The sequence below is a fragment of the Pinus tabuliformis genome, chromosome J, assembly GCF_031772625.1.
Source record: "Pinus tabuliformis cultivar Carrire ecotype Pingquan chromosome J, CPIR1, whole genome shotgun sequence".
NCBI lineage: Eukaryota > Viridiplantae > Streptophyta > Pinopsida > Pinales > Pinaceae > Pinus > Pinus tabuliformis.
Genome location: NC_142295.1, coordinates 1,286,870,232 through 1,286,942,320, shown reverse-complemented (window position 1 = coordinate 1,286,942,320; position 72,089 = coordinate 1,286,870,232). Strand labels below are relative to the sequence as shown.

General features: G+C 38.7%; 1 protein-coding gene and 2 pseudogenes across 1 annotated transcript; all 3 read right to left on the bottom strand.

Annotated features, from left to right (window-relative positions):
• Positions 1-34,433: 34,433 nt before the first annotated feature.
• LOC149231968 (endoglucanase 23-like) lies at positions 34,434-36,924 on the bottom strand. Its single transcript, XM_089376400.1, has 6 exons — positions 36,849-36,924; positions 36,642-36,734; positions 35,832-35,993; positions 35,532-35,643; positions 35,286-35,449; positions 34,434-34,962 (listed from the first exon to the last, which is right to left on the bottom strand). Exons 1-6 carry the CDS (start codon positions 36,885-36,887, stop codon positions 34,636-34,638), a joined length of 897 nt encoding a protein of 298 aa, XP_089232526.1. The 5' UTR covers positions 36,888-36,924; the 3' UTR covers positions 34,434-34,635.
• A 6,437-nt stretch (positions 36,925-43,361) lies between these two features.
• Positions 43,362-45,881, bottom strand: LOC149231967 (serine hydroxymethyltransferase, mitochondrial pseudogene; annotated as a pseudogene).
• A 748-nt stretch (positions 45,882-46,629) lies between these two features.
• LOC149231966 (serine hydroxymethyltransferase, mitochondrial pseudogene) lies at positions 46,630-51,169 on the bottom strand (annotated as a pseudogene).
• Positions 51,170-72,089: the final 20,920 nt, after the last annotated feature.

Sequence of the window (72,089 nt, the reverse complement as noted above, 5' to 3'; positions counted from 1 at the left end):
GACTCTGTGTAGATCTTGTTTGCCGCACCGGCCTCCCAAAGACTTGTTTTCAGTCCCACGCCTTCTTTCAACTACTTGGAGCACTGAGACCATGCTTTCTACAGCTAGTCAGATGGTCGCACCCCTGGTGCGATTTCTCAATCTTCCTACTAGCCCAGGCTACGAGCACCTTTCGAGTGCCTTTGTAGCCGTTATCCCTTTGTGCACCATTGTGTGGGGCGTATGCTTTCGTAGGTGCGAGCGCAACCACAATAGCAGGGTACATCTCGTTCTCGTTCTACGGATACCCCACCGGGTCTGATTCCTTTATGTGCAACCTCGCGGAACCTCCGTGGGTGTCACTACTTGTCATCTTGCTGATTCCCTCCCCGAATGGCGCACTTGCCTTTCTTAGTCGTGCCCATAGTTCCTTGATTTCATGAGGCCTACTACTATCCTGCTTATTCTGGGCTCCCTCCTATCTAACTATTGACAGTCTCATCTGCACCTCCCTTTTATTATAGGCCCATAAAACCTGTGGTATCTGCAACTTCCTAATGGGTCATTTTCCTTAGCAGATGTTGAGCGTGCTTCCCCCTATTCCCCTCCTAACTTTATCGCAGGATACTGGCGAACTTGTGATTCTGATCTAGTTGGGTGCCTACACCACATGCACTTGCAGCCGATGCTAGCAATGTATGCTTACGCACACACGCCACTTTCACCGCATTTTTGGGCGTGTACCCCCTCCTGAAGCAATTGTTGCATGCAGTGCCTCCACGGATACCTCCTGCGGATTTTGTCTTAGCTTCATCGTTTCGCATTGGTCAACTAGTTCCTTCACTTTCATGGCATCCTCATCAGTGAGCTACTCCCTTGCCTCTATCGTTACGTGGCGTAGTGATCTAACCATCCTATTACAATTTAGTGTCGTTACCTCATGTAATCGGTTCTGCCATTGCTCAATCTCTTCATCTGAGTCCGACATGCAAGAACTATCACGATCCCATGAGATTCTTCCATCCACTATCGGATTCACCTGGTTCTGATCTTGCACTGTGATTTGGTAGATACAGTCCAATTCATCATCACTATCCTCATCACGCATTGGCTCAGTATAGCGCGCCCCTTCGACTGGGTCCAGCGGAACCACTATGCAAAGAGATTTCTTTCCGAAGATCATTTTTTGTTTCTTTAGGTTTATGACTCCATTCATATCCGTTGCCCAGTCTATCCCTAACAATGCAGAATATGGGTTATTGTCATCCACAATTTCTATGACCTCAAAATCAGTTTGTGTGCTTACACCATTGATGTCTATGGTAACTCCTTGCAGTCTTCCCTTAGGTAAGATCTTTTGTTGGTTCACCATCCGCAATTGGATAGGAGACCATTATAGTGTTGGCCTACCCATGCGCTCCTAGGTCTGTCTAGGTAGGACATTCGCGTCTAACCCTAACTCCATAACAACCTGATCCATCTCATAGTCCTTGATCCATCGCAATGCATTCTTTCCCAACTTCTAGACCATTTGAGGTTCATCCGATCCTGCACACCTAGTTATCAACTCTTGCAATCCCTTCACCGCTTTAGCATCCCTTAGTAACTCCATGCATGTCTCTAAGAAGGTAGTTAGCATAGAAGTATCCCTCTACGGTTCCATTTGATCCTTGCTACCTAAATTAGAAGCTTCTGCGAAGCTCTTCTTAGCTTCCATAAATGTTTCCTTTGTAGGCTCCAAATTGAATTCTAGTTGTTTTGTGGGGGCCTTATGAACCCATGCATCCTCCTCTGCCTGCTTCCCCTTGTCTTCTCCTATAGTTACGCCACTTCTGAGCATCATATTTATGTTGGGGTCTTCCTCGCGCGGTTTTTCCTTCATCATTTGGACATTCTGAGTGGGGTTAGCTAAAATCCCCCCTTTTTCCCACATCCGGGCAATTAGTGTGGGGCAATCAACTGCTTCGTGGTCAAATTGGCAACAGTAAGAGCAACAGGATCTGGTTAGGTTCATGCAATCACGCGCGTAGTGCCCCGGTCCTCCACAGTTATAGCATATTAATTGTCCTTGTCCACGTTTGGGTCCCATTCCCCCTCTCCCCTGTCCGCGTTTGTGGAATCCACTTCGCGCTATTGCTATGGCGGGGTCCTGCCCGTTTGCCTCTATCTGCATCCTCTAAGCAGGTGTTTGATCCATCAACATCTTGTAACTTCAATAATTTCTTTCAACGCGACCCATCATCATACAGAAGTTACAAAATAATTATTGGGGGGGGTTTGTCTCAGGTTCTGTAGTAGATGACAATTGTCCATGGCATGCTTCCCTCCCACCTAACAGATCGCACACCAAAGTGCAAGCACCGCGATTGTCCTTGCTTGTACCTCTAGTCGCAATGGTATTGGTCCCCCCGCCACCACATAGTTCGTAAAGACCAGACAATGATCCTTATCGTGGCCCTGGCCCTTACATTTGATACACCATACCTCTTCACATACTTTAGACTGCTGCGCATGTCCTTGTTTCAAACTTCGCATCTCTAAGCATAGGTTTTGTATTTGCACATGGATTTGTTGAACTCACAACCCTGGATCCTATATTGGGGTTTTTTGCAACCCCATTGCATTCTCTAATGCTTTGGCTTGGGTTGAGATCTTTTGTTGTGATAGCATCGTCCTTAGATGTGGTGTCAAAGATGCCACAAACCATGCACAGTGTTGCACATCCATCAATGTCATGTTAGCCTTGCAAATTGTGCTTTTCAATCTCTGATCTAGATCCCATGGGGTTTCACCAAGTAACATTGTGATCTCCTTGAACCCAATGACCGAATGCGTCTCTGATTTTGGCCGACCAAATTCTCTGTTCAATGCATCCTGGATTGCCACTATTCCTGCATTCGGATGATCGCTTGAGTACTTTATATACCACGTCAATGTGCGGTCCTACAACGCACTAATCAGAGTAGCCTTTTTGATGTTATCATCTGTTATGCCTTCAGCTTCCCATACAACCTTAACCACAAACCAGAACTGACCTAGCTCCTCATTTCCTACGCCCCTAAATATTGGCAACTTGACTGCCCTCGGTGGTGGCGGAGGTGGGGTTAGTGAAGATGGATTTGATGTAGGTGAAGTAGGTGATGGCATGGGTGGAGGTGGTATCAATGGAAAGCACCCATTAATCAACCAGACTAAAATTCTTGGAGAGAACCCCGTGAGATCTTCCTCGCTTTCTCGAGGAATAGAAATCAAAGGACTGTTCTCTAATCCCTTAGTTCCTTGGTAGTCTCTTCCACTCCGTGTTACGCCAAACATTAATAAGTGTGCATAAGCTGTTTTTCACATAACAACATTTTAATCCAAGTATTTAATGATTTGATATACTTACCCCACGGCCCTCGAAGAAAGCACCTTTCTGCTTCACTATAACTCATAGTTCTGTCTATCACGAACTCAGTGATAAACCTTCCTATTACCCAATCGAACCAGTGATCTACTGCATGTGCGATTTTATCTTCAGATGCTTCTAGCCTACGCACCAATTCTGGAGTCCACATGATGGGTTGATCTAGTCTGCACCTTCCCACAGTGTCAACTAGCCTCGCGATCCATTCGTACAACTCTATCAGGAATGACATGAAGAAGATCTAGTGGTTGTCTGTGTATATGTAATGATCCAACCACTATTATTTGGATACCCATGGCTTTCTATTTTCTTGAACCACGAACTCATGAAGTTTATGATCCAACCAATCTTCAAGTTCTTTCTTCATAGGCTTCCAACATCCCAATATCATACATCCCTTAGGCAGATCCCGGTCCTAGCAATGGAACCATTTTTTGGCTTATTGGGCCCTGACCCAGGTTCGGAAAAGTTATTTAACCAAACAAATCCCGCAGCTACCGGACCTTACGGCAACAACCCATGGAGCGCAGACTGAGGTCTCACCTGAGGTAGCAGGGGAGGGTGCTAGAACCAGGTTTCCACACCCTTGGGATGTCTTGATGTGGTCTGGAGGGTTCGCGCACCATTCTGTGGCCTCGTGCTACTCTGCTTCCGCATAGATCCAGAACAAGGCAATTCCTTAATACTTATTATTAATGAGTTGTTATAGATCAGATCTACTTTTTACAGTCTTTAAGCAAACATTTAATAGAGATAACCAGTGCACGCACCCAGAAAAGTTATAGATTTGCATAAACTCATAACATAAGCATAAGCGCATAGATCAAATAGATATATCAACCATAAATTAACCAGATCCAGAATAGTTCAGAATCAACACCATATTTCATAACCAACTTATATTTATTCAACTCTTTTCCCAATACATCAAAATCTGCCCTGTGCACTCAACTGCAGGGGTCTGCACACTCAGCTGCGGACTCTACCAAGCCTCTGCGCACAAAGTTGTAGAGCCTCTATCTACCCACCAACACCCTTGACTTGAACTTACAGACGCTCCAAAACTTCTTGCCTCATAAACCCATTACATTTCAGATTAATAATGCATATCAAAAAAACTAACTGACTTCTAACCATAGAGCCTTGCTCTATTTATACATTTCCATGGTTTCCGGAACATGGGCAGGCCAACTCATTTTACATTATTTTTGGGCAGACAAACCTTTGACTTGACTCATTACACTTCATGCTCCACGCATCCCATGGAGTCTTTACCATATCTTTACCCAAAATTGCAGCCTTTGAGCCCCAAAAACCGTTACGCGGTGCCTCAGCTACCCAACACTAGAATATTCCATTGTGAATATTCCTTGCATGCAAAAGGAATTCTTTCCTTGAGGATTGCACAATTACTTCTTCAAGTTTTGTGAGTGTGATGAGGCCAATTCACACATGTGGTTTCACTGGACCCCAAGAAAAACTGCGCAAGGAAATAGGAGGCTTGGAGGGCTTGAGTAGGACATATACTATGTCTATTCAGTCTGTGAGTTGTATTGTTTGATTGCAAAGAGAGTAGGATAGTTTGAGGGCTGATTCTTTTTGTAACCTGAACAAGATTTCCACTTTTGTTATGTGTGGTTGATTTCTCATTCTCAATTATATGTGTTCTCTTGATCTTTCTCAATTCATTTAAGCTTCTGCAAAGTGTTGTAGAAGTAGATCTTGTGTTGTGTTTTAGTATATTGCATAATCTGATGATCTATAGTGGGAATTTCTACATGGTATCAGGGAAAAGGTGATCAAGGTGAAGAACAGTATACTATAAGGATAATTTCGAAGTTTGTGGTTCCTGAATATAGAAATTGAGTTCTTATCGCATCTCAATTTCACCAATGGCATTCAATAATTTAAGACTCGAGTATTCCCTTGATGGTAGCTTGAATTATATAACCTAGAAGGATCACATGGAGGTAGCACTAGAGGATAACAGTCTAAAGAATTCATCTATTAAGAAGTCCCCAAGCAGACTAATGCTACTCAACTGGCGGAATGGAAGAAATTTGTGGCTAGAGCAAGGAGAATCCTCCTGGAGGGATTTCGAGACCACATTGTCTTGAGCCTCCATGGGAAGGAGACACCATTTTCGATGTGGAAAACATTGAAATATTTATATCAAAACAGCAGTGATCAGAGGAAGCTGGCGCTGAAAGACAAGCTTCATAAGATCAAGTGTGAAGAGGGCGACGTAATCTCTACATATTTGAACAAGCTCACCACCTGCAAGGATGAGCTTGGAAGTGTAGGGATCATGACTGCTGATGATGACATGGTGAGTCTTGCACTCCTCGGTCTTCCTAAGAGCTAGCATAGCTACCAAGACTCGGTTAATGGAAGAGAAAAACTGTTGGATTGGGAATGACTTTGGTTAGATTTGATGTAGGAGGAAATAAGAAGAAGCACCAGAGATGGATCCTCATCGAAGCAAAATTATGAGGAAAATATAGCCTTAGAGAGTAAGGCAAGGAAGGGGAAAGGGAAGGCATCCTAATCCAAATCCGGCTCTTCCCATGATGGGAAGAAGATTGACAAATCGAAAGTGCGATGCTTTCATTGTCATGAAGTGGGCCATTATATTACGAATTTTCCACGGAAGAAATCCAAGAAGGGTTCCTCGAAGGGATCTGATGGTGAGGCACTGGCCTCATAGTTTGAGCTAGATTTCTCACTTATCGCATGCATGGTTTCATCCATGGTGGGATGTGTGTGGTACCTAGATAGTGGAGCTTCATTCCACATGTCAGGTGACAAGAATCTTTTCAGTACCTTGGAGGAGAAGGATCTCCAGAGTGTTGAGTGTGGAGCATGATTGTTCAGAGGTCTTTGTTTTAGCTGGATGTATACGCTAGGAAGTTTGTACACCCATCCACACGAGGGGGTGCGGGGGGGACTTGTCCCCCCCACAGGGGTTTGGGGGGCCTGATCCCCCCCAGCTGGGGGGTCAACGGTTCCCCGGCAAGGGTTTAGGGGCAGCACCCCCAAAGCTAAAAACAGATGTAAAATTGCCTTGTAAAAGTATAGTAATTTCTAGTCAATCTAGGCCGTTCATTAGGCGAATGATCTGACGGTAGAACTTATGTTTAGTTTAGGGTTTTTTTTCCCTAAAAGGCAACCCTTCTCTTTGTATGAGGGCATTGTATTTGAGGCTGAGTAGTAGATGTGTATTCTCTGAGCAAGAAACAGAGAGGTGAGACTGTGAGAGAAAACAGAGGATATTACAGCGGATCTGCTGTAGGTTATGTCTCTTCATTTTGCTGGATAATAGAAAGGAAGGACCGGTTGTTCAGGGTGGACGTAGCCCAAATTGGGTGAACCACGTATATCTACGTCTCTCTTGTTTTATGTGTTTTCTGTGTTTATATTTTTGCAATATTTTATCTGTTCCAAAGCTCCGTAATATATAATTTTCTAACAACTGGTATCAGAGCCGAAGGTCTATTTGGTTGATAAACTCGCAGGAAAGAGGGGTTCCTCCTTCGAGTGGGAGCAATGGCGGAAGATGGTAAGTTTAGGGTCGAGAAATTTAACGGCCAAAACTTCTCGCTGTGGAAGATGCAAATGGAAGATTATCTGTATCAGAAAGATCTATACCTACCATTTGGTGAGAAAACAAAGATGCCGATGGGTATGATAGATGAAGAATGGAACCTTCTCGATAGAAAGGCAGCACTTAGAACAGTATGGTTATGCCTCGTAGCGTTGGTCACCTTCAACATTTCGAAGGAAACAACAACAGAGGGTTTGATTAAGGCGTTGGAGAAACTATATGAAAAACCCTTGGCCTCAAACAAGGTATTTCTTATGAAACGATTATTTAATATGAAGATGTCGGAAGGTGGATCTGTTGTAGACCATTTAAATGATTTTAATACTATTACAAGTCAGTTATGTTCTGTAGGGGTAAACTTTGATGATGAAGTTAGAGCTCTGTTATTCTTGTGCTCATTACCGGAAAGTTGGAATGGTTTAGTAATGGCCATTAGTAACTCTGCTTCGGGATCTAGTACTTTAAAGTTTTATGATGTTGTCGGTGCTATCCTTAGTGAGGAAATGTGACGGAAAAGATCTGGTGATACATCAAGTAATGCTTTGAGTGCAGAGTCTAGGGGAAGAAAAATGGAAAGAGGAAAGAGCTCAGGGTATCACAGTAAATCAAGGAAAGGAAGATCCAAGTCCAGATTGGGGATAGTGTGCTGGAAATGTGGAAAGAAAGGACACCTAAAGAAAGACTGTAGATCTCGGAAGCGAAAAGAAGGAGATGCACAACAAGAAAACAATCATGAAGCAAATGTGATAGGTGAGGTGTTACAAGATGCTTTGATTCTTTCTTTCGAAAATATTATTGATTCCTAGGTGGTAGATTCAGGGGCCTCATTTCATGCCACACCTGATAAGAAATACTTTCATGACTATGTTAAAGGAGATTTTGGACAAGTTTGTTTGGGTGATGATAAACCCTGTAAAATTGTTGGAATGGATAAGGTTCTTGTAAAACAACGAAATGGAAACCAATGGCTACTAAAGGAGGGAAGGCACGTCCCAGATCTGAAGAAAATTTTGATTTCAACAGGGCAGTTAAGCGATGAAGGTTGTGTGACAACTTTCACATATAAAGCTTGGAAGGTCACCAAAGGAGCCCTACTAATAGCAAAAGGCGAAAAGATTGGTACATTGTATTTATGCAATGGTATTTCTAACTCTTTTAGTGCTTTAACTTCCAAAGGAGTAGATGCAGCATCATGGCATCATAGGCTTGGACACATGAGTGACAAGGGGATGAAGATTCTTCACTCAAGGAATTTGTTGCTGGGTTTGAAGAATGTTGATTTGGACTTCTGTGAGAATTGTATTTATGGAAAACAGAAGAGAGTCATATTTCTCAGAGTTGGGAAATAATAATAATCAACAACCACCACAACAGCAACAGGCACCCCAAACACCTGAAAGTGGTGTTAGAAGATCTACTAGGATAAGTAGACCCCCTAAGCGATACTCTCCTTCATTATATTATTTATTGTTGACTAATTCTAGTGAACCCGAATGTTATGAAGAAGCAATGCAAGTTGAAAGTAGGAAGAAGTGGGAGGTAGCCATGGAAGAAGAGATGGACTCCTTAATGCATAACCTGACTTGGGACTTAGTCAGGTTGCTTGCAGGAAAAACTACATTGAAGAATAAATGGGTTTACAGGTTGAAGGAAGAATATGGAGGAAAACAAAGGTACAAAGGTAGATTTGTGGTGAAAGGGTTTTCACAGAAGAAAGGTATTGATTTTGATGAAATATTTTCTCCTGTTGTTAAAATGACTTCAATCAGAACTATTTTAAGTCTAATAGTAGCTGAAGATTTGCATCTTGAGTAGTTAGATGTAAAGACAACCTTTCTCCATGGGGATTTGGAAGAAGAGATATATATGTAGCAGCCACAAGGATATGAGGTGAAAGGGAAGGAGAAACTAGTGTGCAGGTTGAAGAAGAGCTTGTATGGCTTAAAACAGGCTCCAAGGTAGTGGTATCTAAAATTTGACAAGTTTATATTTAAACAAGGTTATACTAGATGTCACTCTAATCATTGTGTTTATCTAAAAAAACAAAATGATGGCAGCTATATTATATTGTTATTGTATGTAGATGACATGCTTGTTGCAGGGTCTAACATGTAGGAAATAAATGTGCTCAAAAGAAAATTGGCAAATTCATTTGCAATGAAGGATTTGGGAGCTGCAAAACAAATCCTTGGTATGAGAATCACTAGAGACAGGAAAACTCGCAAATTAACATTGTCTCAGAATGAGTACATACAAAAGGTGTTGAAAAGATTTAATATGCATAATGCAAAACTAGTTAGTACACCTTTTGCTAGCCATTTCAAACTTAGTAAGGAAATGTGCCCAAAGACCCAAGAAGACATGGATTATATGTCTAAAGTTCCATATGCATCAGCAGTTGGAAGCTTAATGTATGCAATGGTCTGCACAAGGCCTGATATTGCACATGCAGTGGGAGTTGTAAGAAGGTACATGAAAAATCTAGGAAAGGAACATTGGATGGCAGTGAAATGGATTCTCAGATATTTGAAAGGTACCACAAATCAAGCATTATGCTTTGGTGGTTCAAACATTCTCTACAGGGATATGTCGATGCAGATATGGTAGCTAACAGAAATAACAGGAGGAGCACTATAGGATATGTATTTACTGTTGGTGGAACAACTATCAATTGGGTTTCAAAAATCCAAAGTGTTGTTGCACTTTCAACAACAGAAGTAGAGTATGTTGCTGCTACAGAGGCTAGTAAGGAAATGATTTGGTTACAAAGGTTTATGGGTGAATTGGACAAGGAGAATGATATGGGCACGTTATACAGTGATAGCCAAAGTGCCATTCATTTTGCAAAGAACTCAGCATTTCATTCCAGGACTAAACACATATAGCTCAAGTACCATTTTCATACGATCAGTGTTGGAAGATAGAGAGTTGAAGCTAGAAAAGATACACACTAGCCAGAATCCTATAGATATGCTAACAAAAGTTGTAACTAGGGAGAAACTAAGAACATGCTCAATTTCAATTGGTCTTCAAGGATGACGATGAAGATTTGAAACACCTAGGTCCAAAGAGGAGTCATTGTCCAGTAAATGAAGCAGCACTGGAGTTGCTACAATCATTCTCCAAGTGGGAGATTTTTGAGTGTGGAGCATAATTGTTCAGAGGTCTTTTTTTTCAACCGGATGTATACCCCAGGAAGTTTGTACATCCCTCCACGCGGGGGGGTGTGGGGGGGACTTGTCCCCCCCGCAGGGGTCTGGGGGGGCCGATCCCCCCCAGCTGGGGGGCTCAGGATCCAGTGGTCCCCTGACGGGGCTTGGTGGCAGCGCCCCCGAAGCTAAAAACAGATGTAAAATTGCCTTGTAAAAGTATAGTAATTTCTAGTCAATCTGGGCCGTTCATTAGTCGGATGATTTGACGGTAGAACTTATGTTTAGTTTAGGGTTTTTTTCCCTAGAAGGCAACCCATCTCTTTGTATGAGAGCATTGTATTTGAGGCTGAGTAGTAGATGTGTATTCTCTGAGCGAGAAACAGAGAGGTGAGACTGTGAGAGAAAACAAAGGATATTACAATGGATCTGTTGTAGGTTGTCTCTCTTCATTTTGCTGGATAATAGAAAGGAAGGACTGGCTGTTTGGGGTGGAAATAACCCAAACTGGGTGAACCACGTATATCTGTGTCTCTCTTGTTTTATGCATTTTCTGTGTTTATATTTTTGCAATATTTTATGTGTTCCAAAGATCCGTAATATATAATTTTCTAACATAGAGGTGGATCGAGATGGACGATGATGGAAATTACCGTGCTTCAGGTGAAGGTACGGTTGTGTTTTAGAGGGAGCATGGAGCACCCCTAACCCTGATTGATGTAAAGTATGTACCAGGTCTGAAGAAGAATCTTGTGTCTGTTGCTATGCTAGAAGATAAAGGCTATGATGTAGTCTTTAGTAAAGGAAAGGTATTCCTGAGGCATATCGTTACTCGATAGACAATGTGAATAGGGATTCTAGTTAAGAATCTCTACCGGCTGGAGGTAGACAATTATGCTTCTTTGAGTTCCAAAGCTGAGATGGTGCAGAGCCAAGATGTTGGCGAGCTATGGCATAGAAGACTGGGCCACTTGCACCATGGAGACCTAAAGATCATGCAATAGAATTCTACCAGATTACCCAAGGGAAAACTTGAGCAGGCGACTACATGCAAAGGTTGTACCTTGGGTAAGTATGTGAAATCTTCATTTTCAGATCAAGACAGCAGAGTTGGAGCAATCCCGGAACGAGTCCATTCAGATGTTTTTGGACCTTTCTCTACAGCCTTCACTGCTAAAAAAAATGTACTATGTTATTTTTATTGATGATTTTTCTCATAGATTTTGGATCTACTTTATGCAAAAGAAGGATTAGACCTTCTTGAGGTATTGTGAGTTTAAAGCCTTGGTAGAGAAAGAATCTGGAAAGGAAATAAAAGGCTTGCATAATGACAATGGTGGAGAGTATGTCTCCCAACAGTTTAAAGACTTCTGCACTGCAGAAGGTATTAAACGGGAATTGACGACACCCCATAACCCATAGCAGAATGGGTGACTGAAAGGAAGAACAGATCGATTGTGGGAGCAGCTCGAGCGATGTTGCATGACCAAAGCCTACCACTGCATTTGTGGGTTGAGGCATGAAATATAGCAATATACTTGGAGAACAGAAGCTCGCACTGTATACTAGGAATGAAGACACCTATGGAGGCCTATTTTTAGAAGCGACCTAATGTAAGTCACTTCTAAATATTTGGATCAAGAAGAAGCTAGACCCAACAATTGAGTTGGGAATACTTTTGGGGTACACAGATACACCCCACAACTATCGGGTGTACCTTCCTTCCACTCAGAGGACTGTGGTACACAGGGATCTGAAGTTCGACGAGAAGAAAGCCATTGCAAGTGCCACTTGAGAGGGATCTCAAGTTGCATGCAGAGGAGGAACTTTTAGTTCCTAAGGAGGAGTAGTCTCAGGTTGATGCGGAGCAACCGCATGTAGAGGATCTGGGAGTGGAGACATCCACTCATGCTAATACTTCCAAAGATGGGTGGAAACAATCAAGGGAAACTAATAGGTTGATGCTGTATGGGTGGGAGAATGTGGGACAACCATCTTCTCAGCATAGACAGAGGAGGTTGCCCGAGTGGTACACTGGGTACATGGCCCTGGTTGGGGAGTGTGTAGATACTGAACCTTCTTCATTCGAGGAGGCAGTGCAATAACTAGTCTGGGTTGATGCAATGGTAGAGGAGTACAACTCTATCATTCAGAATAGTGTGTGGGATGTTGTCCCAAGGCCTTAGGGCAAGTCAGTGGTGAGTTCTAGATGGCTTTACAAGGTAAAGCAGGCAGCTAATGGAAGTGTTGAGAAACATAAGGCAAGGCTTGTTGCCCGGGATTTCTCATGGATCGAGGGGATCGACTACGATGAGACTTTTGCTCCCGTAGAAAGCTACTCATCGATTAGACTGATATTGGAACTATCAGCTCAGATAGGGTGGAAGATCCACCAGATGCATGTGAAGACAACATTTCTCAATGGGAAGATTGACGAGGAGGTGTACATTGAGTAACCAAAGGGTTTCGAGACCTTCGATCGTGAGTCGCATGTGTGCCAACTCAAGAGGGATTTGTATGGGCTGTAGCAAGCACCCCGTGCTTGGTACACCAGGATTGACAACTATTTCACTGATTTGGGCTTCACCAAGAGTGAGGCAGATGCGAACCTTTACCACATCATGGTAGAAGGTAAACCATTGATCATTGTTCTTTATGTCGATGATCTGATTTTGACAAGTGATGATCAGTTGATATAGTCTTGCAAGGAGGACCTTGCAAGAGAGTTCCAGATGAAGGATATGGGCCTTATGCACTACTTTCTAGGCATGGAGTTGTGGCAGAAAGATGGTGAAGTATTTGTGTCTCAAGGCAAGTATGCCAATGCGATGCTTAGGTGCTTTCACATGGAGAAGTGCAGGCCCATGTGGACTCCTCTAGCTAGGAACTGGAGGAAGGAGGATGCTACCTCAGGTGAGGTAGTAGCTGCTACAGTTTATCGGTAGCTGGTGGGTTCACTTATGTATCTAGTGAACACACAACTTGACTTATGCTTTGCAGTGAACCAACTGAGTCAAGCTATGGTTCAGCCTACCAAGCTGTTTTGGAAGGCAGATAAGCATGTGTTGAGATACCTCAGAGGCACATCTCAATTCGGATTGTGGTATACATGGATAGAGGGAGTGAAGCTTTAGGGCTTCACAGATGCGTATTGGGCAGGGAGTCCATCAGGCAGGGAGAGCACTTCTATAGGAATCTTCAACCTTGGTTCAGCTGTAGTTTCCTGGTACAACAGGAAACAGAAACCAGTTGAAATTAACTCAGCAAAGGCTGAATACATGGCTGCTAGTCAGGTTGCATGTGAGGCCATTTAAAGGCGGAAGATACTAGTGGGATTGTTTCGTCAGAAGATGGATCCTACAGTGATCTACTGTGATAACTAGAGTTGTATCAAACTCTCTTAGAATCTAGTTTTTCATGAAAGGACCAAGCACATTGATAACCGGTATCACCATCTTCGATGCTGTGTGGTCAAGAGGATCATGTTGTTGTTGTATCTTTTGACCGAGAAACAAGATGTAGATATTTTGACGAAGGCATTGTCAAAATGCAAGTTCGAGTTCCACAGAAACAGGATTGGGGTTATTAATAATCCCTTTCTTGTTGAGAGGGAGTGTTCAAAATAGCAACAAGAAATGTTAAAAATAGAAATGCTAGAAATAGCACTGCTATAAATAGAAGTTCAGCCAGTGTTGAACATAGCAAGAAGGAATGAAAAATGGCAGTGATAAAAATAGCACTCTATAAATAGCATTTCGGGATACCTTCCTATTTTAGTCAGTCCCTAAACTAAAATAGAGAAGTAAAATTTGAATTTAATCTTAGCAATTGTTTGTAAAATAATTAATTAATTCATCTTGAGTTAATTAGTTTTGGAAAATCAAACATGAAGTCTATGTGGGGACATGCAACAATTTCTCCATTAATTGAGGAATTTATCTATTAGTTAAAGAGATAAGGATGAGTTGTAATATTGATTTGTAATTAGTTGGCTCAATTAACTGAGTCAAGTCTAGTTAGATTAATTCAAACAGTTTGTTGAATTAATTGTGAGTTCAGCTAGTTAATGCTTGCGTGCATGTAACTGTTGCACTTCAGATAACTGAATATTATCTCATAAATAACTCATGCATGTCAGTTCAGATAGTGACCCAGTTGAGATCAAATGGAGGGGCAGTGTACTATTAGTTGCTTGAATATTCCATTGTGACTATTCCTTGCATGTAGAAGGAATTATTTCCTTGAGGATTGCGCAGTTACTTCTTCAGGTTTTGTGAGTGTGATGAGGCCAATTAACACATGTGGCTTCACTGGATCCCAAGAAGAATTGCGCAAGGAAATATGAGGCTTGGAGGGCTTGAAGAGGACATATACTATGTCAATTCAGTCTATGAGTTGTATTGTTTGATTGTAGAGAGAGCAGGATAGCTTGAGAGCTGATTCTTTTTGTAACTTGACCAAGATTTCCACTTGTATGATAATACAAAGATTGGGGTTTTAGGTTGAGGCTTTCCCTGGCTTATTTCTTCTGTGTTATGTGTGATTGATTTCTCATTCTCAGTTATATGTGTTCTCTTGATCTTGCTCAATTCGATTAAGCTCCCGCAAAGTGTTGTAGAAGTAGATCTTGTATTGTGTTTTAGTGTATTGCATAATCTGTTGATCTACAGTGGGAATTTGTACAGATAGTTAATTCATGTTGAGTTATATGGTCATAATTAAGGGGGAGTGTTAGAAATAGTAAATTACTCTTGCATGTGGATTTGGCTGAACCTAGAGAGTCAGTTAACTGAGTGATTGAGTGGTTGAGTGTTGAGTCAAGTCGAGTTAAGTGGTAGATGACTTTGAGTGTGTGGTTGCGTGTGGTTGCTTATTAAGATGTTTTAGGCAAGTCACTAGTTGGAAAAGGATAAATACCCTTCACCAATTTCATTGTAATCATCATTTTTTGTGTGATCAATAGAGGAGCAACATCTCGTATTTAATGTGTAGATTTGTTTTTTGTCTCCTCTGCCTTTCCAACAAGTTTTTGGACATTCAGAAATCTATCTTTGCAGAAATTGTTGGTAAATTGAAACCCTCAACTTTAAATTTTACAGATTGTGCTAGGGCAGAGCCAGTGATTTATAAAGCACTGGAGAAATCTGAGAAAATTGTAGTTCTCCTTAGGGTCTTTGCTGGGAACAGGCCTACATGGCGAAATGCTACTCACCCATGGAGGGTGGCTGAACACTTTCGATTGAAAGGGTTGCCTACCCTTATCTGTTGGAAAGACGTACCCTTATCTGTTGGAAAGATAGAGCCATTGCAAGGCACCTGGAGGACAACGAGGCACATATTGAATCTCGTGTTAGTAAGCTCCTTGAGCAAGGTTTGTGGGTCGTAGAATATTAAAGAATTTTACACTGTTAAATTTGTGGCCAATAATGCGATAAGAAACTGGCATATGTAAATACATATTTGTGTGAAATCCAATAATTTATTGTGTATTGTGAGAATTTGTGTTTATTTCTTCCACAATAAGTTTTTGTCTTATGGTAATACGTTGTAGGTAAACTCAACAAAGATCAAAAGAGGCTTTTGAAAGATAAAAAGATACTTCTCAATCATCATCGACACCCACACATGAAGTGCATATTTAGCACAAGTTCTCAGACTTATTTTATTTAGTGCTTAGTAACATATAAACCACCGTTTATCTGAAGAATTGAATCTTATTACAGTTTTCTGGTTCTTTTATCTGCATTGTTTTTCTTAAGAAACTAGCTATGCTTAGTAACAAATAAACCACCGTTTATCTCAAGAATTGAATCTTATTACAGTTTTCTGGTTCTTTTATCTGCATTGTTTATCTTAAGAAACTAGCCATGGATTCTACTCTTTTTTTGGGTGGGCACCTTGTCTTCAAGAAAGGGAGTATTGTTTTATAAGAAAACCTCATTATATGAAGGGTAAAAGCTCGAGTTGCAGGTCACATCCAAGCAAGTAGTCCTTTCTTAGTGGCCAACTCATCATAGTAGTGTACATCTTCGTGGCTACTTCCAGAAAGACCTGTAAAAATATAATAAGATACTTATATAAAACTTGAGACACTAAGGATGCTAGCATAGATAAATTAATGTAAGTTCCCTTAAGAAGAATAAGGAATTCATATATGGGCAAGAAAGTTGTTCCTAGAAGGATATGCTTTGACCGCCACGTCGTGTTAGTTCGTGAACCATTCCAATTCAAAAACTTATTGTTCCATCATCCAAGCGAGATCGAAAGCACGTTTCATAGCCAATTCCAGTAGGTCCCACAAAAGAAAAGGCAAAGGTGGAAGAAGCACCAATTTCAATAGCATCACCAGCAAAAGGTGATTTAGGTGAGTAAGTGGATGGGAGAAAAAATGGGGGTAACCCATTATCAGAGTTCGTTGCCCAGTATACAGTATACATGCAAAATTGGAGGCAGCATTGGAAGACTTACCTGCTATAGGGGTTTCTTCTCCAAATTACCATATAATCGTAGTATGCTCATGGACTGACTGCTTGCTTAGATCTCTGTTTTTCACCAAGAGGTTGGAGCAGATAAAGCACGAATTGGAGTGCGTTCCTATTAAATGTGTAAACCAATTAGAGGTATGTAAAGCCCCCCTACTGCTACCTCTTCACCATTTGGGCTCCCTACTTCCTACCTACTCTTTGGGCCCAGCACCTAAAATATTCTCAAGTAAATAAGTCAAAGGTATAAGGTAAGAATAAAGATCAAATCTATAAGTGTTGATGTAAAGACTAATGGATACTTTTATTAATTGTATTTGTGTTGATGGTTGATATCACAAGATTTCAAAAATAGCAAGAAGTGATCAAGCGTCTATTTCCCATTAAATTATCTCCAACACGAACCTGAATGGCTTGCCAATAGTCAATTGCCTGAAGGTTAGATGTTGTCTGGTGGTGATTCAATTGCCTGAAGGTTCAATGCTGCCTAGGGATGATTCCTATAGAAAAGCACGATTCCTGTAGAAAAGCACAGAACGAGAATATTAGAAATTGCTTGAGGGTTCGATGTTGCTTGGGGATTCTTCCTGTAGAAAAGCACACAGCCAGAAAAACAACACCATACATCAGTAGGGTAAGGGCCAGAAAAGCAACACCATACATCAGTAAGGCAAGAGCAGTAGGACGGGGCAAGTTGGACAATGCGAAGGAGAGTGAGACATTGGTATGCTATACACATAGGTAAGATTTCTTTATCCAGTTGCTGCACCATCTGCATGGTTTGCTACATTATTTGTGTGGTTTTCTACAACATTTACCTAGTTCTTCCCTTACGCTACTCCAATAAATTTTCTTTCTATTCTAGACATCTAAAATAAATCTAGTCCATGCAATTGTTCTTTTTTTTTGGATGTTTTCTTATTTTCTTACAACACGGGACAGTGGAAAAACAATGACAGTGCAGGAAGTGTATGACACCTGTTACATTTAGACACAATCTATGGCATGTGTTAGGTTTAGACAAAATCCCTCGAAGGCATACATGTAGTCGTATTAGTATAATTGTGCTAAAAAACACTTTGAAAACTTTGTGAGAAATAATATATAGTCAAAATGCAAAGTAAAACATTTAATATTTTTGAATAATACTAATATTAATTAGGGATTTCAAAATGTGAAATATATATATATATATAAAAGAAATAAAATGGTGAAAAAATTTACAATTTCGAAAATACACTTGATCTTTAAAACCATTGGTTATGTGTCGCATTAAATCATTGAAACTAATGTTATTCCCTTCGATTTCGATTAGTATATTCCCTGCCTTGCCTGCGGAAGGGACTAAAAATAGAGGGATAATAAATCATATGAATGAGATGGATTGATTTCAATTCAATATTTATATTTATATTTTAAATGGATTTATCTTGTATTCTAAATTACGTTTCTATTTTTCCGAATTGCATTTTACATTTAATGGGAGGACTGGTATTATTATTTATTTTCAAATATTTATCTATCTTGAAGTTATTTACTATTTTTATAGATTTTTTTTTAGTATTAAAGAAGGGGCATATTTGTACATAAAACATTTTATCAAGATTATTCAACATAGTAGTTTCTGAAATTGGAACCTAGATAAGAAAGTTATGGTTAAACCCTACCACTAAGGCTATACATCATTGACTGCCATTTTGATAGATATCTTAAAGTGTCCATCAAATTTTTGTAAATTTCTTATAGGCATAGATATGAGATACTAAACTTATCTATACTAAATATTTGGTTAGATTTACAGTGTTTACCAAACCTGAAGTTAGCATTTAATGATGTTTTATGCGTTTTAATTAATTCTATAATTTAATATTTAATATTTTTTATTATAAATTTTGTACTTTATATTAGATTCACATTGTTTACCAAAAGTCTACAATCCAATTTGAAGTAGTTATTTGAAGTAGTTGTGCATGAATGTGTTGGCTTTTAATGATGTTTATGCATTTTAATTAATTCTATAATTTAATATTTAATATTTTTTATTAGAATTTTTTTTAGCCTTTGACTTCTTATGATATTAGTGAATATGTTAGTATTTAATAATATTTATTTGATTCAGATTTAATTTATTAAAATAAATTTATAAAATATATATGAAATATTGAAATACATTTTTAGTACTCATCACATATTGTTTGTTTTTTTTCCTAAATATGAATTTTATATTTAATACTTTTTATTATGAATTTTATATTTAATATTTTTTGTTAGACCTGTTTGTAGTTTTTGAGTTCTTATGATATGAGTGGATCTGTTAGTATTTAATAATATTTATTTTATTCAAATTTAATTTATTAAAATAAATTTATAAAATATATATGAAATATTGAAATTTTTTTTTTTAATTTAATATTATTTTTTATTTAATACTTGTCACATAATGTTTGTTTTTATCTTATATATTATTATATGAAGTTGTTATATGGATTATAAATATTAATCTTTTTATTATTATTTTTGTTAAATAATTTATTGTTAAAAATAATTTTATTTTTAACAATTTTATCATTTATTTTAAAAAATAACCTTTATAATAATTAATTATTATTAAATTAATTATTTTGAAAAAATAATTGTTATATTAAAATAATTAATTATAATATTATAAATGTATAAATTAAATTAAACTAAATAAAACAAAACTGATAATAAGTGATATAAAATTGATTAATTAAAAATAATTTAATAAAATTGAAATTAAATATTTTCTAGGTTATAAAGAATTTCATATGTTATTAATATTATGATTCACGCATAAAGTTGCTCCATAACACAAATAAATTCATATATTTTTCCATAAATGTTGATATAGAATTTCTAAAAATAATCAATAATTAAATAATATTAGAATAGATAAAATTGAAATTAAGTTAACAATTCTCAGCACTAAACATGCAACTAAAAAATATATTTTTTACTATTATTTTGAGTGTGAAGTTAAGTTTCTGATTTTCTTTTTGGGAAAAATATGATAATATTTTATTGAATTGACATTAAAAGTTCATTTCAAATTTTATTTTGAAATTGAAATTTTATATATGAATCCTTGGAATAAATTCATAAATCATTTATTTTATTATATATTATATTCAAGGTTTTTGATATATATATATATAAATTAATTTCAAATTTTATTTTAAAATTAAAATTTAATATCAATCTTTAACATCAATTCATAAATCAACTATTTTATTATATATTGCATTAGATTTTTCTCTTCCTTTTATTTCTAACCCTCTTCTTTTGGAATCCACCCTCTCAATTCCATTCAAACTTAAATTTCATTAAAACTAATAAAAAAAACCATTACGCTGTGAATAAATTATCATATCTATCATATCTAGACACGATTTGAACCCGGGTAGTGAAAGAAAGAATATCATTACTGGTATTCAATTTGAAATTGAAGATTAAAAAGAGACTATTGAAATCGGTTGAGCTTAGCTCATCCAGATTTGAGGCTAATCTGTTAATTAGCCAGGGTGAAGCAGTGATTAACTTTCAACCATGGGCCTCAGATTCTTATTCTTCACCCCCTGGTTATTAGTTGTCTATATTATAATATGTCTTAACTTTTCAAAGGGAAGTCAATATATTGGAGGTGTTTCCTATTAGGATAACTGGTTCTGAATCTTATATCTCTGTTTGACATTAATGAAGGAATATGTTATAACATTTGGTAAAAACATTTTAAAAATAATATAAACAAAATTTAAATCATTTTAAAAATAATATAAAAAAAATTTAAATTATTAAACAAAATTTAAATTATTAAAAATTAATAAATATAGTATATTTTTTTTAATTATTAAAAATAATTTTGTATATAATATTTAAATATACAATAAATGTTTTTAAATATTTATAAACATGAAAATTATAAAGATGGTATTATATATATATTTTATTAATTTTTCAATTATAATTATGTAAATAGAAATAATATTAATTATATTTATGAAATCATTTTTAATTAATTTTACATTTTTATTATGATAATGTTCTTCGATCTTGTATTGAAAAAAGTATTTTTTCTAGGGCTATTTCTACACTTCTGAGACCAGCCTCGCGACATCCAGAATCATTATGTCCTTTTAGTACCTTGTGTTTCCAAAAAATATTCTGGATAGTTTCTGCCTTTTAGGTCATGCAATTTCTATCCGAAAGTCTTGTATTTCGGAGCCCATTTTGTCTATCTGCTATTCTTCATAATCATCTACCCCAACACTATGAATTTAAAGAAACAATAGTCCTCCAATTTCCTGAAATTACTTGTAGATCATAGTCAATTGTGTGTATCTCATTTAGGATCATTATGTAACCATTAGCTTCATTTCTCTACAAAATTTGTTTATATTGCTATGCATTTACATTTCCTATCCACTTGCAATGCCTCTCTTTGAAAAACTCAAACGTATCACAACGGAGGCAACCTCAAATAAGAATGCAATTGCACTATTGATGGATGGTTCTACCGTTCTGCAGCTAGACCCCAAGTCATTTCCATTGAGCATATTTGTGTAAATAGGGTTGCATCCCCTCAATATCGACTCTCTCTCTTTTATGGGACTCACAAATATGCAGTATTATTCCCATCTACTCACAAATGCCCTCGCGACATCTGGGGATCTTCAACCAGTCTCCATTGTGCTCCAAGAAAAAACTTCCCACATGGCCTTCCAACAAACTTTGTACGCTACAGATTCTCCTACTAACTTCCTCACATTCATCTCCTTTTAAGTCATTTTTTTGACATCTACTATATTTATTTATTCTTTTATTGTTTTACTCCTCTCACTCTTCTATCTAGGACGCTCTAAGTAATCAAACTCAAGATTATCCACCGCGAGGAACCTTTGGTTATTGAGACAACCCCTCTTGTTCTTTCCAAAAATGAAGGTTTCCATGCCATCTCATCCTCAAATAATCGATATGCCCTCACAACGACACCCTTGGCAGAGTCCCATCCTACAACTTCAATTGTATTTACTATTGTTTCTCCAAAAACACTGCCTTTCAAGGCAGTAAACCCATCATGTAAATATTGGTCCATCCAAAGCAAGGTCCTCACGAGAACACCTCTCTGTGAATACCAAAACTCACATGGAAATGGCTAATCACTTGGCTTTGACCTCATGAATCGTGATGGTGATGAGATCCACATAACTGCCTTCAATGACATGTTAGGCTTGTTGAATGCTCTCGTATGCATTGGATAACTATACAAAATGACAAATGGCACCGTGAAATTCCCCAACCCCAACTACAGTAATCTAAATTTCCCATTTGAAACCCTCCTTTTCTCTGCATCAATTGTATCTTAATGCATGCATGAAGATTAGTTAATTCCTTCCCATTAATTTATTTTCACGCCAATTAGTTCAATCAACATTTCACCGCACAACTAAATTGTTGATATTGTTGGTATTTTTAGTTCAACTTCTCCTACATCCATTATATGTCGACGCAATGGATAAAAAAATCCCAAGAAAAATGTCTCGTTGTGTGACATGTGAGGCTACAACATTGATGTCACCTTATGGGGTGTATAATGTCATGCCGAAGGGAACAAACTTTCTAATCATCATGCTTCACGAACCATTCTAGTCCTTGCAATTAAAGAGGGTCGCATTGTCGAGTTCAATAGAAATACCATCAAAACAATTCCCATCAGTTGCCTTCTTATAAATGCAGATATTGCTAAAACATAATAACTCCAACAATGGTTTCAGTAAATAGATTCCAATGCATCCTCACCTTCATTGAGCTGAAAATACACAAGCATCTTGGGCAAACCCCTTAAAAGAAAAATAACCTATGAACTTGTTGCAATTCCCCTCACCGAGAAAGATCCATGGGTTGTCATTCGTGCTACTACAAAAATCAAAATGAAAGACTTTTACTTCCTTGTGTGCCCCCTTAGCATTTATGGCATGCAATGCATGAAAAAAGTTGTGCAACATTCTGACAACATGTGGCATTGCACAAAATGTAATGGTGCCTCCATTGAATGTGACTATCACTATGTACTTTGTCTTCAATTACATGACCACACTAGCCATCTGGAAAATGTCATTGCTTTTGATGATGCTACAATTGAACTCTTGGGTGTAACAACGAAGAACCTATGTCTCCTTTCAAGCGAGCTAGAATCCATTAGAGACATCTCCACCAAGATTAAGTGTCGGCATTACCTTTTCACCCTCTCTATTAGAACGAAGACTTTAAATGGAATCGAATGCCTTTGCGCAACCCTCATGCACTCTGAAGAACTTCCTTATTCATTTGCATCAACCGTTCCCCTACAGGAAATTAACAAAAATTTTGGCCCTCCTAGAACGACTTCTCATGAAATTTTCCTATAGTATTTCCATCTCCATTTTCTTCCCCTCCTTTCTCAAAGTTTTAGAACTTGGGTTGCCACAGTTTTTATTACTCTTATAAACTTTTCTCATAAACACATAAACATTAGATTGCTTTCATTTCAAATATGCATATGGATATCGATACACTCTAATGTGCAACCCTTACATGTCTACTACTTCTACTACTAGTAAAATACAATCCTGTACTTTTCAACATCCAAAACAAACTTACATAGTGAAATGGTTCCTAATAATGGTAACATTCATTTGAACATCCCATTGTTCAATTTGCAAATATTTCTTCTTACTTTTGTAATGTTTTCTCATAAATACATAAACATTAGGTTGGTTTCATTTCAAATGCACATATGCATATCAAGCTTGTTCATGGATTTAATCTACACATGAGAGTAGCTTTATCATTCACCACTGAGATTTGAGTCGAGGAGCTTCACACAACCAAGGCGTAGATTAGAGTTAAGCCAAGAAGCTTTACACCTTAGCCAGTAAGCTTCAGCTCCATCGTAGAGATAGGTACGACTTATCAATGCAATTTTTTCTTCTTACTGTGTCATATTATTATTTTTCCTTTATTTGATTTGAATATAGTGTTGCTTTGTATGGCTACCTTACTTTCCAATTTTGTATGTTAGAAGCTCGTTGTGCATAGAATTGATAGAAACAAATGCCTTAGCTCCACGATGGATCGTAGAGACCCAAATTGTGCCTTCTCTATCTCAATTTGAAAGAAAAACATACACAAAATTGTAGTGGCTTTGGAGCACTGTTAAACTTGTCACTCATTGTGGATTAATAGAGGAACGTAGAGAGGGAAATTTCACTTTCCTTGAATTTATATTTTCATGTTGTCTAATGCTATAGATAGTTTTCACAAAATGTTCCTGCAATTTTTTATGAAGAGTATTGTGTCTATATAGAATGGTAGAATAAGGTCAATTTTCTATGTGAGTTGCATTCTAATTATATATTAATAGAGGAATGTAGACATGAAAACTTAGCGTTTTCAGTGTTCACAAAACACTGTTTAAATTTTGTATGAAGAGTTGTTCAAATCCTGACAATGTAGATTGTTGTTATTCATTCTTTTGTTTTAGATTGTTGTTATTCATTCATTCACTACCCGTTTTTATATCATGGCAATGGAATGGGTAATATTAGTTGGGTCACAATTTATAGAGTATACAGGCTTTATAAGTTAGGTCTTTGTACGAGTGTATACGAGGGTAAGGTAATAAATTTGGCAAATGTAATGAGGTGTGGACGTGAGGTGTTAAGCTAATGCGCAATCGATGAGGAAATAAAAAGTTATTACGATGTTCCAAATTACACTTTCTAAAGCTCTTCTTGTTCAAGAAGATGATTCAGATGCATATCATTCAAATCCATAGACATCCAGACATTATATGCATATACATTCAAAGTTGAAGTCGGTTAAAGTTAAGCGACAAATGTAACACGTCTCTTATGGCATGTAAGAAAATGAACAACCTCAACACGTCGCCTACCTCATGTGACAAGGAGATAAATTTGTGAAATGCCACAAACTGAAACACCATCCCATGCGAATATTTTTTTTGGGTTGGCGTTCAAAAGGATATTTTTACACTTTCTTAAAATAGAAAAAAAACATTTATCTTTTTCTATTTTAAATAAGGAGGGTTGTTAGGCAACAAGTCCCTGCTGAGGGACAAGTGTGCAACCGAGCAGGAAGTGTAGGTAGCCGAATTCACCAAAGTTTTTTTGTAGTTTTAGAGTGGGGAAGTATGCAGTTTTGGCATCCGTAGTTTGAAATAACTTCTAAGGAAAAATAAATCATTAGAATCATTAGAAGGTAGCATAATGAAGTAGAAAAACCCATGCCAATCCATCATCTCTCTGAACTATAAAGTAATGAAACATTAGGACTCAACTATAGCTTGGTCCTTGATTTTATCCGATCCTTTAGTAGGAAGTTGGATCATCTCACTATCCAGTTTTAGATCAAGATAGTTTCTGCCAACTTGCTTGACCGGATTCAGTTGATGGACCACTCATGGAACCATACGGACGCATTTCATTGGCCACAAAACCTAAGGGCCAGGAAGTATTCAATTCACATTAGATTAACCAGATTATTACCCAATACGCTGCCCTAACATTATCCAATACGATCACATTCTACTAGTTAACGAGTCTCTAGGCCAAGCTTATCAACTAATTGTGTCGAAATAAAATGAAACTATGAACTTGGGTCGAACAAACAATAAACGTAAATTTTGGACCTTGATGTGAAACAACTTGGTCATCTATTTCTCTTCCTTGGGGCTAAAAAGTAGATATTATATATGTATTTTATTTTTTGACGGCTGAATTTGATCGATTTATTTTCAGATGGAATGATTAGTAATATATATTCGGGCTCGGATTGATCTGGGAAATGAGGTGATATAACGGCGAAATAGATGAGTCCATGACTACACCCAAGTACGGGTCCATGACTACAACTAATGATAGCCTCTTCTGTATTGCATTATTTTGTTGCACCAGGACAAGAAGATCGTCATACTCGACTAGCTTACATATTATGAGGCCCACATGTATTACGCATAAAAGTCAATATAATAATCATATTAATTAGAGGGTCTTGATGTTAGGATATTCCGACACATAGGAAATAGTTAAGTACAACTTGATCTAGTATAGAGTTAGGTATAGAGTTAGGTAAAGTGTGTTTCTTTACTATGTACATTTTGTAACTTACAATCTGTCGGTCACGATATGTAGTGATCCGACGGTTCATTCTCTCCTCGGTATTACCAACACTTGATCCGTGGCTTGACACCCGATTGGTCCATGATTTATATTTAAAGCGCATGGAAGGTCATTTGTAGGGTAATCTATCTATGAGAGAAGCATATGTAAATTTTCATTATTTTATTAATAAATTGCCTGAAGTGGCCGCGTTGGCTCAGGCCGTGGACTGTTTCCCTCTTTGAGGGTTTTAACCACGTCAAAAATACTGGTGTATTGATCTGCGATCTGGTTGTGAGCGGTGTCCTTTGGTGTTCTGTCTGAGGAACTTACCCTGTAAATTCCTACATGGTATCAGAGCTATTTGAGGGTCGCGTCCGTTGGTGATCCAAATCTAAAGCCGGTAGAACTGCATCCGACTGCCGTTTCCTAGATCTACTGTTTCTGACTGCTTTCAAGCCGAGAGGACTGCTCTGTTGTGTTGGGAGCATTTGTTCCAGTGAGGAACCCCTTTCGTTTCACGCGAAAAGGTTTCCAATAGCCCTAGCTGCGTCATTTTTAAGATCTGGAGGTATACAGTGTTTATTTGCAGTTTACAATTATTTTCTCTCTATTTATTTCGGTTTCGGTTTATTTAGCTTTTTTTATTACCGGATCTATACCTTTTATTTCTGCGTATGCTCTTTGCCCTGTGACTCTGTGCGATCTGGGCAAATAAGGAACAGAAAGGAAGGATTTTTCTCATGCGTATGCTCTTTTCCCTACGCCTTAGTGTGATCTCGGAAAATCAGAAACATTGAGGAAAATATTTAGTTTCCGGTTAAAGCTAACTTTGAGCCGCAAGGTTCATTTTTGAAAATATTTAGTTTTTCGGCTAAAGCTAACTTTGAGCCGCAAGGTTCATTTTTGAAAATATTTAGTTTTTCGGCTAAAGCTAACTTCGAGCCGCAAGGTTTGTTTTTTTTGTATGTCCGTGTTGGGTTTTGTGTTTTTTGTTTTGTAGGGAAAAAGAGCCTTCTCAAAGCAAGAACGCAACCCAAAGCATCCCCCCCCCTCTCTCTCTCTCTCTCTCTCTCCCTAACTTTTTGTATAGCTCACTTGGTGCAAAGCTAATTTATGAGAGTAGAGGTCTTGGGTTCAAGTCTCTATTTTTTGGGGGAGGATTTTTTCATTTCCGCACATTCCCGCACTTCATCGGCGACTTCATCAACTTTTTTCAAAAAGCCATAACTTCTTCATCCGGAAGCCGTTTTCAGAACCGTTTTTTTTGAAACGGCCTAATTTTTCGTGATCTTTCCATTGGTACACTTAGTTTCTGCATCTAGAGCTTCAGTTTCTGTTAAAAATGGAAAGTCCATGCCAAGTCATTCTTGATAGCACTAACTACTTCCAATGGTTGTCCTACATTAAGGATTTACATAGAAGTAAAGGTCTCTACAGAATAGCCTCAGGCCAAGAAAAGAAACCGAAGGATGAAGATAAGGCTGCTAAATGGGAAAATAGGCAAGATCAAGCACGTGGATTGATAGGGATGTCTATTTCTCCAGATCTTAGATTCCATATTGCAGAACTGGATACTCCTGATGAAGTAATGAAACAAATCAATAAAGTTTTTGGGATTAAAAATGAACTTAGAGCCCATCAACTTGAAAATGAGTTGCTTACATTGGACCCTAATAATTTTTCTTGCATTGAAGATTTCTTGTCTAAGTCCAAGACCCTTAGATATCTCTTGGAAGGTGCTAAGGTTAAGAAAGAAGATAGTAACCTTATCTATTCCATTCTTACTAAGTTTGGACCAGCCTACTCTGTGTTTGTTTCCACCTTCCATTCTACAAGAGAAGCCTTCATTTCTCAAGGAACAGACTACAAGTCCCCTTCCTTTGACTCTTTTTGTGATTCTTTAATAAGAGAACAAGAAAAACTCTTACACCTTGGTCTTCTTAATCTTGGAAACTCTTCCAAGAAAGCGTTAGCCGCCCAGCAGCAACAAAATTCAAAGAATCCTAAGAAGTCATATCCTAAAAATAATGGTCCTAAACCAAACAAGGGTCCTAAGCAATCTCAGCCTCAAAATGAAAAATCATTTCAACAAAATGATAAGACAAATAAAAACAAATGGAAGAAGACTAATAGACATTGCAACTTTTGTAATCGAGATGGCCACTTAGAATCCAAATGCTTTAAGAAGATGGAAGCTTTGGAAGTAGCGATGAAGAAACATAACATCTATTTGGAGCAATCTTCAACTTCAACTTCATCTTCAGGAATGGCACTTTCTGCATATGGTTGTCAAGCATCTTGTTCTGGCTATGCACTAAATGTATCTTCTTCTTCTCATTCTCATTAGTGGCTCATTGATTCTGGAGCTTCTTATCACATGGCCAAAAACAAAGCCATGTTTTCTTCTTTAAATGATTGTAACACCAAAAATATATATGTTGGTGATGATAGATCTCTTAGTGTTGCAGGGACTGGAACTGTTCATCTAGACAATGGTCAGTTTAATGATGTATTATGTGTTCCAACCTTATCCCGCAACCTTCTATCTATATATCAGATAACTCATTCAGGTGAAGGTAAAATCTTTGAATTTTCACCTCATGATGTTGTAATCAAGGACCTAAGAGATCCTAAATAGATTTTAGCTACTGGCATTGCTGATGATTCTACGAGGTTGTATAAGTTTCACAACTTTGGGTCATCAAATCTTCCCTCAATATTTGTTGCTCATAACAATGAAGTGAGCAAACTCATGCATGAGCGATTTGGTCACTTAAACTATCGCTCCCTTCAGCATCTATGTAAAGAAAATATGGTGACAGGTCTTCCTATGGTATCTTGCAGAGATGGTGTTTGTTCCAGATGTGTACTCGGAAAACATCATCGGGACAGTTTTGAAAAACGTGCCTCTTGGCACGCCTCAGCCCCTTTACAGCTTTTGCATAATGATTTATGTGGTCCACTTCCAGTTGTTTCATTCTCTGGCTACAAGTATTTCTTAATTTTCATTGATGATTTCTCCAGATGCACTTGGGTATACTTCTTAAAACTCAAGAGTGAAGTATTTAACACACTTTTGGCCTTCAAGGCCTTTGTTGAAAAACAATCTGGACATCAAATTTTTAAGCTAAGATCTGATAATGGCGGAGAATATGTTAAAAACACATTCATAAATTTTTGCACTGAGAATGGAATTCAAATGCAACATACTGTTCCACATACTCCACAACAAAATGGTGTAGCTGAAAGGAAGAATCACACCTTAAAGGAAATGGCTAATTGTATGCTACAATCTAAAGGACTTGGTCTTAGTTTTTGGGCAGAGGCAATTAACTATGCAAATTACATAATAAATCACACTCCTACTAAGGCTTTAAAGAATATCACTCCAGAAGAAGCATGGAGCTCAATCAAACCAGATGTAAGTCACTTTCATGTTTTTGGAAGTGAAGCGTGGGCCCATATTCCAAATGAAAAGCATAAAGCTTTAGAACCTAAGAGTGAAAAATGTACTTTTGTTGGATATTCTGAAGATGTCAAAGGCTATAGACTTATTTCATTTAAGTCCAAAAATGTTATCATTAGAAGAGATGTAAAATTTGATGAAAATATATTGGCCTGCGAGCCTAGTCTGGCGGATGTGCCACCTCTCCCTATCTCTTCTACTTTTGAAAACATTTCTTCTTCAGATGATGAAAGTGAGGATGACAATCCTCCCCCACCATCTCAGGATCCTCCTTCAGCTCCTCAGCTTCCAAAATGGGTTCGTGCTACTCGATATGCAGCAGGTGCTCTTGTCGGTGATCCTACAGATTAGCAATGCACACGTTCTCAGTTTGACAGAGCCTCTTCTTTACTGGCTCAAGCTCTAGTAAATTATGATCCTGACACCTTTACAGAAGCTTCAGGCCATCCAGATTGGGAAGCAACTATGAACGAAGAATATCATTCATTATTGGCAAATGATACATGGGATCTTGTTCCTCTACCAAAGGGATGAAAACTTGTTAGATGCAAATGGGTTTACAGAACCAAGTATGGACCAGATGGGAAAGTTGATAAACATAAAGCTCGTCTTGTTGCTAAAGGTTTTTCACAGGTTGAAGGCATTGACTACACTGAAACCTTCTCCCCTGTTGCCAAAATGAACTCTATCTGCCTTGTTCTTTCCCTTGCTGCCTCGTTCAAATGGGAAGTCCATCAGATGGATGTTAAATCTGCCTTCTTGCATGGGAACTTGCATGAAGAAATCTACATGGAACAACCCATTGGCTTCATAAAAACAGACTCCAACCTTGTATGTTGGCTTAAGAAATCCCTTTATGGTCTCAAGCAAGCTCCTCGAGCTTGGTATGCCAAAATGGATAGCTTTCTTTTAGAATCTGGCTTTTCTAGGTGTCATTCTAACAATACTGTCTACACCAGGAAAGTGGGCAAGTCTCTTATCATTCTTGTTCTTTATGTTGATGATCTTATCCTTACCGGTAGTGATCCCAACCTTATAAACCATGTGAAGTCCAGCCTTAAAAAGAAATTTGAAATGACAGACTTAGGACACTTACATTATTTTCTCGGTCTTCAAGTCTTACAATCCAAGGAGGGTATTTCCCTTTCCCAGTCCAAGTATGCCTGTGATATTCTACGCCATTTTCACATGGAACACTGTAAGCCAGCCCCTTCTCCCTTCCAGTCTGGAGTCAAACTTTCAGTCACTTGTACTTCTCCTAAAGTTGATGCTACCTTATACCGTCAACTTGTAGGAAAACTTCTGTATCTAACCCATACTCGACCTGACCTTTCCTTTGTCGTTGGCCTTGCTGCTCGGTTTATGCAAAACCCACGTGAAAGTCATTGGAAAGCAGCTAAAAGAATACTTCGTTATGTTCGAGGTACAGTTCAGTTTGGGATTCATTACAGTGCCGAAGCATCTCCTCTATTGGTTGGTTTCACTGATTCCGATTGGGCTGGTGACCCTGATGATCGGAAGTCTACTGCAGGTTATGTGTTCACTCTTGGTTCAGGACCTATTACATGGGCCTACAAGAAACAAGGTGCCATTTCTCTTTCTTCAGCAGAAGCAGAATATTGTGGTGCCGTAGAAGCTAGTAAGGAAGCCTTGTGGCTTCGTCAGATCTTGTCAAAATTTGGCTTTCAGCAGCAGCATCTGACTACACTTTGGTGTGATAATCAAAGTGCCATTCAGCTATGCAAAGATCCAGTCCAACATCATCACAGCAAACACATTGAACTGCACATGCACTTCATCAGAAAGCTCATTCATGACCATGTTCTTGAAGTGCAATATTGTTCAACAAATGATCAAGTTGCAGACATCTTTACAAAGGCTCTCACAGAGGCGAAGTTCACTAAACTTCGATTTATGGTTGGAGTTCAGGAAGTTGTCACTAAGGGGGGATAGGCTCTAGTGCCTCCTTCCTTCTCCTATTGTGTCATATTTGTAAATCCTTCAATCTTATCCCAAGTTGTTCTTAAGGGGGGATGTTAGGATATTCTGACACATAAGAAATAGTTAAGTACAACTTGGTCTAGTATAGAGTTAGGTAAAGTGTGTTTCTTTATTATGTACATTTTGTAACTTACAATCCGACGGTTCATTCTCTCCTCGGTATTACCGACACTTGATCCGTGGCTTGACACTCGATTGGTCCATGATTTCTATTTAAAGCGCATGGAGGGTCATTTGTAGGCTAATCCGTCTATGAGAGAAGCATATGTAAATTTTCATTAGTTTATTAATAAATTACCTGAAGTGGCCGCGTTGGCTCAGGCCGTGGACTGTTTCCCTCTTTGAGGGTTTTAACCATGTCAAAAATACTGGTGTATTGATCTGCGATCTGGTTGTGAGCGGTGTCCTTTGGTGTTCTGTCTGAGGAACTTACCCTGTAAATTCCTACACTTGAGGGTATACTTAATTAAGCAGGTATTAAGTAACACAATGGAGAATATAGTCATTAACTAGGTATACAATAAACAACATGAAACATGATAGACCATGTGGGCTCTCACATGAAGATCACGTGCCCTCACCACTCTTTCTCCATAACATAGCGTGTATCCCTTCTCCATAACATAGCTTGTAAGCCTCAAGCACATAGTTAACATTGCATCATTCTGATCTGCTTGGCCTACAGTGTCTTTGTTAAACTAAAATGATTTCTTATTTGGCGGACTCGTCAGAGAGAACTCTCCAATTTCATTTTGCATTAAAAAAATGCCCCAAAACCCTGAAAATTGTGTTCTCCCACAGGTCCTGAGATTCATTGCAACTACCTAGATCCCCTTGCACATGTGAAAATGGTCAATTAAAATAAGGGAGAACTATCCAGTTTCATTTTTCATAAAAAAAAAGCTCCAAAACCATGAAAATCATGTGCTCCCACAGGTCATGAGATTCATCGCAACTACCTAGCTCCCTTTTCACATGTGAAAATGGTTAGTGAAAATAAATGGTGAATGCATCTCCAAGGATAAGAGAGGAAGAAAAGGTTGTCCAGTTCCCGCCTTTAGTTGTTGGAACGTGATTTGGTTGAGTGATGGCAGAAAGATGGTGATGGCGGCATGGAATATTTTCTCTGCATTGGCCGATTTTTTATGCATCAGTTGCTCTCAGCACAACATGTTGGTAGAATTAAAGGTCTCTTTGGGCTTTGTGATGGCCCTTTTTCACTACATGGTTGCCATTGAGCATAATTATATGAATGGACTCAGTGAGTGAGTTTACTGCCTTCTCATTGAAGCTGTTTTGGAAACAACATTGCAAATAGGGCAGAAACCATGGGTTTTACTCAGATTGATGCAACTCCTAAAAATTTCCCCACCCTCCATGAATCCATCACACTAACAAGTCATGTTGCTTCTTTTCTTGGTGGACAAAGACCTTGCTTCAGCCTTAGTTGGTGTCCAGGTTATCATTTCTAATTCTCTCAATCCCTTTATTATGTCATGAATTTATACAAACCCAGAAACCGAGATTGAAATTGACAGCAAAATTAGTTGTAGAGGAAGACTGAGAGGTTAATTTTTGTTATAAATAGTAATTACTCCAGTATGTGGAGTTGGATAAATTTAGAGAGTCACTTAACCAAATGGACTCGGTTGAGTGTTTGAGTGTTGAGTCAAGTAGAGTTAAGTGATAGACAACTTTGAGTGTGTGGTTACTTAGAGAGTCAGTTAATTGAGAGTGTTTGAGTGTTGAGTCAAGTCGAGTTAAGTGATAGACAACTTTAAGTGTGTGGTTGCATGTCAAGATATTTTAGGCAAGTTATTAATTGGAAAAGGATAAATAACCTTCACTAGGTTCATTGTAATCATTATGTTTTGTGTGATCAATAGAAGAACCTCAACAACTAGTGTTTAATGTGTAAATTTATGTTTTGTCTCCTTCGCCTTTCCAACAAATTGATATATGAGCTGAGAATAAATTCAAATTGAAAATTTTAGGAAATGCTACAACCGAACTAAAGTGTCAACATCAAAAGGTCTGCAAATCCATTCACTTTGTCGAACCGTCGTTGCGTATGTGATTATGCACTAGCCTGCAGAGCGGCCGTGAGAAGCATCGTGGAGAGAAGCAGCGCAACCATAGAAGTAACTCGGAGTCGAGCCATCAATTTTTCCATTTTTAACTGGCATCATAAAGAGAGGAATAGGGCCACAACCCTAGATGCCACTAGCAAAAGAAGGAAAAAAAAATAAGCCGCTGTGAGTTAGTGAACCAACACAGTGAATCTAGTTGAAAACTGGCAGCATTTTTAAAAGACGCAAGACAAGTCAACAACAGTCACATGCCGACTTTAAAAGGCATTAAATAGTCACGTGGGCCTTTAATGCACCCAATAGCGGCCTCACCATACATACATGCCCATGCCATCCATCGTTTCTCTGGGAGCTCGACGACAATTTTCTCCAGGAACGGGTGACCCACCACCTCCGAGCTGGCACCCGCTGGGCTGACAACCAATGCCCGCACAATTTCAAATGATCCCTCGCACCAAACATTCATTTGCTCCATTCGCGCAACCAGAACAGGTCCTCTACAACCCTCTCGAGCATTCGTTTCTCCTACTCATGGTGCTGGCTCACCTCGTAGTTCCGCTCACGGTGTTGAATCCCAGCAGGTTGTGCCCCAGGCGTAAGGTAAATTATACTCTGTGAACAATGACATCCAGCATTTTGGTCGGCGCCCGGAAGGCCCATACATACAGATCCCACCCTGTGCTACTATAAATCGTCTGCATTGGCAGCTCCCCAGCGTCTAGCGAAATAGATACATTCAAGGTCTCCATTTGGGCACAAGTTCAAGCGACGCTGAAGGTGTTTTCCCATTGCATTGTAATCAGTTACCAGATTTATAATGAACCACTTAGCAATTCAGACATCTTCAATAGTTTTTAGGACGTGGTTCAATGGTTAATAGTTAAGTAGGGAGGTCTAATCTCAAACAAAATTATATATATCTCTGAAAATTGCTCCAAACGCGGTCCAATCTCAAGCAAAATTATATATATCTGAAAACTGCTCCAAACACAAATTTTTTAGTTGAAAAAAATACAATAAACCACCACCATTACAATTGCAAACTCAAGCTCTTGCATCCAGTGTGCTTGATTGTGTACTACCCACTTAGCCATGGAGGCCATGAAAATCAGATAATCCTAAACCACCGCCATTGCAAGCTTCCTGCATCCACTGTGCCTACCTGTGCACTTTGCCAGGTGGATAGTTTATTTGGGCTTTTCATTGGGGTGAGATTTTGAGTACAAATATATTCAATTCTGTGAGAGGAATTTGGTGCACATTAATTTTCACATACTTGCTAGGAAGGATGATCATGGAAAAATGCAAGGGTGCCAACCAGTGGAGCATTGATGTAAGTAGTAGGCTCAGACTGCCTGAAGTATGTCCGGGCATCTGAATATTGATCTCTGGTGTTTGGTCCTCCAACCACTGCCCCCACTAGAAGATTCGGGTTGGGACTTTTGCTGAAAAAGTATTGGGAGCCACCCTTGCATGTTATGTGACTTGGATGGTGTGTTACAGAGGGTAATGATGAGCCTCTGTGATGGATGTATTTGGGGAAACCAGAGCCATATCCCACCATGTAAGAGAGCTTCATAGGGTTGTCTCCCAATATGTAGTCCACCTGCAGGTCAGACAGAATGAGTTATGATCACCAATTTGAGATCAAATTTCATGCATACATTATGCTATCTGACTGAACATTGTGAAATGTAGAATGGGTCACCCATTTCCTTCACAGAAATCCAATCTGCATGCTTACGTCTTGCTATCTAATTGAACATTGTGCAATTGAAAATGGGTAACAATCATGGGTTACACTGGTTCAACACTTTGTCATTAATGTTACAGGGTATTAGGTTAATTGGCAAGTAATAATGAATTACATCGAACTTCATGCATATATTTTGCTAGCTACCTGGATATTGTGAAATATATTGAGTGTACCTGGCTTTTAGCAACTGCCCGCAGTCTGGCAGGGGTGACTGCGATGCTTCCACAGTGCACAACTTGTGAAGAATGACCCAAGTAATTTGCATAAGCCAAAAGCAGGAATGATATGGCTGTCACATGTTGCATATTGCTTCCTCCTGGTTTGTAGATCAGCCCCCCTGTTATAGAAACATAATTTTAGGATCCCTGGATCAGAAACCAATTCAAATATGTGCTGTAAACTGGCAAACTATAATTCACCTGGTGTGTGTGCAACATGCCTATAAGGCGTTTCTGGCAAGAGTGAGCAAATGAAGTTGTCAGCATGTCCCTTGTATGTTTGAAGGAAGCCCACCTTCCCCAGCAAGAATTCCTAAACATCACAACATTGATAAACATAAAATAAGCAGTATTCTCAAGGTAAAATCCCATTGTTAGATGTTGATGGAATAAAAAATATGATATATGTATGAAACACAAAAATTCTGTTGCTTCATGGATGTTGTTGGGGTAAATCAGATCCTGTCCATTGGTTGCAGGTGATATATATATACCACTCACCTTGGATATCAGAACATTTATTCCAGCATGTTTGTTGTCCCAACCAAATTCATTAATGTTCTCGTTAGCCCCCAGAGTCTTGCCATTGATTTGAATGTAGTCAATATAGGAATGATTTTTTGTTGCCTTATGCAGCCATGTTGCAGCCCATAACAGTTCATCCTGCAAACAGAAAATACATCACCACATTACCATAACATTCTTTGCTTTTACAGATCAGCTTAGCATTGAATTAAAATTATTGAAAAGAACTGTGTGGGGTCTACTTGATCAAGTTGACCTATGAATCACAGGAGTGAGGTGCATTATACAAGAACATTTTTCATGTGTATCACTAGTGTATTCACTACAGGAGAGACTGTGGCAGAGATTCAGGTTTGACACCTAGAACAAGGTAGCAGAGTTGGAGACTACATATCTAGAGTTGAAGACATGGTGAATCTACCAAATTCTGACTCAGATATGATATTTAAATACATAATGAGATATGCCACAACAGAGAGATAGCTGCAACATCATATTCATATTAATGACAAGTAGGCCCATAATGCCATGTAAGTTTCTAATATCATATTCATATAGTGACCAGTATACCACAAAGTCTTGTTAGTATATGAGCGATGGGAATGTTATGTTTTGCTATCTTTATTTAGCGAGTAAGTTCTGGGAATATTTTGGAATTGGATGAACCGGAGTTAAGTAAAACCAACAATTGATTTTATTCCTATCTATCAGATTCTAAAATATTTCAGAAAACTAGATTTGAAATCTAAAACCAACTTCAGGATAGGCAAACATAAATCCACATACTTGATATCCACTAAAGTCGCAGTAAAATGGGCACACTCCTGCTCTGAGGCTGTCACTGTAAGCTCCCCTATAATTGTCTGCAAACTGGAAGACCTGTTGCAGGCAGTGAAAGAAAGGATTCATGCTTTAACATGGTCAGCCACCTACCAGATCAGCACTAGACTTGATTTATTGAAGAATTAGTATAGTCTGGAGTATGGAATTTACCTGCATTGCAGTTTTGAGAAGACGTTGAGAATATGCCATGTCTGATTATCGAAACACAATGGATGCAGTAGCCAAGGCCGCAACTGTTTCACCTGCAACATCTGAGCTAGGCCTCTCTTTGGTGATTTTGTAAACTGTCCTGGGCGTGTCCATGTCTTCTAGTCTCTCCCAACAATTGTGATTTGCAGTTGGATTGCAAATGGAGTTTTGGGCGTGAGCGTTAGTTTGGTTTGATGGAAACACCTTAATTTTTCCATTAAATATTTGAATTTTTATTGAAGTTCTCAGTGAGAGTTTTCATCAAACAATTTAATGTCTTATGGCTATAGGTGGTTGTTTCTTCTTTTTTATTTCATATTAGAAAACATAATGCTGTATTCATGCCCAAACATTTTTCAAATAGCTGGACAACCTTAATATTAGACTTTAGCCAAAGATACAATTCTGATATACACCAGACAATGACAAGAAGCACCTTTGACCAATGCAAATAACCCAGAACTAAATAATATTGCATTTCTAATTTATGAGCTGATATGCCAACCAGTCTTCAACCAACAACTAATATACCATGCAATACTCTGAAATAACACCATTCACTGATAAATATGAGCATCATTAACAAGCTGGAAATTGTAGGGCCATTATACAAACTCAATAAAGAAAATACATGGCATTAAGTATAACAGAGGAACCTGATATCATACACAGCAATGAACCTTCATTTCAATATTCAGCCCCTTGAGGAATATCAGCAGGGATGACTACAGAAATTCGAGCTCTTCATTCCTCAATCTTTAGCCTCTGCCACAGTCCTGAATACGCTACAGGAGTTTACTTGGTGACTGATATACACGCACAACAACTAGATGTATCTCGGCCTCTTTTTAATCTTAAGCTTCAGCCACTGAGGATAGTTAATGCAGCCAGCATATAAAGAGATAATTCGGCCCAGAAATGAAGGTGATATGACCCTCTCAAGCAGCAGAGGAACACGGCCAACAAGGTAAGGAACTTAGATACTAGAAAATGGAGAAACTCGGCCTAGGTGTCCACAGAATATGTTCCCCTAAGACGCCAATATCGATCCAACTAGGAGCAGCCAACTCGTCTCTCTAGATTGATGTGCACACCATCTTTCTCCCAAGAACTTCAACCCAATGAGAGAGAAACTCAGCCAACAAGTAAAGTGAAGGAATCTTGTCCCTCTCAACAAAGGAAATTGACCCACAAAGAGTTCAGATTTGAAGGTCACGAACAGCCATGAAATGGATACCTTGACCCTCGGAAATATAGCTCATCTAATGGGTAATGTCCATCTTTCTTAGGTTAAATGACACAGAGCAATGGGGCTAATGCTTTAAAAAAACTCCAAGAAAAATATCTATGAAACTAAAATGAGTCCTCACTATTCTTGAATATGCAAAGCTAGGATAATTGTTGCTTCTCCATGGATCAAAAAGCAATTTTTGTAAGTAAGAGAAATAGTCCACGCACAAACAGAGAAAAAAATATAGGTTATATCATTTGTAAGAAATGGTGACAACTACACAACTATTACACACTTCCAATCAACAATTTACCTACAATTGCTCCATCTACAGAGGAGGGACAATCTAGTCACATGCCTTCAAACTTTGTGGTAAGAAAAGTTGGTTGATGAAAATGTTATAACTTTCATGAATGAAATTTTGTATGAATGAAAATCTCTATATATATTTTAAGTGAACCTGTATTGCTAATTTGTTTTGTAATGGATTAACCAAAAGCATTTGACAACATTCTTTTCAATTTGTTTTACAAGGAATAGTGAGTGAAAATAGCAATCAAACTGCCAGCAATCAATGGCAAGATGACAAATATTTGAGTTGATAAGTATTCATGAATAAAATATGGGCATAACCCTATAAAGGGCTCTCCTGATCCAAGAACATCTTGTGGGGATGACGAGTTGAACATGTCTTTGGATATGTACAACATTTTGTGAATTCAATTTTGTGTGGTTATCATATTGAGATATTGAAATCTTTTTTTTTAACTCAAAGCATATAAAATCTCAGTGTAAATGTTGGTTGAACTCTCACAAACTCCAGAAAATGGTTATTTGCCTTTTTGCTACTATAAGCTTGATACATCCTTTTTGGATAATAGTATAGTGTATTTTATATAAAGGTAGAATTGGAACTCTTATATATCAGGCTATCTCATTACTGTAGATGTGATTTTGGCATGCTACTTTAATACAAAATGAATTTCAGTGCAAATTGGTGAAAATTGGTCTTTTGTGAAAATTGGTGAAAATTGGTCTTTTGTGAAAATTGGTGAAAATTATTGACATGCTCAAAGTCAGTCCTTTGGTGTCTAGAAATGATTGAAAATTGTGGAGTTGGAACCCATCTATGCATACTCAATGTTATTTCCTTCAAGTCCAATGTGGCATGACTCATGAAGGAAGGATGGACCTGTATATGGCAAATCCCATAGGGCTGAAGGAGGGGGAAAACCCATGCACTCTAAGGCTAAATTCCTGGTACCAATGAAGATGTTCCTCATTTAACTTGGCTTGTAACATTCCTTAAACCTTGGCAAGCAGGGGAAGCAATTCAAATTTTCCAGATCAGTTGAACCCAATAAGCAAGGATGTGTTGCTATCTTTGTGCTTTCTCTTTAAACAATGCCTGTTGTGTTCTCATTCATGCCTTCAAATTTTTGATGTTAGAGATTATGGATTGGTACAGAGTTGGAATCCACAACCTGTTTCTGCAAATGTATCTTTTCTTAGTTTTCATTCCAGAAACTAGTTTTTTGAGATATACTACCTATGGGGTGAGCCTGCTGTTTCCAGTTTTGAGAAATTTCATCTTTGGAACTTTGGTGTATGAAATAAATTGCTTTGTTCATGGTGATATGTGTTAAGTAGCAGCTCTGGAGCCTAGGAACCTCTAGAAAAATCTGAAATGTTGGAAACAAATGAAATTGCCACATTTTCTTTATCCTCCTTTTCAACTGAAAACATTTTCCAATGCTCCTTTGGTGTGGTGCCATTGCTTTCTGCAATAAATGAATTATACCTTGCTATTTTAGCAACAAAAAATATAATTTCAAGTGAATCTCATTTTCGTATCAGATCAACAACCTTTTTCTCAAACTTCTTGTTCCTACTTGCTGAAAGAAAACTGTGTTTTTTGTTATCAACATTGAATATTTCTTTCATGTCTTCTCTTGCATTATTATGGAGATCTAGGCTCTATGTCAAGTGAAGTGACTAGACTGTCATAAGATTAGGCTAGTAATGAAAGCAAGGTGATGACTGCATGTACATTTTGAATTGGTGCCTTAATAGGTGCTAGCATCTCTAATAATTTTTTGAAGTGATTGATATTGTTGGCCACATCTTATGTTGTCATCTTTATTTGTGAAAATTTCCTCAGCTATATCTTAGGATGACATTGATATTCATAAATGTTAAACATCTTGAATTTCAATTGATTGTTATGTTTGGCTACATATTAGGAGCCTCCTCTTTATTTGGTGAAGTTCCGTGAGACAAATCTCACAGTTACAACTTTATTTTCACACACTTGTGCCCCATTTTTCTTTTGGAGTTTTGGCACTGCTAATGTGAGTCATTTGATCATTAATGATCAAAATGCTACAAGTAAGAGCCCTGTGATTATTAGTTTCCCATTTGTTGATTCTTGTAGTTCATATGGTATGTTTGACTTCATCTTCTTCCAGAATGCTAAATGGTCTTGTTCAATAATGGAATTCCCATTTGCAGCTTCCAGATGAAATCCCATGCTGTTAAATTTTACAACTAGATCTGTTTTAGACAAAGAAGTTAAGCTAGCTACAGCCATGGTTTTGGTGTACTTTGAGACTTCTAATTTGCATGGGTGTTTGTTGTATTGCTTGTTCTTTTTCAAATAGGTAATGACCCTGAAAATTAAAGTCTGGCCTTCCTTATGAATAGACCATTAGCTTTGGTATCAAATATTAGAAAAAATTCCAGTGATCAAAGAGAGATATTGAGCTTGTGTTCGCAACACTAGAGTGCTCAGCAATTGGAATCAAATTTATTGATCAAGACATGAATTTACAACAAATAAAAGACATACCATCCACTGAAATATTTTAATTTTAACAGAAAGAATGATGTATTCATAGTGGACAAATATTAGAAAGTAAAATATATGATAGAGAATTGCAGTGCTTTGGAAATAAAATGCATGAGTCAACCTTACATTATCTAGAATTATCCAACACTTACAGACTGTGACTACAATTTATCTATTCAAGTTGTTGCTTGATTATCATGCTGTCTCCTCTATTGCATTCTCCTCCGTCTGTCTTTCTTTGTGATAGTTTTTGTTGCCTCATTATATATATTTTTTATTATTTAATTAAATGTATTCAATACTTCTCTATAGATAAAGGATAAAATGATTTTTTCTTCCTAAAGGCTATTCATAAAGCAAGGGTCAGTTAACCTTCCTAAAGTACTATTCAGTTGTCCTTACATAGACAATAAGACAAAACCTTGCTTTCTAGGAGATGTAGGTCCAGAGGATATGTGAAGATTAACAAAAAATCTAACATTCAGTATATTTATCTTGCATGTTTTAGTTGATGTATTTCCTACATTTGCTATCCTTGATAAACATGATTAGTTGTTTGCTTCTTGTTAGAAAGTGGTAAGTCAGGGATAATTTTTGCGCAAGGCCTTGGGCTAACCTGGAATGTGTGTTACTCAATTTAAAATTTTTCTATTGTTAACTCAATGTAGCTTAGTGTTACTGTCACCTGATTCAAGAAAAAAACGAAGTTGGATAAATAAGCTTAGAGTGTATTGTCTGAAGATCTAAGGCCCAAATTATTTGTTGAAGCCTTAATTTTATATTACCATGTATTGACTAAAAATCTAGAAATATATGATAGTATTTTTTTCCTTGAGCTTTACTGTGTTATACAAAAGCCCTATTTCTTTTCAACTTTTATGGATGTTTGGGGCTTGGCATAGTGTTTTGGCTGGATGTTTACACAGCAGCTATGTGAAAGAAAAACACTCTTCTGCTTTATATTTGTTGTAACTTGTTTTATGGTGCATCTATAGGCTGCAATAGTCAGTGCACAAAAAATCTGGAAGCAAGTCAATTATTTACACAGCAGAAACTTGAACAACACAGACGATGCCATAATGCCACTACACAACATATGCCCAAGAGCCAGTAAGACATGTTTCCTTTCTAATTTATGGCAAACTATACTTTAGGAACTATTGAAACTGTAGAAAACTTTGGAACGTTAAGAAGGCATTCAACAGTTAAATAAGCCACCTTTGATGCAATACATGAGCTTCCAGTGTTGGTTGGCAGTTTGACTTCTATTAATCCTCCAGACAAAACACCTTCGATGCTATTTATGAGCTTCCAATGGTGGTTGGCAGTTTGACTTCTATATTATCATTCTCCAGCAAATGTGAATCAGTGATTCAGACCTTGATTCCATGTTGACCCATTTCAATTCCCAAATAAAAATGTATTACAAATCCTGGCAGCCCAAATTAACTTAGGCATTTTTTACAAAGGTACCATGCGGTGATTGTGAATCTAGCCTCCACTTCAATGACTTATTCCTTTGTGAGGTCCCAACATGAATCCTAGACTGTTTCTCTTTTTCCAAGGTAATGGTTATCAAAGTCTAGTGACTATCAGTAATACAAAGTGTTGGAGTTGATATTATTCCCTTGAGAGGTCTCAGCATGAATCCTGGACCATTTATCTTCCTCCATGGTAATTATTATTAGACATGTGGATTGTCAACCAAACAGTAAAGGTTACAAATCACAATTGTTGATAGAATGTAATCCAATTCAAAACATGATGCAAGCCCTGGAAGTGTTTTATAAAACCAAAATTCTATACAGGGTATGATCTCTATAACTAAATCCTGATCACAACATAAATTCTGAGCTCAGTTAAGATCAGTGAAGAATCTATCAATATCTTAAGTGGAAACAAATTTTGTTTTTGGTTGTGACGATTGCCCATGAACCAGTGACAGTCCTGTGTCATTTTGCATACCATAAAAACCTTGTTTACATTGATTCTGATGTCAGAGGACAACATCTCATGCGTGACAGAGCATTCTCGAGACTCATACTGGTACTACAGCTAGCAGGAAGGGTTGGTCTGTGAAGGCATGGAGTGCAGTGGATAATCCCTGTATATAAAATGACCCTATATATGATGACTTTTTGTTCTGGCACTAATTGCTGCTGCAGACCTGGAATGCCACCCTTTGGAATTGTGGAAAAATCTCGTTGTATGATTTAGGTTTTAGGGATTCTAGCATTTTTAAGGTTTATGTTTGTTTAGCTTAATTGTTCCAGTTGCGCGAATGGAGCAAACGAAATATATAATTTTGTTTGAGATTAGACCTCCCTAATTAACTATTAACCATTAAACCACATCCTAAAAACTATTGAAGATGTCTGAATGGCTAAGTGCTTCGTTATAAATCTGGTAACTGATTACGATGCAATGGGAAAACACCTTCAGCGTCACTCGAACCTGCACCCAAATGGAGACCTTGAATGTATCTGTTCCGCCAGACACTGGGGAGCTACCAATGCAGAGAATTTATAGTAGCATGGGGTGGGATTCGTATGCATGGGCCTTGTTATCACAAAATCAGTACTAAGGGCTGCAGCCAAGCAAGATTTCATGTAACTCTTTCAACCGGACTTTAGACCAAGGATTAGCCTCCTTGATCAGAGAGGGCTCTCTCACAAACTTTTGATAAAAATCAATCACAACAACAGATGGCTAACTCTTTACAAATTTATAAAAACAAAGCTGGTTGGACACATATCAAATTAGTCTTCATTGGGCTATGGAGTCTCACACACTTAGTAAACAAAAGCACAGTCATTTCATGGAAGTCAAGGCTCTTTGCATTAGATGTTCAAACATACTTCACGTAAACCACAGCTTGCTAAACATACAGGAAGTCAGAGCATAAGATATGAATTCTGAGTGATTATGCTGTAACAAGGCTGTAAAAGAACATTAAGAGAATAAACCACCATCACATTTGAACAATATAATCCATTGAGAATCTTGAGAAGAAACAACCACTGTTTTACTATTACTGTAATAAGTCTTTACATTGGCCCAAATAAACTCTGTTTTTGTATAAAATCTCCAACCTCTATTACATCCTAATCTGATCCCTTTATAGGAATCTATTCTTCTCTCTCTAGAATGGGCTCGAAGGCCCTATTAACTACTCCTACATGCTATTTAACTAATTCATTAATTACAAACATGCTGAGCTGTAATTACACAAAATCCTAATCAAACTAAAACACTAATTCCATTCTCCTCGTAACATGATTCTTCTTGGATCCTTGACAGCTGTCCTCCTTCAGTTAGGCTGAGATGTGTTGGAGGAACATTCACTGAACAAGCCGACCTCGGGTGCTAGCTGTGTAGATGGCTCATTAATTAGTAAAGATGAGTATCCTACTTTCACGGCCCCTGTCTCCTACCATCCTCCGAAAATGTAGCAGGCATGTTCCCAAGTCTTTAATAACTCAAAGTATGGAACGCTGCTACCAAACACCATGTCTCTAGATGAGTTGTAGACTGTATTGATGTACAGGTGTCTTTCTTCTAACATTCCCGGTCAAACTGTTTATTCTGCATTGAAAACATCACCTACAACAGTTTCGTAGCGCGCTACGAAACTGCTGTGTGATTTAAAAGCACAGTCTTCCTCACTGGTTTCTGCTAACACTGTGCTTATGGCTGCACTTTTTCCAACAGTGGCATCCAATGAGACTTGTAACACATCAGGAGGCCACTCCATCCCTCTTACTTTATCAACAACTTGAATTGCATGCTGAACTTGTGGTATTGCCAAACCAATGCTGGTAACATATAGCTGAGGGTAGGCACTAAAACTTGGTAAAGAAAAAGCATTGTCTTCTTCAGCTGACGTCCAGATTTCCATTCTAAATACATCTTTGATCCTTTGCCGAACTTTTAATATCAGAACCTTATAAACAAGTTCATAACCTTTTTCACTTAGACACTTAGCAAAATGAGCACAATTACTGAGAACCTGCCCTTGATATGCTTTATACTCTGAGGTAGTTGCCTGTTTAAGAGCAACAGCTAAGCCAGTTATGGTATGATTGTGAGGACCACCTTGAAGACCAGGAAACACAGCTGCATTAATCTTTTTCTCATAATCATACTTAACCTCTTGCCCCTGCTTGTTAATTTCTTTGATGCCCTTTCTATAAAATATCATTGCACCACGAGGACCACGGAGTGACTTGTGTGTAGTAGTGGTCACTACATCTGCAAACTCAAAAGGAGATGGAACTACACCAGCTGCAACAAGTCCACTTATGTGTGCCATGTCCGCCAACAACACAGCTTTTTGCTTGTCACAAACCTTGCGCATCTGAGCATAGTCATAATGGCGTGCATAAGCACTAGCACCAGCAATCATAAGTTTAGGCCTGAATAGGACTGCACTTTTCTCCAGCTGGACATAATCAATATAGCCTGTAGATTCATCCAATCTATAAGGCATTGTTTCAAAAAAATTGAAACTGCTGAGATCTTTTTAGTATCGGTCTGGTAACCATGAGACAGATGACCACCATGTGGAAGATCAAGTGCCATGATACGATCATGGGGCTTCAACAAAGCAGTGTAAACTTGAAAATTAGCCGGAGAGCCTGACAAGGGTTGTACATTAACTCCCCATTTATCTGGATCCAAACCAAATGCTTCCAATGCTCTTTTCTGACATAACGACTCTGCCATGTCAATGAATTCATTTCCTCCATAGTATCTTGCACCAGGATAGCCTTCACTGTATTTATTGGTCATGACTGATCCTACAGCCTGCATGACTGATAATGAAGTAAAGTTCTCTGAAGGGATAAGTTCAATACCCTTCCATTATCGATTTTTTCAAGTTCTATGATATTCGCAATCTCGAGATCGACCTCCTCCAGTGGAGCATTCAGCTGCTTTGGACAAGTGACATGGGACTTTTGTTTTTCGAGACGAGAGTAGTCGGCCTCATTGGAAAGAGCAACAGTAGATTACAGAGCTCTTTATAGCATAGCCGATCCGGACCTAAACAAGGGTGAACTGGAGATTTTTCGCATGGTCGCCATTTCCATAGCCATGCTTTGCACCCCTGCAACTCCAAATATCAAATGCCCTCTGTCCCCAATATAACAGGCATTCAATCATGAAGCCACGCCAACGCCTTAGAGGAACGTGTAGTCAAAATAGTAAATGTAAAGAATATTCCTCCTTCAGAAACTTGCCATGTGTCACACAGTTAACACGTATGTTGTCACTTGTCCACTCACATGCAAGATTTTTTGTGAGTTGGCTCATTGCTCCTTTGCTGGCTACATATATGGTACCAGAGAGTAGCTACAACACCAACAACCGATGAAATGAAAACAATGCTTCCCCTTTTTTGATGCTTTTAGTAGAGGATGTGACAGCTGAGATATATGATAAGCATCAAACTGCAGCCCAAATTCCTTCCACTGAGTCAAACATTCATTAAAATCCTTCTCTGTACGCGAACATGTCATTAACAGTGGAAATCCTTTGTTCATTTATCTTGAAAATGTATATAGAATGGTTGCTTCTTCGCTCCATCCTTTTTCCACTCGTAAAACCCTTCAACTGACACAAGGCAATGATAACTTGGAATAAGTCGACGAACAGAAGCCTTCTCATAACCGATTCTGATCGAGCATTGATTTCAAAAAGGACCACAGTTTTGAGACTTGAGTATGAAACAGAGTTTTGATGGACCTTCGTTGGTGATCATGAGAACCTGCCACAACAGCTGTGAGCACAAAGCAAAATTACCACTGGAATGTTCCCCTTCAATGGAGTACAAGCCCACATATAACAGCTTGACAAACCTCGTTTCCTGTAGTGTTTCCATCAATTCACTTTAAATATCTGTCATTTCCCAATTTCGCAGCGCAGCCAGTGCAAGGTCAGTGTTTTCGCTACGAAATCACTAAAACAGATGGCGCTACGAAACTGCTAACGGATTTATGCGCTGCGAAAACACCCTGACTTTAAGCTAGGCTAAATTTTTTTTTTTTTTTTTGGCAACAGCATTTTCAGTGATAACAGTGGCTCCACTTGGGATAGTGTGCCCTTGTGGTACTCTAAGAACTCGCAGGTCCAGTGCCTTATCCATTAATGACAAACAGAAATTTTCTTGACAAGCATGACTGTAGGAGAAAGAAAGCTACATCTACTGAAAAATGCTCAGTTGACCTTGAGCTTATTTGCACTTACCTATACCTACCTACCCTAACAATTTCAACTTCCTTCTGCTCAATCAATATGAAATTTCCAATGTAGCCAATCCTCTGTTTTATCTGATACTTGATTCCTTTGACTGCATCGGAATTCAGAGCCAATATGATGGGGTGGTGACCGCTGCCACTGGAATTGTCTCTGATCTTTATAGGAAAATTGAAAAACTTGAGAGTGAAACTCTTCCATGTAGTCAGCTACAGGATCCCAGAATACATGATCAGCTTGATTTTTCTTGTACCTTTCCGGCTGTGCAAACTGATCTTCAACAACAGTGTTAAGTTCCTCAATCGTGAAAGAGAAAGGAACCAGCATTGTCTCCTTATGTTCTGCCATAGAAAGTTGCTGAAAATAATGATCATGATAACACTCTTCATTTTCAGGCCACTGATTCTCAACCACACAAGACCCCTTTGATGTGCTATCCACTTTTCTATTTGACAAGCTATCCAACTGCTTTTCTGAATCATTCCAACAAACAATGGAATTTTCCTCACTATTATGATTATTATTTGGAGTAAGCTGCTGCAAGGAATTACAAAATTGAGCAAGCTTTTCCTCTGCCTGAGGGTCGTAGAAGCTGTCTTCCAGCACTTCTTCTTGCTGTGTGCAATCAATTTCATCTTCAGAATACTGCTGCATCTCTTCATTCATATCAAGGGATGAAACATGGTTTTCACAAGTCAACTCCTGCTGCTCCTCATGCTGCGTTTCATGGGATGATATACTTTCTTCTTGGTGCTGAAATGCATTGTTATGAAGAGCCTCTAAAATTTCTTCATCCGTGAATTCATCATCATCATAACCATCCTCTAAATACTTAATAAGACTTAAAGAATGGCTACAGCAATCTTTAAGCATCAATAAGGAAGGATAACCTTCTTTATACATTTCACAGAATTCGTCATGGAAATCAGCAAGAGAAGATAATGAACCATTCTCCAAACTTTTATACCAAGACCATGCTTTTCCTTCTAAAGTGGCCATAAACATCCTCATGAGACAATCCTCAGGGAAATGAACCTTAAGACTGCGTACATGCATATGAAACCTAACCAAATGAAGAGCAGCATTGTCCTTCTTTTCATCTTTGAATATTGGAAGATCATCTAACCAATCAACCTTTGGCATAGGATTTGGAAAACCAGGGATATGAGACCGATTCATAGGAGCATACCTGGCATTCATTCTTGCAGTGGAACTCATCTTGTAACTTCATCAAGCTACTGATCTTCTAGCAGTGGAGTCACCTTCTAATTTGTTATTTGTTGTGTGGAGTCGCCAAGGTAGTTTTGCAGCCTCAAAAAGATGTCTGAGCTCCTGCTACCTTCAGAAGTTCAGGCTCTAAATTTCGGGAATGAATAGACTTCAGGCTCCCGGCAGACGCACCAAAATGTTATCACAAAATCAGTACTAAGGGCTGCAGCCAAGCAAGATTTCATGTAACTCTTTCAACCGGACTTTAGACCAAGGATTAGCCTCCTTGATCAGAGAGGGCTCTCTCACAGACTTTTGATAAAAATCAATCACAACAACAGATGGCTAACTCTTTACAAATTTATAAAAACAAAGCTGGTTGGACACATATCAAATTAGTCTTCATTGGGCTATGGAGTCTCACACACTTAGTAAACAAAAGCACAGTCATTTCATGGAAGTCAAGGCTCTTTGCATTAGATGTTCAAACATACTTCACGTAAACCACATCTTGCTAAACATACAGGAAGTCAGAGCATAAGATATGAATTCTGAGTGATTATGCTGTAACAAGGCTGTAAAAGAACATTAAGAGAATAAACCACCATCACATTTGAACAATATAATCCATTGAGAATCTTGAGAAGAAACAACCACTGTTTTACTATTACTGTAATAAGTCTTTACATTGGCCCAAATAAACTCTGTTTTTGTATAAAATCTCCAACCTCTATTACATCCTAATCTGATCCCTTTATAGGAATCTATTCTTCTCTCTCTAGAATGGGCTCGAAGGCCCTATTAACTACTCCTACATGCTATTTAACTAATTCATTAATTACAAACATGCTGAGCTGTAATTACACAAAATCCTAATCAAACTAAAACACTAATTCCATTCTCCTCGTAACATGATTCTTCTTGGATCCTTGACAGCTGTCCTCCTTCAGTTAGGCTGAGATGTGTTGGAGGAACATTCACTGAACAAGCCGACCTCGGGTGCTAGCTGTGTAGATGGCTCATTAATTAGTAAAGATGAGTATCCTACTTTCACGGCCCCTGTCTCCTACCATCCTCCGAAAATGTAGCAGGCATGTTCCCAAGTCTTTAATAACTCAAAGTATGGAACGCTGCTACCAAACACCATGTCTCCAGATGAGCTGTAGACTGTATTGATGTACAGGTGTCTTTCTTCTAACATTCCCGGTCAAACTGTTTATTCTGCATTGAAAACATCACCTACAGCAGTTTCGTAGCGCGCTACGAAACTGCTGTGTGATTTAAAAGCACAGTCTTCCTCACTGGTTTCTGCTAACACTGTGCTTATGGCTGCACTTTTTCCAACAGTGGCACCCAATGAGACTTGTAACACATCAGGAGGCCACTCCATCCCTCTTACTTTATCAACAACTTGAATTGCATGCTGAACTTGTGGTATTGCCAAACCAATGCTGGTAACATATAGCTGAGGGTAGGCACTAAAACTTGGTAAAGAAAAAGCATTGTCTTCTTCAGCTGACGTCCAGATTTCCATTCTAAATACATCTTTGATCCTTTGCCGAACTTTTAATATCAGAACCTTATAAACAAGTTCATAACCTTTTTCACTTAGACACTTAGCAAAATGAGCACAATTACTGAGAACCTGCCCTTGATATGCTTTATACTCTAAGGTAGTTGCCTGTTTAAGAGCAACAGCTAAGCCAGTTATGGTATGATTGTGAGGACCACCTTGAAGACCAGGAAACACAGCTGCATTAATCTTTTTCTCATAATCATACTTAACCTCTTGCCCCTGCTTGTTAATTTCTTTGATGCCCTTTCTATAAAATATCATTGCACCACGAGGACCACGGAGTGACTTGTGTGTAGTAGTGGTCACTACATCTGCAAACTCAAAAGGAGATGGAACTACACCAGCTGCAACAAGTCCACTTATGTGTGCCATGTCCGCCAACAACACAGCTTTTTGCTTGTCACAAACCTTGCTTATCTGAGCATAGTCATAATGGCGTGCATAAGCACTAGCACCAGCAATCATAAGTTTAGGCCTGAATAGGACTGCACTTTTCTCCAGCTGGACATAATCAATATAGCCTGTAGATTCATCCAATCTATAAGGCATTGTTTCAAAAAAATTGAAACTGCTGAGATCTTTTTAGTATCGGTCTGGTAACCATGAGACAGATGACCACCATGTGGAAGATCAAGTGCCATGATACGATCATGGGGCTTCAACAAAGCAGTGTAAACTTGAAAATTAGCCGGAGAGCCTGACAAGGGTTGTACATTAACTCCCCATTTATCTGGATCCAAACCAAATGCTTCCAATGCTCTTTTCTGACATAACGACTCTGCCATGTCAATGAATTCATTTCCTCCATAGTATCTTGCACCAGGATAGCCTTCACTGTATTTATTGGTCATGACTGATCCTACAGCCTGCATGACTGATAATGAAGTAAAGTTCTCTGAAGGGATAAGTTCAATACCCTTCCATTATCGATTTTTTCAAGTTCTATGATATTCGCAATCTCGGGATCGACCTCCTCCAGTGGAGCATTCAGCTGCTTTGGACAAGTGACATGGGACTTTTGTTTTTCGAGACGAGAGTAGTCGGCCTCGTTGGAAAGAGCAACAGTAGATTACAGAGCTCTTTATAGCATAGCCGATCCGGACCTAAACAAGGGTGAACTGGAGATTTTTCGCATGGTCGCCATTTCCATAGCCATGCTTTGCACCCCTGCAACTCCAAATATCAAATGCCCTCTGTCCCCAATATAACAGGCATTCAATCATGAAGCCACGCCAATGCCTTAGAGGAACGTGTAGTCAAAATAGTAAATGTAAAGAATATTCCTCCTTCAGAAACTTGCCATGTGTCACACAGTTAACACGTATGTTGTCACTTGTCCACTCACATGCAAGATTTTTTGTGAGTTGGCTCATTGCTCCTTTGCTGGCTGCATATATGGTACCAGAGAGTAGCTACAACACCAACAACCGATGAAATGAAAACAATGCTTCCCCTTTTTTGATGCTTTTAGTAGAGGATGTGACAGCTGAGATATATGATAAGCATCAAACTGCAGCCCAGATTCCTTCCACTGAGTCAAACATTCATTAAAATCCTTCTCTGTACGCGAACATGTCATTAACAGTGGAAATCCTTTTTCATTTATCTTGAAAATGTATATAGAATGGTTGCTTCTTCACTCCATCCTTTTTCCACTCGTAAAACCCTTCAACTGACACAAGGCAATGATAACTTGGAATAAGTCGACGAACAGAAGCCTTCTCATAATCGATTCTGATCGAGCATTGATTTCAAAAAGGACCACAGTTTTGAGACTTGAGTATGAAACAGAGTTTTGATGGACCTTCGTTGGTGATCATGAGAACCTGCCACAACAGCTGTGAGCGCAAAGCAAAATTACCACTGGAATGTTCCCCTTCAATGGAGTACAAGCCCACATATAACAGCTTGACAAACCTCGTTTCCTGTAGTGTTTCCATCAATTCACTTTAAATATCTGTCATTTCCCAATTTCGCAGCACAGCCAGTGCAAGGTCAGTGTTTTCGCTACGAAATCACTAAAACAGATGGCGCTACGAAACTGCTAACGGATTTATGCGCTGCGAAAACACCCTGACTTTAAGCTAGGTTAAATTTTTTTTTTTTTTTTGGCAACAGCATTTTCAGTGATAACAGGCCTCTCGAGCACCCTCCAAAATGGTGGATGTCATTGTTCACAGAGTGTAATTTACCTTACGCCTAGGGCACAGCCTGCCGAGATTCAACACTGCGAGCGGACCTATGAGGTGAGCCAGCGCTGCGAGCAGGAGAAACAAATGCTTGAGAGGGTTGCAGAGGACCTGTTCTGGTTGTGCGAATGGAGCAAATGAATTTTTGGCGCGAGGGATCGTTTGAAATTGTGCGGGTATTGGTTGCCAGCACAGCGGGTGCCAGCTCAGAGGTGGTGGGTCACCCGTTCCCGGAGAAAATTATCGTCGAGCTACCGGAGAAATGATGGATGGCATGAGAATGTATGTATGGTGAGGCTGCTATCGTGTGCATTAAAGGCTTGATAGTAGGCTGGTTAGCTCTTGCCTAAGGTTTAGGCCTCAAGCAGTCATGGGCACAGTAATCAAGTGAAGAGCAATTTTTAAAAGGGCAAGGAAATTTGGTTAAAGAGAGTCAGGTAAGTTTGTTCAGGAGTTGAATCAAACAAAAAAAAAGTTTGACCCTTAAAAGTTTGTTAAGGAGTTACGTAAGTTTTAAAGGATTCAAGGTAAAGTGTTTTTCGAATTCAAAAGGGGTTTTTGAAAAGTTTTTTTAATAAACAAAAAACAAAATTTGGTGGAATTTGTTACAAAGGAGATTATTTAAAAAAAAATATTAAAAAGGTTTTATTGAAAATGATTTTTTTTTAATTTTCTCCAGAGAATAAAACAAAGGGGGATTTAAGAAAAAAAAAAGATTTTTTTATTGGCAAGAGAATTTAGGGCTTTGTAAAGTCTATCAAGTTTTGGTGTTTTGTCAAGCATGATAATTTTTTTGATGAAGATTGTGCCTTATCGGGTGCATATTGAAAATCATATTTTTTTTTTTTTCGGGGGCGATATGGAAGATAACCTCATGCAATCAGCAAAGCAATTATCAAATAGAGAATGACCGCAGTCATAGGTCACAAAGCACAACTAAAGCATATTAAGAAAAGAAATCGAAAAGAAAAGGCAAAGATCATTGTCACAGCTAGAGAGGTTTAGGCCGCAGCCGCGAAACCGATAAGTCTAGTAGAAGATAAAGAAGAAATCGAGGGTGATTGGTGTAGCTTTGATTTGCTACCACTTCTTATGTTTACAGGTGAATATTTTGATCATTGGGTTATCGAGATGTTAACTTTTCTTAGATCTAAAGAGTTAATTGAGTATGAATCTAATAACCCATATGATGCAATATGTGACGTTTTAGCATTGAATTTTATAAAACATGCATTGGATGAGAAGTCTTTGTGAAGGGTAGAAAAAGCTACAACTTCCAAGGAAGCATGGAAATTCCTAGAAGTAGAGTTTGGTGCAAGGGGGAGCAACATGCAGCATCAGGTTATGTCACAAGTAAAGAAGTCAACTGCAGATCTGAGAGTAGATGAGCAAGACTCTAAGAGGAAAGCAGAGCTTAGAGAACCCCACCCAAAAGTGGATGATGGTTGTCAGGACCATAAAATTGAAACCTGTTATGCAAGCATGCATATGGATGAAGAAGATGCAAAAAAAATTGCAGAGAGAGAAGTTGAAGCATCTATGTGTTAAACAAAGCAAGAGCAAATAAACGCTCAAGGACTCCATTGTAACGTGGATGGTGCAGATGGTGAATCCCATTGTGGTGAGACACATGTGGATGATGACTACAAAGTTATATGTGAAATGGTGAATTCAACTACAATATATGGATTTGGTGAAGCTGAAATTGTCAATGAAATTGATAATGAGCACATGCATGCTAAGATATCCCACCATAGTGTAGATGAAAATTATGTTGATGATATGTGTGGTTTCCTTTTTGAAACAGGGATTGATTGTGGTAATATGGTAAGAAACATGTTTGATGAAGCATTGAAGGGTGAAGTTGCCATTGTAGTAGCAGGATATGAAGAAGTTGGAACTGCTCATGAAGCATTATGTCATCTAGCAGCAGTTGATGATCAAGAACATGATAAAGTGATTGAAGAGTTTATAATGAGAATATCCACTAACAACAAAATAATGGAAGACAACCTCCATGCAGTTGAAAAGAAGGTAGATGTAGAGCAGGCAGCTCTCACTGAAGAGAGTCATATTAAAGATGTTTTTAACATTGTTTTTTAATATGCAGGTGTTCAGAATAGCATGGGCAAAAAAGTTGAAAACTAGGTTATTAATAAATTTGGTGCAGATTACAGGAAAAAAGTAGCAGTACCTGATGATGAAATTGAAAAGAATGATATGAATGTTTCAGAAGACAAAGATGAATGCATTGAAACCATTTTTCAACAATGCAGTCAAGAAAAGATAAGAGTTTGCTATCAAGAAATATGGCAGAAAGAAAGACATGTATATGAAGCATAAGAAGCAGAGAAAATAAAGCAGTTTGAAGATGCGATGTTAAGGTAGTAGTCCATGGTTGAAAAAATATTTCAAGAGGCAAGTTTAGAAGACATGATCCAAATATTTTCCAGAACAAGTTCAAAACAAGTCAAAGAAAATTTTCAATAGTAGCAAGTAAATAAAGCCTACAACAAGAAATTTCAACAGAGAATGAAGCAATTTCGAGATATAGAATCTAGAAGCAGAGAAAAGGAAAATACAAAATTGTAAAATCCTTGAGTCATTGTAAGTCTAGCTAAGACATAGACCAACATACATGTTTATGTGATAGCATTGAAAATAGCAACAAAAAATACTAAAAATAGAAATGCTAAAAATAACGTTGCTATAAATAGCAGTTTAGCCAATGTTGAACATAGCAACAAGGAATGAAAGATGGAAGTGCTAAAAATAGCATTCTATAAGTAACATTTCAGGATACCTTCCTCTTTTAGTTAGCCCCTAAGCTAAAATAGAGAAGTAAAATTCGAATTTGATCTTAGCAGTTGTTTCTAAAATAATTAATTAAATCATCTTGAGTTAATTAGTTAAGGAAAATCAAACATGAAGTCTATGTGGGGACATGCAACAATTTCTCCATTAATTGAGAAATTTATCCATCAGTTAGAGAGATAAGGATGAGTTGTAATTAGTTGGCTCAGTTAATTGAGTCAAGTCCAGTTAGATTAATTCAAACAATTTGTTGAATTAATTTTGAGTTCAATTAGTTAATGCTTACATGCATGTAACTGTTTCACTTCAGATAACTAAATGTTCTCTCATAAATAACTCATGCATGTTAGTTCAGACAGAGACTTAGTTGAGATCAGATGGAGGGTAGTGTACTGTCAGTTGCTAGAATATTTCATTGTGAATATTCCTTGCATGCAGAAGGAATTATTTGCTTGATCATTATGCAGTTACTTCTTTAGGTTTTGTGAGTGTGATGAGGCCAATTCACACATGTGGCTTCATTGGACCCCAAGAAAAACTGCGCAAGGAAATAGGAGGCTTGGAGGGCTTGAGGAAGACATATACTATGTCTATTCATTCTGTGAGTTGTATTGTTTGGTTGCAGAGAGAGCAAGATAGCTTGAGAGTTGATTCTTTTTGTAACTTGAAAAGGATTTCCGCTTGTATGATAATACAGAGATTGGGTTTTAGGTTGAGGCTTTCCCTAGGTTATTTCTTCTGTGCTATGTGTGATTGATTTCTCATTCTTAGTTATATGTGTTCTCTTGATCTTGCTCAATTCGATTAAGCTTTTGCAAAGTGTTGTAGAAGTAGATCTTGTATTGTCTTTTAGTATATTGCATAATTTGTTGATATACAGTGGGAATTTATACATGGTATCAGAGCAAAGGTGATCAAGGCGAAGAATAGTATACTAGAAAGAGAAGTTCGAAGTTTGTGGTTCCTAAATATAGAAATCGAGTTCTTATCACATCTCAATTTCACCAATGGCATTCAGCGATTTAAGACTCGAGAATTCCCTTGATGGTAGCTCAAATTATATAGCCTGGAAGGATCACATGGAGGCAGTATTAGAGGATAACGGTCTAAAGGACTTCATTGATCAAGAAGTCCCCAAGCTGACTGATGCTACTCAACTAGCAGAATGGAAGAAATGTGTGGCTAGAGTAAGGAGAATCCTACTGGAGGGAGTTCGAGACCACATTGTCTTGAGCCTCCATGGGAAGGAGACACCATTTTCGATGTGGAAAACATTGAAAGATTTATATCAGAATAGCAGCGATCAGAGGAAGCTAGCACTGAAAGACAAGCTTCATAAGATCAAGTGTGAAAAGGCCGACACAATCTCTACATATCTGAACAAGCTCACCACCTGCAAGGATGAGCTTGGAAGTGTAGAGATCACGACCGCTGATGATGATATGGTGAGTCTTGCACTCCTCGGTCTTCCTAAGAGCTGGCATAGCTACCAATACTCAGTTAATGAAAGAGAAAAACTGCTAGATTGGGAACGGCTTTGGTTGGATCTAATGCAAGAAAAAATAAGAGGAAGCACTACAGATGGATCCTCATCAAAGCAAGATGATGAGGAAAATATAGCTTTAGCGAGTAGGGCGAGGAAGGGGAAAGGGAAGTCATCCCAATCCAAATCTAGTTCTTCCCATGGTGGGAAGAAGATTGACAAATCAAAAATGTGATGCTTTCATTGTCATGAAGTGGGCCATTATGCTATGAATTGTCCACAGAAGAAATCCAGGAAGGGTTCCTTGAATGGATCTGATGGTGAGGTACTAGCCTCACAGTTTGAGTTGGATTTCTCGCTTATCACATACATGGTTTCATCCATGGTGGGATGTGTGTGGTACCTAGACAATGGAGCTTCATTCCACATGTTAGGTGACAAGGATATTTTTAGTACCATTGAGGAGAAGGATCTCTAGATGCAGATAGAGATGGGCGATGATGGAAAGTACTGTGTTTCAAGTGAAGGTACAGTTGTGTTTAAGAGGAAGCATGGAGCTCTCCTCACCCTAACTGATGTAAAGTATGTACCAGGTCTGAAGAAGAATCTTGTGGTTGTCCCAATGCTAGAAGATAAAGGCTATGATGTAGTCTTTAGTAAAGAAAAGGTATTCCTGAGGCATATCGATACTCGATAAACAAAGTGAATAGGGATTTAAGTTAAGAATCTATACAAGTTGGAGGTAGACGAATGTTCTTCTTTGAGTTCCAAAGGTGAGATGGTGCAGAGCCAAGATATTGTTGAGCTATGGCATAGAAAACTGGGCCACTTGAACCATGGAGCCCTGAAGATCATGCAACAGATTTCTACTGGATTACCCAAGGGAAAATTTGAGTAGACGACTACATGCAAAGGTTGTAACTTGGGTAAGTATGCGAAATCTTCCTTTTCGGATCGAGGTAGTAGAGCTGGAGCAATCCTGGAGTGAGTCCACTCAGATGTTTGTGGACCTTTCTCTACAGCCTCCACCTCTAAGAAAAGGTACTATGTTATTTTTATTGATGATTTTTCTCATAGATGTTGGATCTACTTTATGCAAAAGAACGATCAGACCTTCTTAAGATTTTTTGAGTTTAAAGCCTTCGCAGAGAAAGAATCTGGAAAGAAAAAAAGCCTTGCGTAGTGACAATGGTGGAGAGTATGTCTCCCAATAGTCTAAAGACTTCCGCACTACAAAAGGTATTAAACAGGAATTGATAGCACCCCATAACCCACAGCAGAATGGGGCCACCGAAAGGAAGAACACATCGATTGTGGGATCAGCTCAATCAATGTTGCATGACCAAAGCCTACCACTACATTTGTGGGCTGAGACATGCAATACAACAATATACTTGCAAAACAGAAGCTCGCACCATATACTGGGAATGAAGACACCTATGGAGGCCTATTCCGGGAAGCAACCTGATGTAAGTCACTTTTGAATCTTTGGATCATTAGTTTACTGTCATGTGACCAAAGATGTCGGGAAGAAGCTAGACCCAACAACTGAGTTGGGAATATTTGTGGGGCATACAGATACACCCCACAACTATCGAGTGTACTTGCTTTCCACTTAGAGGACTGTGGTACATAGGGATCTGAAGCTCAACAAGCAGAAAGCCATGCAAGTGTCACTTGAGAGGGATCTCAAGTTGCATGCAGAGGAGGAACATTTAGTTCCTAAGGAGGATGAACCTTAGGTTTATGCGGAGTAGCTACATGCAGAGGATCCAGGAATGGAGACATCCACTCATGCTAATGCCTCCAGAGATGGGCGGAAATGCTCAAGGGAAGCTAACAGGTTGATGCTAGATGCGTGGGAGAATGTGGGACAACCATCTTCTCAGCAGAAACAGAGGAGGTCACCTGAGCGGTACACTGGATACATGGCCCTGGTTGGGGAGTGTGTAGATACCGAGTATTCTTCATTTGAGGAGGTAGTGCAACAACTAGTCTGGGTTGATGTAATGGTAGAGGAGTACGACTCTATCATTCGGAACAGTGTGTGGGATGTTGTCCCAAGGCCTCAGGGCAAGTCAATGGTGAGTTCCAGATGGCTTTACAAGGTAAAGCAGGAAATTTATGGCAGTGTTGAGAAACATAAGGTAAGGTTTGCTGCCCAGGGTTTCTCACAAGTCAAGGGGATTGACTACAATGAGACTTTTTCTCCCGTAGAAAGGTACTCATTGATTAGATCGATATTGGAACTATCAGCTTAGATGGGGTGGAAGATCCACCAGATGGATGTGAAGAGTCAAGACAACATTTTTCAATGGGAAGATTGAGGAGGAGGTGTACATTGAGCAGCCAGAGGGTTTCGAGACCTTCGATCGACTCAAGATGGCTTTGTATGGGCTGAAGCAAGCACCCTGTGCTTCGTACACTAGGATCGACAACTATTTCACCGGTTTGGGCTTCACCAAGAGTGAAGCAGATGTGAACCTTTACCACATCATGGTAGAAGGTAAACCATTGATCATTGTTCTTTATGTCGATGATCTGATTTTGATAGGTGATGATTAACTGATATATTCTTGCAAGGAGAACTTTGCAAGAGAGTTCGAGATGGAGGACATGGGCCTTATGCACTACTTTCTAGGCATGGAGGTGTGGCAGAAAGACGGTGAAGTATTTTTCTCTCAAGGCAAGTATGCCAATAAGATACTCAGGCTCTTTCACATGGAGAAGTGAAAGCCCATGTAGAATCCTATAGCTGGGAACTGGAGGAAGGAGGAAGCTACTTTAGGTGAGGTAGTAGCTACTACTATTTATCGGCAGATGGTGGGTTCACTTATTTATCTAGTGAACACACGACCCAACTTATGCTTTGCGATAAACTAGCTGAGTCAATCTATGGTTCAGTCTACCAAGCTGTTTTGGAAGGTAGCTCAGCATGTGTTAAGATACCTCAGAGGCACATCTCAGTTCAGATTGTGGTACAGACAGACAGAAGGAGTGAAGCTTTATGGCTTCACAGATGCAGATTGGGTAGGGAGTCCATCATACAGGGAGAACACTTTTGGAGGAATCTTCAACCTTGGTTCAACTGAAGTTTCCTGGTACAGTAGGAAATAGAGATAAGCTGCACTTAGCTCAGCAGAGGCTGAATACATGGCTACTAGTCAGGCTGCATGTGATGCTATTTGGAGGCAGAAGATTCTAGTGGGATTGTTTGGTCAGAGGATGGATCCTACAGTGATCTACTATGATAACCAGAGTTGTATCAAACTCTCTAAGAATATAGTTTTTCATGACAGGTCCAGGCACATTGATATCTGGTATCACCATATTCGAGACTGTGTGGTCAAGAGGATCATGTTGTTGCTGTATGTTTCGACCGAGGAAAAGGATGCAGATATTACGATGAAGGCATTGTCAAAATGCAAGTTCGAGTTCCACAGAGGCAGGATTGGGCTTATTGATAATCCCTTTCTTGTTGAGAGGGAGTGTTGAAAATAGTAACAAGAAATGCTAAAAATAGCACTGTTATAAATAGCAGTTCAGCCAATATTGAACATAGCAATAAGGAATGAAAAATGGAAGTGATAAAAATAGCATTCTATAAATATCATTTTAGGATACATTCCTATTTTAGTCAATCCCTAAACTAAAATAGATAATTAAAATTCGAATTTGATCTTAGTAGTTGTTTGTAAAATAATTAATTAATTCGTCTTGAGTTAATTAGTTAAGGAAAATCAAACATCAAGTCTATGTGGGGACATGCAACAGTTTCTCCATTAATTGAGGAATTTTTCCATCAATTAAAGGGATAAGGATGAGTTGTAATATTGGGTTGTAATTAGTTGGCTCAGTTAACTGAGTCAAGTCCAGTTAGATTAATTCAAATAGTTTGTTGAATTAATTGTGAGTTTAGTTAGTTAATGCTTGCGTGCATGTAACTATTGCACTTCAGATAATTAAATATTCTCTCATAAATAACTCATTCATGTCAGTTCAGATAGAGACCCGGTTGAGATCGGATGGAGGGGTAGTGTGCTATCAGTTGCTTGAATATTCCATTGTGAATATTCCTTGCATGCAGAAGGAATTATTTCCTTGAGGATTGCGTCATTACTTCTTCAGGTTTTATGAGTGTGATGAGGCCAATTCACACATGTGGCTTCACTAGACCCCAAGAAAAATTGCACAAGGAAATAGGAGGCTTGGAGGGCTTGAGGAGGACATATATTATGTCTATTCAGTCTATGAGTTGTATTGTTTGATTGCAGAGAGAGTAGGATAGCTTGAGAGCTGATTCTTTTTGTAACTTGAACAAGATTTCCACTTGTATGATAATAAAGAGATTGGGGTTTTAGGTTGAGGCTTTCCCCAGGTTATTTCTTCTGTGTTATGTGTGATTGATTTCTCATTCTCAGTTATATGTGTTCTCTTGATCTTTCTCAATTTGATTAAGCTTCTGCAAAGTGTTGTAGAAGTAGATCTTGTATTGTGTTTTAGTATATTGCATAATCTGTTGATCTACAGTGGGAATTTTTACAGATAGTTAATTCATGTTGATTCATGTTGAGTCATACGGTCATAATTAAGGTGGAGTGTTAGAAATAGTAAATTACTCCTACATGTGGAGTTGGCTAAACTTAGAGAGTCAGTTAAATGAGTGATTGAGTGGTTGAGTGTTTGAGTGTTGAGTCAAGTCGAGTTAAGTCATAGATGACTTTGAGTGTGTGGTTTCATGTGGTTGCTTGTCAAGATGTTTTAGGCAAGTTGCTAGTTGAAAAAGGATAAATACCCTTCACCGGTTTCATTGTAATCATCATTTTTTGTGTGATCAATAGAAGAGAAACATCTCGTGTTTAATGTGTAAATTTTTGTTTTGTCTCCTCTGCCTTTCCAACAAGTTTTTGGACATTTAGAAATCTATCTTTGCAGAAATTGTTGGTAAATTGAAACCCTCAACTTTAAATTTTATAGATTGTGTTAGGGTAGAGCCAGTGATTTATAAAGCACTGGAGAAATCTGAGAAAATTGTAGTTCTCCTCAGGGCCTTTGCTGGGAACTGGCCTACATGGCAAAATGCTACTCACCCATGGAGGGTGGATGAACGCTTTCAACTGAAAGGGTTGCCTACCCTTATCTGTTGGAAAGACGTACCCTTATATGTTGGAAAGACAGAGCCATTGCAAGGCACCTGGAGGACAATGAGGCACATATTGAATCTTGTATTAGTAAGCTGCTTGAGCAAGGTTTGTGGGTTGTAGAATATTAAATAATTTTACACTATTAAATTTGTGGCCAATAATGCGATAAGAAACTGGCATATGTAAATACATATTTGTGTGAAATCCAATAATTTATTGTCTATTGTGAGAATTTGAGTTTATGTCTTCCACAATAATTTTTTGTCTTATGGTAATACGTTGTACGTAAACTCAACAAAGCTCAAAAGATCCTTCTGAAAGATAAAAAAATACTTCTGAATCATCGTCGACACCCACACATGAAGTGTATATTTAGCACAAGTTCTCAGACTTATTTTAATTAGTGCTTAGTAACATATAAACCACCCTTTATCTGAAGAATTGAATCTTATTACAGTTTTCTGGTTCTTTTATCTACACTATTTTTCTTAAGAAACTAGCTATGCTTAGTAGCAAATAAACCACCCTTTTTTTGAAGAATTGAATCTTATTACAGTTTTCAGGTTCTTTTATCTGCATTATTTATCTTAAGAAACTAGCTGTGGATCCCACTCGTTTGTTGGGCGGGCACCTTTTCTTCAACAAAGGGAGTATTGTTTTATAAGAAAACCTCATTCTATGATGGGTAAGAGCTCAAGTTGCAGGTTGCATCCAAGCACAGGTCGCATCCAAGCAAGTAGTCCTTTCTCAGTGGCCAGCTCATCATAGTAGTGTACATCTTCGTGGCTACTTCCAGAAAGACCTGTAAAAATATAATAATATACTTATTTAAACCTTGAGCCACTAAGGATGCTAGCATATATAAATTAATGTAAGTTCCCTTTAGAAGAATAAGTAGTTCACATATGGGCAAGCAAGTCATTCCTAGAAGGATATGCTTTGACTGCCATGTCGTGTTAGTTTGTGAACCATTCCAATTCAAAAACTTATTGTTCCATCATCCAAGCCAGATGAAAAGCATGTTTGATAGCCAATTCCAATGGATCCTGCAAAAGCAAAGACAAAGGTGGAAGAAGCACCAATTTCAATAACATCACCAGCAAAAGGTGATTTAGGTGAGTAAGCAGACGGGAGAAAAAATGAGGGCTAACCCATTATCAGAGTTCTTTGCCCAGTATACGGTATAGATGCAACATTGGAGGTGGCATTGGAAGACTTACCTTCTATAGGGATTTCTTCTCTGAATTACCATATAATCGTAGTATGCTCATGGGTTGACTGCTTGCTTAGATCTATCTTTTTCACCAAGAGGTTAGAGGAGATAAAGCACAAATTGGAGTGTGTTTCTATTAAATGTGTAAACCAATGAGAGGTATGTAAAGCCCCCCTACTGCTACCTCTTCACCATTTGGGCTCCCTACCTCCTACCTACTCTTTGGGCCAAACACCTAAAATATTCTAAAGTAAATAAGTCAAAGGTATAAGGAAAGAATAAATATCAAATCTATAACCGTTGATGTAAAGACTAATGGATACTTTTATTAATTGTATTTGCGTTAATGGTTGATATCACAAAATTTCAAAAATAACAAGAAGTGATCAAGCGCTGATTTCCCATTAAATTCTCTCCAACATGAACTTGAATGGCTTGCCAATAGTCAACTGCCCAAAAGTTAGATGTTGTCTGGTGATGATTCAATTGCATGAAGGTTCGATGCTGCCTGGGGATGATTCCTGTAGAGAAGCATGATTCCTGTAGAAAAGCACCCAACAAGAATATTGGAAATTGCTTGAAGGTTCAATGCTACCTGGGGATTCTTCCTATAGAAAAGCATGCAGCCAGAAAAACAACACCATACATCAGTGGGGCGAGGGTCAGGAAAACAACACCATACATTAGTAAGGCAAGAGAAGTCGGGCGCGGCGAGCTGGATGATGCGAAGGAAAGTGAGACATTAATATGCTATACACATAGGTAAGTTTTCTTTATCCAGTTGCTACACCATCTGCGTGGTTTGCTACATTATTTGTGTGGCTTTCTACAACATTTACCTAGTTCTTCCCTTACGCTACTCCAGTAAATTATCTTTCTATTCCAGATATCTAAAATAAATCTGGCCAATTCAATTGTTCTTGTTTTTTTGGACGTTTTCTTATTTTCTTACAACACGGGGTGGTGGAAAAACAATGATAGTGCAAGAAGTGTATGACACATGCTACGTTTAGACACAATCTATGGCACGTGTTAGGTTTAGACAGAATCCCTCGAAGGCATACATGTAGTCGTATTAATATGGTCGTGTTAAAAACCACTTTGAAAACTTTGTCAAAAATAATATATAGTCAAAAAGCAAAATATAACATTTAATATTTTTGAATAATACTAATATTAATTTAGAGATTTCACAATGTAATATATATATATAGTTAGAGTCTCCAACCTCATAAAAAACCAAATAAAATGGTGAAAAAATTTACAATTTCAAAAATACACTCGATCTTTAAAACCATTGGTTATTAGTCACATTAAATCATTGAAACTAATGTTATTCCCTTCGATTTCGATTAGTACATTCCCATGAATGAGAGACTAAAGAGAGAGGGATAATAAATCAGATAAATGAGATGGATTGATTTCAATTCAACATTTATATTTATATTTTAAATGGATTTATCTTGCATTCGAAATTACGTTTTTCCGAATTGCATTTAACGCGTAGTCTCGACTACATTTAATGGGAGGGCAGTGTTATTTTTGGTATTATTATTTATTTTCAAATATATATCTATCTTGAAGTTATTTGCTATTTTTATATATATTTTTTTTCAGTATTAAAACATTTTATCACAATTATTCAACATAGTAGTGTCTGAAATTGGAACTCAGATAAGAAAGTTATGGTTAAACTCAGATAAGAAAGTCATTGACGGCCATTTTGATACATCATTCACTGCCATTTTGATAGATATCTTAAAGTGTCCATCAAAATTCTGTAAATTACGTACAGGCGTAGATATTAGCGTAGATATTAGATACTACACTTATCTATACTAGATATTTAGTTAGATTCACAGTGTTTACCGAAAGGCTACAATCCAACCTGAAGTTGTTGTGCATGAATGTGTTAGCATTTAATGATGTTTTATGCGTTTTAATTAATTCTATAATTTAATATTTAATATTTTTTATTATAAATTTTTTATTTAATATTAGATTCATAGCCTTACCAAAAGGCTACAATCCAACCTGAAGTAATCGTGCATGAATGTATTAGCATTTAATGATGTTTTATGCTTTTTAATTAATTTTATAATTTAATATTTAATAATTTTTATTATAAATTTTTTATTTAATATTTTTTATTGGATTTTTTTTGAGTTCTTATGATATTAGTGAATATGTTAATATTTAATAATATTTATTTTATTCCAATTTAATTTATTAAAATAAATTTATAAAATATATATGAAATATTGAAATGCATTTTTAGTACTCATCACATCTTGTTGGTTTATTTTTGTAAATATGAATTTTATATTTAATATTTTTTATTAGACTTGTTTGTAGGTTTTGAGTTCTTATGATATGATTGGATCTGTTAGTATTTAATAATATTTATTTTATTCAAATTTAATTTATTAAAATAAATTTATGAAATATTGAAATATATTTCTAATTTAATATTATTTTTATTTAATACTTATTACATAATTTTTTTTAAGTCTTATATGAAGTTTTTATATGGATTATAAATATTATTTTTTATTATTTTTATATGGATTATAAATATTATTTTTTATTATTATTTATTTTTAAATGAATTATTATTAAAAATAATTTTATTATTTATTTTAAAAAATAGTTATTAGAATAATTAATTATTATTAAATTAATTATTTTGAAAAAATAATTCTTGTATTAAAATAATTAATTATTTTATTTTTTTCTTGTAGAAAAAGTCGTAATTTCTATTAGATCATAACAAATTACATTCTGTAGATGCCTAGGAATATGCATAATGAGGCTGGTCGCATCCACGGATAGTAGCAAAAAAACCTTTTAACTACAACCTTGTACAGATAATATTTAATAGTTTTTTCCTCCACGCAGGGAGTTCAGTTCTCAGATGTATCATGAACCAAAATTTATACAAAATAAAAGAGTCTCCTCCACACAGGGAGACATGCTAGTAATTACCAGGATAAAAACAAAAATAACATCTGAAGTTTATCAAAAAGAGAGATATGTATGATAGATCTGTGATGAGTTCAAAATATTTTCCAAATGATAACAGGAGCTGTTGTCTCGTAGCTTTGCGAGATTCCAGTGGGCCAAAAAGTATCAAAAAGATAGATTTTGAGAAAATAAAACAGCCTCATAGCTATATCCCTCAGAGAGAGTGCAAATCGACAAAAGGCCTATGGTAGTGTTGATGGAAGATTCCATCCACTTCTTCCTGTATCAGCCAGTCTTCTTCTTGCCTTTGCGCTGCCTATTTTGATAGGAGGTCCACCCTTGTGTTGCGCTCCCTGTAAATGTGTTGACAAACAAAATGTTCAAATAAATCTATAAGCCTGTGTGTCTCCTCCAGAATGTGTCTCAAAGAAAAAACAGAGCAGTGTGAAGTTCTATTTATCCAGTTGCAGACAAGTTTGGAGTCCCCAAACAGTTGTAGCTTTGTGCATAGTTTTTCAAGAGCAAAATGGATGAGGTGTTTAGCAGTGGACAGTTCGGCATAATTATTTGTGCCCCTTCCCAGGTGCATCTGTATATGGAAACAATGTTCGTCCCTGAGGTAGAGGAGGGCTCCTCCGCCACAGCCATCAGCTTGGGCCGAGCCGTCGAAATAGGCCCATGGGAAAGATTTGTCAATGTGCTCAGGGTGGATGGATCTAGGGGGGGCTGTGAGAGGTCATCCGGGAGTAAGTCAAAATCGGCAAGGATCTGGGATCTGATATTAGGCCAGATGGGGTCTCTTTGGTCAAAAATAGCTCGGTTCCTTGCCGTCCAGATAGCCCAGCACATGAGTAGTGGTAAGTTCCTGTCTCTTCCTTTGTGTTTCTCTAGCCAATTCAGCCAGGCCTCTGTAATGGTCTGTCCTTGCCATTGATTGAGGGATGGGGAGGATGAGGTTAAAAGGGACCATTGTTCAGTGACAATAGGGCAGGACAGAAATAAATGCTCGGTGTCTTCCTCATTGCTCCTGCATAGATGACACCAGAAGGGCCCATGGAATGATCGTTTCATCAGGTTTGAGCCAGTGGGGATTTTGTTGAACAGAATGGTCCACATGAGCATTCGTGTTCTGGGGGCTGCTTTGAGTTTCCATAGTGCTTTCCACCAAAGCTGGACATTTTCTGGCTGAGCTTGTTGCATGAGCTTTAAATAACCTTCCTTGGGAGTATATGTTCCATTTTTTGCGAGTGCCCATACAATCTCATCTTCTTCTTCCGTTATCCTGATGTGTGCTTGAGTGAGGGCTTCTGTGAATACCTCCCAATCATGCCGCCACTGTCCCAGAATGAGGAGGTCTTGTGCTGACTTCCAGGCCTGCTGGAAAGGAGTGGTGTTTTCTTGGTCTGCTATGTGGGCTATGTGGGAGACACCCAGCTCCTGAAGATGGGCGATTAGTAGTGCTGGAAGTCGATGGGCATTGCCACACCCGATCCAAGGATCCATTCCTATGCGTACAACATTCCCCTGATGTATCCTCCATGTTAAACCTTCCCAAATGAGAGGGAGGGAGTTGAGAACAGCTTTCCATATATTGGAGTGCCTTCCGCTCCCCCTGTGTTCCCTGCGAATCCAGCCGAATATGTTTTCCGGGGCAATGTATTTTTCATATACCACTTTTGTCCAGAGGCTATGTGAGGTAATGAGCTGCCATCCTAACTTTGCTGCCAATGCTTTAGCAAAAGCATCCAATCTTTTTATACCCCATCCTCCCCATTTCTTTGGTCTCGCTATAGTATCCCATTTTACCCAGGCGAAGAGGCTTCCCTGTTTGTTCCCTTTCCATAAGAATCTGCAGCATATCTTTTGTAGTCTGGCTAGGATTCCTCTTGGAATCCAGGCCAATGACATCCAGTATACAGGGGTTGCTTCCAGTACTGCTTTTATGAGGGTGAGTCTTCCAGCCCGGGTGAGGTATCTGTTATACCATATATTTAATATCTTTTCCACCTTTGCAATAATCCATATCCAATCAGCGATTTTATATCCCCCATGTTTTACTCGGAAGCCTAGATATTTCAACCCTTCCTCCATCGGGTGTGGTGGGAAGGGGAATCGGTGTCGAATGTAAAAGACTTCATGTTGCGAGCAGCCTATCTCTGTGAGGGTGGATTTGTGAATATTTATGATCATACCTGTAGCCTTCTGAAAGAGGTCGAAGACAAACTGCAAGGACGAGGAGTCGGCCAAGCTGCCATTTAAGAAAATGAGCACATCATCTACAAACAGTAGGTGAGTGAGAGAGAAATTTTCCATGATTTTTATACCAGTAATCCTACCTCTCCTGTGTTCTGTCCCTATCAATCGACTTAGTCCTTCCATAATGAGCAGGAAAAGTAAAGGAGATAGGGGGCACCCGTGCCTGAGACCTCTTTCTGCTGTGAAGAAAGGAGTGGGGGATCCATTGAGGAGGATGCTATACGGCACATCAGTTATGCAGCTCATTATCCTTTTGATGAACAAGTAAGGGAAACCCAGATGTGTAAGAAGCATTTGAATGTAGAGCAGGCTTGCCCTGTCGAAAGCTTTGGAGAGGTCCACCTTTAAGATCATGCCCTTCAGACTCCTGCTCTGCATCAAATGAAGGAGCTCTTGTGCAGTGCCAATAACTTCGTGGATCTGGGGGTGCTGAAGGAAAGTGAACTGTTCAGGGGATATATGTGCCGAGAGGATGGGCTTAATCCTGTTCGCGAGAATTTTGGCCATGATCTTGTATAGGCAGTTGCAGAGCGAGATGGGCCTGAAGTCATTAAAAGAGGTTGGCTTGTCGTATTTGGGGATGAGGGCTATGAAAGTGGCTTTAATGGCCGAGGGGATATTTCCTGAGCGGCTGCAGTGATTAATAACTTTGAGGAGCTCCTGGCCCAGAAGGTCAAAAAAGGCAAGGTAGAATTCGATGGTCCATCCGTCAGGTCCCGGGCTTTTTTCTTTTTGGAAGCCTCGAATAGTGGCTTCAAGCTCCCCTAATGAAACCTCCTTGATGAGTTCTTCTGCGTCCTCGTCAATCGCAAACCTGGGGAAGAGCTCGGCAACTCGCATGATCTCTAACAGATTGGCTTCCCTCGGGGCCATATATATGTTCCTGAAGTGTGAGGTGGCTAATGAGGCTAGTTCTCTGGAGTTGTGAACTTGTTGTCCCCGGTCATTTTGCAGCTCCCAGATAGTGTTGATCGATTTCCGACCATTTGCAAAGCGGTGGAAAAATTTTGTGTTATCATCCCCTTCCCTAAGCCAGATTGCTCTGCTTCTTAATCTCCAGCTTGCCTCTCTATCTCTGAGGATTTGAGTTCTCTGATTGATCAGGGTTTCATACTTAGCTTTCTGTTCTGGGGAGTTGAAAGTTCCATCCGACTGAGAATCAAGGTCAGCAATTGCTTGCTCTGCTTGGGAGATTATTAAGTCATCCTGTTCCCTCTTTTTGTGAGCCCAATCTCTGGATAACACCTTTATTTCAGTGAGGTTTTTTACAAAGCATTTGGCTGGATCCTCCTCCTGAGGGATTGGGTATGTTTTCCAGAAGTCGGATATTAATTTGATATAGGAGGGGTCCCAGAGCCAAGTGGAGTTGAACTTGAAGGGAGCCTTGTGCTTCTGTTGCTTTTCTCCAATCTCTAGAAAAATGGGTCTGTGATCCGACATACCTCCACTGCCGACCCATTGCCTGGATCTTGGGTGACTGTTGTGAAAGGCCTCCTTGATAATAAAGCGATCCAGTCTCCTAGCCAAGCTTTGGTCACCCGACCGGTTGTTCCTCCAGGTATGCTGAATCTTGGCTGAGGGGATGTCGATCCAGAGGTGATCCTCAAGCAGCTGCTCGAAGAATTCAGAAAGCGGGTCAATCTGCGCCATATGTCCCCAAGATTTTGAGAAGACCATAGAGAAATTTAGGTCTCCCCCTAGGATTACATTTCCATTTAGGAGGAGGGAGGAGCTAAGGAGCTTTCGCCAAAAGAGTTCCCTGATATGACATGGTCCATAGACATTTATGATTCTAAGCTCTTCCTCCAGCTCCTTGGAGTAAATGTCCACCCCCAAGAAGCCCTCACCACCCCATATGTTCTTTAGGTTAATCAAGTGGCTCTTGAACCCAATTGCAATGCCCCCAGAGTGACCCGAGACGTCAATAGCGTGGAAAGACCAACCATGCATCCAAGAGCAGAGGATAGAAATGGCCAAATCCGCTTTGCATAGGGTTTCTTGTAATAGGATAATGTCAAAAATCTCTGATAGAAGGAGTCGCTTCAGGGCCAGCTTTTTCTCAGGGCTGGCCATCCCTCTGCAGTTAAAGGACAAAATATTCATGGAGGGGGGGGGGGGGGGGGGGGGGGGGGGGGGGGGGGGGGGGAAGGGTGTCCTTTGCTCTAAGAACCCTTTCAATGGTGTGTTGTTTGCCCTGGATCACTTCGTACCCAGCTTGTTCTTTTGCCTTGTGAATGTTAGATGGTTGATCTCTACCCTATTTGGGCGAGAGGATGGATGGGGCAGTATCCAGTCCTATGGCGTCCGACTCTTTCTGCTTTGTAGATGAGCGGGTGGAGTACCTCGGAGTGGAGTTTACCGAGGGAGAGGGCGATTGAAGGGGGCGGGATGGGACGGAGGGGAGGGAGCAGGAGGTAAAAATGGCCAATGGCTGTGGGAGAGGGCAGGTCATATAGATATGGTGAGATTTCGTGGGGGGAAAAGGCGGGTGGGAGTCCACCACCAGGTCGAGAACCGATGGGAATGAGGGGCCGAGAATCAAGGTCAGAGGGGGCAAGCGGGAGGATAGAGATAAACAAGAAGAAGTAAGATGCAATGTAGAGTCAACAGGGGGAAGAGACATACTCGATGAAAAGACGACTCCCTTTGCAACCCTTGAGCGCGTCAGAGGAGGAGATGGAGGCCTGATCGGGTTTTTGCCCTGCTTTTTTTCAGAGGTGGGAGTGGCGCTTCCATTGTGTCCGAGGTCTTGATATGTTCTGCCCTTGGTGCCACCACGGCCGGAGGAGCTGGGGGTCCCGCTAAAGTGGGTTGGTCCTGCATCATGGATTCCTACTGAGTCTTTTTGAGGAAGGGGAAATCCCTGTAGAGGTGACCCACTTGATGACATCTCCTACATTGGTAAGTGATTCCTTCATAGTCTAGCATCTTCTTCCTTGAGAATGATTTCCACTGAATAGTGATGTGTTCCTGCAAGCCTCCTCTCGTGTCTAGATGGACTAGAACCCTGGCATATGCCATCATCCCCGTCGAGAGATAAGATTTGTCCGATTCCATGAAGGTGCTCAGAGAGTTTCTGATTCTCCTGAAAATGTCCTTAGACTAGTAGTAAAGTGGCAAGCTCGGGAGTCTAACCCAAATAGGCTCGACCCCGATTTGTTCAGTCTCTGGGTCAAAAAGGGGCATCCATATTTTGAGAAGTACTGGTGCTTTTTCGAAGTGCCAGAAATATGACAGTACCCAGCTCGTGTGGTCAGCCCTTGTGAACCTCAACGCAAACCAGCCTCGCATGAATGTCTAGACAGAGGGGATTTCCGCCAGGTATTGGCCCCAAATCTCCGTAGTTTTCCGCAGCATAATTCCTACCCCAGATGCGCCCCACAAGAACTCTGTCTGCTAAATCCATCACGTCTCCCCACTGGATGTCTTCTTCTAGCTTTAGAATGATGTCCTCAGGTCTGGATTTAAAGCATTGTTGTTTCTTTGTCGGGTGGGAGGACATGCGGCTAGGGTTTGAAGGTGCCCTAGATCCAACCGGTGCATCAATTGGGGGGGAGGGGAGAGGGATCGAAAGGGGGGGGGGGATAGCCTTCGGGAGGGGGGGGGATAGTTTCCATAAATGTAGTAGAAACTGTACTGGCTTTAAATGGATGTGATAATGCACAAGAGTGTGCGTACTTGGTAAGTCTGTCAGCTACCACCATGATGACACTCTTTCCCTCAGACTTGGGTAAACCTATGATAAAATCCATTAAAACCTCCTCCCAATGTTGGCTTGGAATGGATAAATGTTGTAATAGACCCGGGGTCTTAATTGTTTCAACTTTATTTTGTTCGCAAACTAAACATTCGCCCGCAAACTTTTGAATATCCGATTTAAGGCCATCCCAAAAAAATTCCTTCTTAACCCTGTGGTAAGTTTTTAAAAATCCTCAGTGCCCTCCTAACGGAGAAGTGTGCAATTCCATAAGAATATTTTGTTTGAGTTGGGATTTCTTACAAAGGTATAAGTGATGTTTG

Bases quoted from the DNA above. Each gene is read 5' to 3' on its own strand.
- LOC149231968 (XM_089376400.1), bottom strand. From the start codon at position 36,887: ATGGCATATTCTCAACGTCTTCTCAAAACTGCAATGCAG. The intron at 35,994-36,641 runs GTATGTGGATTT...TTCTGTTTGCAG, and splicing joins GCGACTTTAGTGGATATCAA to GATGAACTGTTATGGGCTGC. The intron at 35,644-35,831 runs GTGAGTGGTATA...TGTGATGTTTAG, and splicing joins TAAATGTTCTGATATCCAAG to GAATTCTTGCTGGGGAAGGT.